The 72,089-nt window shown below is 42.3% G+C and overlaps 4 protein-coding genes across 4 annotated transcripts; all 4 read right to left on the bottom strand.

Moving 5' to 3' along the window:
* Positions 1 to 42,878: 42,878 nt before the first annotated feature.
* On the bottom strand, positions 42,879 to 46,238 carry LOC128576740 (melanoma-associated antigen B3-like). Its single transcript, XM_053578983.1, is given in 4 exon segments — positions 42,879 to 42,953; positions 42,956 to 43,695; positions 43,863 to 43,981; positions 46,135 to 46,238. Coding segments are annotated over 4 exon segments (1,038 nt in total).
* A 4,485-nt stretch (positions 46,239 to 50,723) lies between these two features.
* Positions 50,724 to 52,280, bottom strand: LOC128576670 (cilia- and flagella-associated protein 97-like). Its single transcript, XM_053578861.1, has one exon. It carries the CDS (start codon positions 52,278 to 52,280, stop codon positions 50,724 to 50,726), a length of 1,557 nt encoding a protein of 518 aa, XP_053434836.1.
* A 7,344-nt stretch (positions 52,281 to 59,624) lies between these two features.
* Positions 59,625 to 60,923, bottom strand: LOC128577188 (forkhead box protein I3-like). Its single transcript, XM_053579283.1, has one exon. It carries the CDS (start codon positions 60,921 to 60,923, stop codon positions 59,625 to 59,627), a length of 1,299 nt encoding a protein of 432 aa, XP_053435258.1.
* Positions 60,924 to 66,328: 5,405 nt separating this feature from the next.
* Positions 66,329 to 67,318, bottom strand: LOC128576739 (melanoma-associated antigen B4-like). Its single transcript, XM_053578982.1, has one exon. It carries the CDS (start codon positions 67,316 to 67,318, stop codon positions 66,329 to 66,331), a length of 990 nt encoding a protein of 329 aa, XP_053434957.1.
* Positions 67,319 to 72,089: the final 4,771 nt, after the last annotated feature.

Here is a 72,089-nt window from a genome sequence, read left to right as displayed (position 1 = left end):
AATGATTTATCATGTAATGAGAAAATATTAGTTATCCTTGATTAGTAGCACTTTGTCCGATAGGATGTTCTTTGTTCTGGAGTATGGCAAAATCTCTGACATCTCCTGGATTGGAACATATTATAAATCTCAGGGTAGTGGACTGTGATGTCAGGTGATGAATTAATTATAAGAACTAGAATTTTTAAGTCTTATTTTGGGCACTTTATGTACATAATGTACATCCCACCAGTCCTTCAAGACAGAGCTTATCAATCCCACTACACAGATGAGAAGGCAGAGGTGCACAGAGTTTGGCAACTTGCCAATTTCACTTGGTTGGTAATTAATGGAACTGAGCCAAGACCACTGGTCTGAATTAGCATAAAGCCCACAACTGTTCCGTGCATCCCAGCATGAGGCTGACTGTGTCCCTTAATTCACTTTTCTTCTCACCACTCCCAAATGTATCTCGTGATAAAATAGAAGAACTCTGTGCCCAATTTACTGGATGAGAATACATAACAAGAGCAATGAAAATACCAAAATGACTAAGAGGTATGAATTAAGAAAAGAAAGAGATAATACTTGGTGAAAATACAATTGCATATGCAAAATCAGGTGACCTCAGGAAAACATGTGCTCACATTCTATCGTCCTAGACAGCCCTTTTGTCAAGTGTTTTAGAAGATAAATACATATAAGAGCCTAAATCTGGGTAGCAATAAAGAAGGAATAGATCAATGTGTTTTTTTCTCTGACAGTACAGCATATGTCTTGGGGCCTCTGCCTTGTATGTTAGCTTCCCTATTTTACATGACTCCTGGGACAGGGACGTCTTCTTTTCAAGATTTGTCATAGGGTAACTGGTCAAGAGTTATTAGGGATGTAGCATTTCCAAGGAAGTCTATAATGAAAGGACACGAGTCAAGGTAAAAACCCCACGTAGGAGGACTGGGGAGAGCAGCATGTCAGGCAACGTTGGCAGCCTGAGCATCTCTTCACTTATTCTTCAAACCTCTCAGGGACTCGTGAGTCCTGTCTCTGAACAAGGAAGGAGGGAAATACCTACCCAGTGCAGTGTGATCCATTGACGTCTGACCCCGCTGTCAGCCCACAAAGTTTCCAAACAGTCTTGACAGGATGTGGCTGTTTTCCACTACGGAGGTTTCAAGGATGTGAAAATCTTGGTCTGAGGCTAGCTGAGCCAGATCCATAGAGGGAAGATTTCCAAGATGTTCCAGGACTAAAGTGAGTACATTGAAGAGTGCAGGAACCACGAAACCCTTATCAGTGGGGACCCCACAGAATCCTCAGTATAGTCAGCCCTGAGAGATTCAGACAGAATTGTCAGGCAGAGGCACCTTCATATCCTCAGGACTAACAGAGAAGTGAGGGTCTTGGTGTGAGGGGACAGTCCGCTTGGCAGAGGAAGGACTCTCAGGCCTTCCTATGAGTCCGATTTAGGATGCTAAGTTAGGCCCCTTAGTAGGACAATGCACTATACGGCCTCAACTTGTCTGCCACAGCTGTCACTCTTGGGAGACCATGGTTAGTTGTTGTCAAACCAAACCACCCTCGCTTCCTCCTATTGGGTCTCAGGGGGTACAGGTCTTTTATGAGGAGAGGTCCTCAATTCAAGAAAGTGATTCCCAGGCTCTGCCAGGAGCCAAATCAAGGAAACTGAGTGACAACTGAGGGGACCACCCACCCATAAGTAGACAAGACAACAAAGAGCCCAGCCCCTTGCACTCAACCCTTAAATTGCTGGGGCAAGGTGCCAGGCTGACGCTTCCCTGTCACTTTCTTTTAATGGTCTTTATTGTTTAGAGCAGTTTTAAGTTTACAGGAAAATTAAGCAGAAAGTACAGAGAGTTCCCATATACGCCCTGTCCTCCCACACACACAGCCGCCTTCATATCAGTGTCCCACACCAGACTATTTCATTTGTTTCATTTGAACAGATACATCATTATCATTCAAAGTCCAGAGATCACATGAGGATTCATTCTTAGTGTGGCACATTCTGTGGGTTCTGACAAATGTATAGTGGCACCTATCCACCACTATGGAATCACATTGAATTGTCTCACTGCCTCAAAAATCTTCTATGACCCATCTATTCATCACTCACTCCCCCAACCCATGGCAACCACTGACCTTATGACTATTTCCATAGTTTTGCCTTTTCCAGAATGTCATATAGACGGACTTATGCAATATGTAGCCTTTTCAAAATGGCTCCTCCATGCCTTTTCATGGCTTAATAGCTCATTTCTTTCTGGCACTGAATAATAGTTTAATGTCTAGATGGACCACAGTTTATTTACCCACTCACCTTCTGAGGACATCCAGTGGCTTCTCACTTTTGACAATTATGAATAAAGCCGTTATAAATATTTGTGCACAAGGTTTTGTCTGGAAATAAATTTTCAGCTCATCTGGGTTAACGCCAAAGATCACAACTGCTGGATCACATGGTAAGAGTATGAATAATTGTGAAAGAACTTACAAACTGTGTTCCAATGTGCCCGTACCATTGTGCATGTCCCCTGCAAATAATGGTAGTTCCTGTTGCTCCACATCTGCACCAGCATCGGGTGTTGTTAGTGTTTTGGATTTTAGTCATTCTCATACGTGGAGTGTGGGCTGTGAAGTGGCAGGGCCCCACAGCCTGGGGAACATTCAGGGAATGACCTCCAACTGTTTCTCCTATCCCCAAAACAACCATATTCCTTTTTTTTCATTGTTACATATTATAGTTTACTGTTATATACATATATTGTTATATAATAGGTATGGGCAGTATACCTATTGTCATTGACGGCTTTCAATTTGCTTATATGTCTAATCACTTTTAAGTGTGTTTCTCTTTTTTTTCATGTGGGAAGTTTTTTATTTTATTTATTTATTTATGTTTCATCACACTGGGTAACATGGTCTTCCTGGTATTTTGTTAGTTATTGTGTTAAGACATTTATATTCTACATTTACTAAGTTTCACATGTACCCTTGTAAGATGCACCGCAGGTGTAATCCCACCCATCACCCTCCCTCCACCCATCCTACCCCTCCTTCCCTTCCCTTTTCCCTTTCCCCATATTCTTAGGTTATAACTGGGTTATAGCTTTCATATGAAAGCCTTTAATTAGTTTCATAGTAGGGCTGAGTACATTAGATACTTTTTCTTCCACTCTTGAGATACTTTACTAAGAAGAATATGTTCCAGCTCCATCCATGTAAACATGAAAGAGGTAAAGTCTCCATCTTTCTTTAAGGCTGCATAATATTCCATAGTGTACATATACCACAATTTATTACTCCATTCGTGGATTGATTGGCACTTGGACTTTTTCAATGACTTAGCAATTGTGGATTGGGCTGCAATAAACATTCTGGTACAAATATCTTTTTTATAATGTGATTTTTGCTCTTCTGGGTTTATACCTAGTAGGGGAATTATAGGATTGAATGGCAGATCTATTTTTAGATCTCCAAGTGTTCTCCAAACATCTTTCCAAAAGGAATGTAGTAATTTGCATTCCCACCAGCAATGTAGAAGTGTTCCCTTTTCTCCACATCCACGCCAACATCTCTGGTCTTGGGATATTGTGATACAGGCTAATCATACTGGACTTAGATGATATCTCACAGTAGTTTTGATTTGCATTTCTTTGATGATTAGGGATGATGAGCATTTTTTCATATGTCTGTAGGCCGTGCGTCTGTCTTCTTCAGAGAAGAAGTTTCTCTTCAAGTCCCTTGCCCAGCCTGCGATGGGATCACTTGTTCTTTTCTTGCTTATATGTTTGTGTTCTCTGTGGATTCTGGTTATTAAACCTTTGTCGAAGACATAACCTGCAAACATCTTCTCACATTCTGAGGGCTGTCTTCTTGCTTTACTTACAGTGTTCTTGGCCGTGCAGAAGCTTTTTAGTTTGATCAGTTCCCAGTAGTGTATTTTTGAAGCTGCTTCAATTGCCCAGGGGGTTCTTCCTCATAAAATACTCGCCCAGACCGATTTCTTCAAGAGTTTTCCCTGCACTCTCTTCTAGTATTTTTATAGTTTCATGTCTTAAGTTTAAATCTTTAATCCAGTGAGAGTCTATCTTAGTTAATGGTGAAAGGTGTGGGTCCAGTTTCAGTCTTCTACAGGTCACCAGCCAGTTCACCCAGCACTATTTGTTAAATAGGGAATCTTTCCCCACACTGAATCTTTTTAATTGGCTTGTCAAAGATCAAATAACGGTATGTAGTTGGGTTCTTCTCTTGGTTCTCTATTCTGATCCACACATCTACCTCTCTGTTTTTGTGCCAGTACCATGCAGTTTTGATTAGTATCGATTTATGGTATAGTCTGAGGTCTGGTAGCATGATTCCTCCTGCTTTGTTTTTATTTCTGAGTAATGTCTTGGCTATTCGAGGTTTTTTCTGATTCCATATAAAACGAAGTATTGTTTTTTCAAGATCTTTAAAGTATGACAGTGGAGCTTAAATAGGGATTGCATTGAAATTATATATTGCTTTGGGTAGTATGGACATTTTAACAATGTTGATTCTTCCCAGCCATGAGAGTGGTATGTTTTTCCATTTGTTAACATTTTCAGCTATTTCTTTTCTTAGAGTTTCATAGTTCCCTTTATAGAGATCTTTCACGTCCTTTCTTAGATAAACTCCCAAATATTTCATCTTCTTTGGCACTACTGTGAATGGAATAGAATCCTTAACTCTTTTTTCAGCTTGACTATTATTGGTATACATAAAGGCTACCGATTTATGAATGTTAATTTTGTAACCTGAGACACTGCTTTATTCCTTGATCACTTCTAAGCGTTTTGTAGTAGAATCCCTGGTGATTTCCAGATATACAAGCATATCATCTGTGAAGAGCGAAAGTTTGATCTCTTCTGACCCTATATGGATACCCTTGATTGCCTTTTCTTCCCTAATTGCGATGGCTAAAACTTCCATTACATTGTTAAAGAGCAGTGGAGACAATGGGCAGCCTTATCTGGTTTCTGATCTGAGTGGAAATGATTTCAATTTAACTCCATTGAATACGATCTTGGCTGTGGGTTTGATGTAGATGGCCTCTATCAGTTTAAGAAATGTCCCTTCTATACCAATTTTCTTAAGCTTTCTGATCAAGAAGGATGCTGGATATTATCAAAAGCTTTTTCTGCATCAACTGAGATAATCATATGGTCTTTATTTTTAATTTGTTTATGTGCTGAATTATGCTTATAGATTTAGGTATATTGAACAAGCCTTGAGACCCTGGGATAAAAGTGATTTGGTCATGATGTATAATTTGTTTGACGTGTTGCTGGATTCTGTTTGTTAGGATCTTGTTGAATATTTTTGCATCTATATTCATTAGTGATATTGGTCTATAATTTTCTATTCTTGTTGGGTCTTTTCCTGGTTTGGGGATCAGGGTGATGTTTGCTTCATAGAACGTGTTGGGTAGTCTTCTTTCTTTTTGTATATTTTGGAACAGGTTGAGTAATATAGGTACTAGTTCCTCTTTAAAGGTTTGGTAGAATTCTGACATGAAGCCATCTGGTCCAAGGCTTTTCTTTTTAGGGAGATTTTGTATGGTTGATGCTATTTCAGAACTTGATATAGGCCTGTTCAACATTTCCACTTGATTCTGGCTAAGTCTTGGAAGGTGATGTGCTTCCAAGTATTGGTCAATTTCCTTCAGATTTTCATATTTCTGAGAATAAAGTTTCTTGTAATATGCATTAAGGTTTTTTTTGAATTTCTGAGGAGTCTGTTGTTATTTCAACTTTGTTGTTTCTGATTGATAAAATTAGAGATTTTACTCTTTTTTTTTCCTGGTTAGGTTAGCCAAATGTTTATCTATTTTATTGACCTTTTTCAAAAACCAACTTTTTGATTTATTGATCTGTTGTATAATTCTTTTGTTTTCAATTTCATTTAATTCTGCTCTAATTTTGGTTATTTCTTTTCTTCTACTGGGTTTGGGGTTGGAATGTTATTCCTTTTTCACTTGCTTGATATATCCCATTAACTTGTTAGCTTACTCTCTTTCCATTCTCTTGAGGAATGCTTACAGTGCTATAACTTTCCCTCTTAGGACTGCCTTTGTGGTATCCCAGAGGTTGTGATAATTCATGTCTTCATTGTCATTTTGTTCCAAAATTTGGCAATTTCCTTCTTAATCTCATCTCTGACCCACCTATCATTCAGCATAAGGTTATTTAACTTCCATGTTTTTGTATGAGTATGCAGATTCCTGTTGTTGCTGAGTTCAACTTTTATTCCATGGTGGTCCAAGAAGATGCAAGGAATAATTTCTATTCCTTTAAATTAGTGAGGTTAGACTTGTGACCTAAGATGTGGTCAATTTTGGAGTGTGTTCTGTGGGCTGATGAGAAGTATGTGTATTCAGTTTTATTGGGATGAAATGTTCTGTAGATGTCTGCTACACTCAAATGTTGGATGATTAGGGTTAAATCTAAAATTTCTTTGCTCAGCTTCTTATTGGAGGATCTATCCAATTCTGCCAAAGGCGTGTTGAATTCTCCAACTATTATCAAGCTGGAGGAAATCAAGTGTTCAGGTCTGTTAGAGTTTCTCTTATAAATTGAGGCACATTTTGATTGGGTGCATAAATATTAATAATTGAAATCTCATCATATTGAGCATTACCCTTATCAAATAAGAAGTGACCATTCTTATCCTTCTTTACTTTTGTTGGTTTAAAGCCTATTGTGTCTGCAAATAGAATTCCAACACCTGCTTTTTCTGATTATCATTTGCCTAAAATATGGATGACCATCCTTTCAACCTGAGTCTATATTTATCTTTTAAGGTAAGATGTGACTCTTGTATGCAGCAAATATCTGGCCTGAGTTTTTGTATCTGGTCAGCTAAGCTGTGCCTCTTTAGAGGACAGTTTAAGCCGTTCACATTAATGGAGATTATTGATAAGTTTGGTGAAATTTTGGGTATCGAGTTTTTCAAAAGTCCAGTGGACATTTTTAATCCTTTCACCACTGTGGAAGTTGGAGTTTGATCAAAAGTTTCTGAGTGAGTTTACTTTTGTGGTAGAGGATTGGACTTGTCATTATGGAGGATAGGTCTGAGAATTTCCTGAGGAGCTGGTTTGGTTAGGGCAAATGTCTTCAAGATATGAATGTCATTAAAGTATTTAATTTCTCCATCATAAATTAAACTCAGTTTAGCTGGATACAAGATCAGGGGTTGAAAGTTATTTTGTTTTAGGAGATTAAAAGTCAATGACCACCCTCTTCTAACTCAAAAAGTTTCAGCAGAGGGATCTGCAGTCATTCTAATATTCTTCGCTTTGTAGCTAATGAATTTCTTACATCTGGCTGCTGTCAGAATTTTCTCCTTCATATTAAATTTATTGAAGTTAATTATCATATGCCTAGGGGATGTCTTATTTGGGTTGAGTCATTCTGGGGTTCTGAAACTATAGGCTATCTGAATTTCAGAATCTCTTGTCATGTCTGGAAAATTCTCTTTCATAATTTCATAGAGAAGGGCCTCTGTGCCTTTCAAGGCCACTTCACCACTTTCAGCTATTCCAATGAGGTGGATATTAGCCTTCTTATAGTTATCCCAGAGCTCTCTGAGCAAATGATCCATTTTTGCTCTCCATTTCTCTTTCTCTTTGAGATTTCGGGAGCATTCAAAAGCTTTGTCTTCAATGTCAGGAATTCTTTCTTCTGCTTGCTCAACTCTGTTATGGAGGGATTCTACTGTACTTTTCTGATTTTTGAGGACTGCAAATTCTTGCTTCAGTGCATCAAAATCTTTGGTGGTTTTGTCTTTTAATTCGTTAAATACTTGAGACAACTTTTGAATTTCTCCTCGAATTTCTAATTCTGACTTTTGAATTGCTCCTCAAATTTCTAATTCCAAGTTTTTCTCCATTCTATTAATCTTGTTTTCAATCAAAATTCTGAATTTGATTTCTGACTTTTCGGCCAGCTATTTATGAATGGGATCTTCAGTTACATGTGCCATATCTTTCCTTGGGGGAGGGGTTGATCTATTCTGGTTATTCATGTTATTGGAGTTTTTCCACTGATTACACCCCATGATTATTTTACACCATTTGACTTTTCCCCAGAGCATTGTCAAGGACCCGTTCAGTGCTATAGCCTGAGAAACTGGGGACCTGTTTGGTGTGGTGGGTCTAAGTGGTTCTGTCTTATTTTCAGGTGGTCTCTGTCTGACCCTAGTGAAACAGTTACTCTGGGTTGAAGTCTCAGCTGTGCAGAAATACCAGCAATTAAGTCACCCTGCCCCCCACAATTGGAAAAGGAAAATCAAACCTTCCTACAACCACACAACCAAGGCACCACTTGGATAGTCCTCGGGTGATTAGCTCAGTTCAAAATGTCCAAATCAACTGTATCAGTCAGCATCTGTCTCAGGTGGGAGAGTTTAAGAGGTCTCTGGCAACTGGATCACAGCAGTCTGCTGACAAGTCAAATATGACTTGCTCCGGTGCTCCGTGAAGTCAGGAGGACCCACCCAGCAAATAGATTAGTCTGGGAAGGTTGATGTCTCCTTCCCCAGCTTGCACCTCTGTCAAACTCAGTCATTGATAGCCCTGCAGGGCTGAGTCAGTTGCCTCCAATGTGCAGGTACTCCAGGGGTCTGTACCTGCCTGAATCACAAGGAAATCTATATCTGCTCAGCCAGTCCTCTGCTCTCTGCCTCTATCCTGCAGGGGGAGTGAGGCCTGACAACCTTGGGCACTTGTTGGAGGCTGGGGGTATTCACTCAATTCCAGCCCCACCCCTGATTGATGTTACTGACAGAACAGAACAACTTTGCAGGAATTTATTTCTGTCCCTGCTAAATTCCCCTGTAGAAGAGAAGCTGTTTTGAGTTCCCAGAACCTGCGCCTCAGGCCCTGTCATTGCTCCTGCCAGTTTGTATTCTCAGTACGGTTAGCTGTCAGTTCTAGCCTCCTGCCTTCCTTTGTCTATAGGCTGACGATCCCCTGAGGGCTGGGTGTGTGTTAGGCTCAGTAAGTGATGCTCTGGTTCAGCCCCACCCTGGGAATTTCCCAGCTCTGTGCGTGCATTTTCTAGTCCCCGCGCTCCACCCAGGCTGGTAATGCTTCAGGCAATCCCTTTACTCATGGGGCATGCGTTTCCTTCCCAGATCTGCTCTGCGGCGGTTGCCACCTGAGAAGAAGACCAGCCTCCTCTTGTTGCCCAGAGAGACAGAGGGTGTGGCTTCAGAATACCTGGGGGTGAGCCTTATTGTTGCCAAAAACAGGTGCTGCTCTGCCGCTCGGGCACCGCCACTCAGAAGTGGTGCCCTCTCAGCCAACTGTCCTTTCCTCACTCTCATGCCACAGAATCAGCACTGATCAGCTGCAGTCTAGGCCCTGTCCACACCCCTCGAGAAATCACCCAAGAATCTGGACTCCTGGGGGATAGACCTCCAGACCTCAGAGTGAGAGTGGAGGGGAGTTCTGGGAGCTCAGAATTGCAGGTAGAGAGTATATGCAGTTTTATACAGTTTTATGCCTAGCAGGAGAATGCCGTGGCACTCTAGTAGGGGAGGTAGGTCCAGTTTTTAGAGGGTCTCTCCCATGGAGTGTAGTGAAAAGACCTTTGAACTCTGCTCATTTGTTTGTGGGGCACTCTGAGCCATTCTCATGGGGCAGGGGACTCCCATCTGCTTAGTGATGGATTTTGTACCTTTTGTTTGTATCCTTGGGGTTGCAGCTCTCCTCAGCAGGGTTGATGTGCATTCTTCAACCTTCTGTCTTGGTGCAGCTCTAATCCACCAGGTTACTTGCTAAATTTCTGTTCTTTAACTTTCCTTCTGGATGGGAGCCTCTGTGGAAAGCTGGCTTCAGTCAGCCATCTTGTCTCTGCCCCCTGTTTTTTCATTCTTCACGAGGTTTTTCTTTCTAGTCCTTATTTTCAACATTGTTATTGTTATTAAATTTTAAGCTTCTTTAATTTTGTGAAGGCAAAACATGGAAACCTAGTAAACACATGTATATGTAAAAAAATAAATAAAAAATAAATAAATCTCCGGGTGAAAGAAAGACAAGTTAAAGCACAAAGATAAATCAACAAGTTATTCATACATAACAAGAACAAAAGTTAATAGGACTTTTCAATCAGAAAGTAAAGAAACTGCCTCAGACCATACTAGGGGTGGGAGGAGCTGCTGGGTGTGGGAAGTGGTGCAAGGCCTGGCTGCAACTTTGGCTTCATCTTGCTCTTGCTCTTCTTTCAAAGCCTCCTCATAATGGGAAGGGAAGGCACTGAGGACGGTATCATTGATCTTTGCCAAACCTCCAGGACTTCCATCTTGCTGGATTCTGAGTGAGCTCTGGGACCCCACAGAAATTCAAAGCACAGAGGATCACTGTTGGGCACTTGGTGGTACACCAGGTACTCTTCCTGCACAAGCTCTTCGGCGATTTGCTTACAGTACTCCCCAAAGATGAAGCACTTCTTCCCATTATAGACCTCCAAAATATTCAGGAATTCTCAAATCTCTTCCTTTGAGGCACAGTTGCCATTTGAGAAGATCAAACCCAAGAGAGGCATCAGAAGCCCATTCTTGGGAAAGTCCCAGTGACTGCTCAGACTTCCATCATTGTTGGTGTCTAGCTTGCTGACAAGGGTGTAGGACTGACCATGAGGGTTGACTTCCTTCAGGTCAAGACCAAAGACCAGCTCCACATGCTCAGCAGCTTTCTTGAGGATCTCAGGGAAATGCTCCCTGTACCTTTTGTGGACAACCTTCAGCTTTCTACCTTTGTAATGGGCTCTTGCATTTTATACTTGTACAGCATGAACTGCACCAATATCCCTGCCTTCCTAATTATAGGATCTCTTTTTGAGCTCTCAGTAGTGGCTGAGGCCTGGGAGGACTTTTTGCTCTCCTCACATTTGCTTTAGGCAACTTTATTAGATCTTGTGCCTGAAGCATCTGCAGCAGCAGTGGGGGTTAGCTTTCTGAAGCTTCTTGGACTGTCTGCAGTAGGGGTGCTGGTGGTAGTATCCCCCAAAGCAAGAGAGGGAGAAGAAGCTGACTCTTCTTTCTCTGCTGCAGCAGCCTGAGCACCACCGAGATCCTGGGTCTAACCTCAGGTCTTGCAGCAATTTTGATTGGCATGGAGCTTACTCTTCTGACCAAGAGGCATGATGGCTGTGGTCAGGGACAGGAAGTGCGAGCGTGGGAGGAGGGTAGGTAATTGACGTACCTGGTGAAGGAAGCATGAGATCCTGTGAGCCCCTTCAGGGGGCAGAGCTGACTGTAGCATTGAAGAAGCCACCCCTGTGGTTTTCCTTGAGAGCGCCAATGTAGGAGACACTGGCCTGTGCTTCTTAGTGAGCCTGTCTCCTGGGAACCCAGGGAAGGAAGGTATAGTGTGCATTAGGCTTCAGCTTGTCAACCATGCCTGGAACTGATGGGGTGATAGAAGGGCTAGAAACAGGGTCCACTGTGTTCTGGAGTGAGGGGATCCACTAAATTACCTTCAGCTTTATTATGCCAAGTTTTAACAGGGCATGGGACTTCTTTTGATATTGTGAAGACAATACGTTAAATTCATGGATCCCAATTGTAGTCGGGTAGGGCCATCTCAACCCACCAGCCCTGCCCAGAGGCATCTAGTCCTAAAAACTCAGTGGGGCCCTTTCTGCCCTGGACTCCTTGGATTCCATGTCCACACTCAGTGTCCTCATCTGGATACCGTGCAGGATTGTGAACTTTTCCTTCTGCAGACTGGTAAGTGTATGTTGTTCATATCAAGGACGTCATCTCCTCTAGTCCTGATGTAAAATGTGTTGGGCATCTAGGAAGAAAACAGTTGAGTAGTTAAACTCCCATAGTACTCTTCAATTATGATGGTTATCACTAAGTAAAAAGAGGATTAGAATTACCACGCTTTGAACTTCTTTTGAAAATAAAGAATTAATGAACTTTAAGAATTTTCATGGTACACCTAAGATCCATGGCACACCAGTTGAAAATTACTGATATTGCCTCCTGTCAACTGGAGTAAAGTCTTCTCGGGAATTGTCACATTCCTATATGCTCTTGAGCAGTTTCCTTTCTACAAACCTTGCAGCAAATGGGTCCTTGTTCTAGGAGTGATGTGAGAGGGTAAATCTACAGCACAAGGCAGGAGGGTCCAGGCTACTAGGTGGTGGGTGAGAAAAAAACAACAAACAAACTTTTTGATCTATTCCTTCTCTTCCCCAGCCAGATTTTGGATCTTTATATAAGGAAGTGACTGAATCAAATGACTTTTTAATTTCAAAGTATTATGGGGGTACAAATATTTTTTGTTACATGGATTACTTTTATAATGCTTGGGTCATTGTTGTAAGTGGAGATAGTGTGTTATTTTATCAAAAAGACAACTGTACTTGAATATTCATTGCAGTACAATTCACAATTGCAAGGACATGGAATCAACCCAAATGCCCATCAATTCATGAATGAATTAACAAAATGTGGTGTATGTATATCATGGAATACTCCTCAGCCATGGAGAAGGATGACTTAATGCCTTTTACAAGAATTTGGATGGAACCGGAGCCCATTATCCTAAGGGAAATACTTACAGAATGGATAAACACCACACATATTTACTATTAAATTGGAACTTTGGAATTAAGTGAATCAGATAACTTTTTGAGCCCCTGATCTTTTTTTGTTGTTTTTTTCTTTTTTTAAAGACAGTGTCTCATTTAGTCACCAGGGCTAGAGTGCCATGGCCTTAACCTAGCTCAAAGCAACCTCAAATTCCCAGGCTCAAGCCATCCTCCTGCCTCACCCACCTAGGTAGCTGGACCTAGAGGCATGCACCACAATGCCTGATGAATTTTTCTATTTTTTTTTGTAGAGATAGAGTCTTGCTTTTGCTCAGGTGGGTCTCAAACTCCTGAGTTCAAGTGATCCTACCACCTCAGTCTCCCAGAGTGCTAGGGTTATAGGTGTGAGCCACCAGTCCCAGCTGATTTGTTGAAGTTATCTGACATCACAAACATATCTAGGTGATTTTGTCATCAAAATGTTTATTCTTTTTTGTTATCCAAACCTCCCACTTATTTAGATACTTTTGTTGCTCTGGCTGCCTATTAAAACAAAACCTTGCTTTTGATTGCCTATGATATATTTTGCAGAAATGAGAAGAAAAGTGAATTAAAGGACAAGGTCAGTCTCAGGCTGGGAGAAATGGAACAGTGTGAGGTTGCAACTACGTCAGTCCAGGAGTCAACTCCGAGCCCTATCACTACTAGCTGATAACAGGGGGAGGTTATTGAACTTTATGAGCCTCAGGCTGGCTATCTACAAAATGGGCTTGGGAAAGCCTGTTATGTAGAACTGGCAGGATGTGTGCAGTGAATGGAAAGCACTTGCCAGTGCCCAGCATGTATTGGATCCCTTCCTTCTGCTGACTGGTGGATGCATTTTCAGGCCAAAGATTTCCCTTCCCTTAGAACTTATATAAAGAAGGGAGGGAAGGCAGCACCTGTGGCTCAGTGGGTAGGGCACCAGCCCCATAAACTGAGGGTGGTGTGTCGAACTAATCCCCGGACAGCTAATACAGCAGTGGCAACTGCAACAAAAAATTTGGGGACATTGTTGTGGCCACCTGTAGTTCCAGCTACTTGGGTGGCTGAGGCAAGAGAATCACTCAAGCCCAAGAGATTGCAGTTGCTGTGAGCTGTGACACCATGGCACTCTACCGAGGACGACACAGTGAGATGCTGTCTCAATAAAAGGAAAAAGATAAAAGAAGGGAGGGAGAGCCTCCCCTGCAAACCCTGCTCTGAGTCTTCTACAGCTGATATCAAAGGGTAGGTCATGAGAGGTTGTTGTTTCCTCTATTCAAGGGAATGAGGTTCTTGCAGTCCCCATTCAGGTTTTCTGATTTCACTGTTGGCAGGGCTTGGGACTTACCTCATTTTTGACCTGAGGACATGTCATAGCGAGGCCTACACTTCCCTCAGACCCCAGAGGAGGATATGAGGATAACTTTATGTGGGTACGCACCAGCAAATGGTCTCACACGGAATGAAAGCTGTGGCAGGCTGGTTGAGGCCCTATGATGGGTACTTGCGTGTAGAGTCCCAACTCAGGGTCCTCAATTTAACTCCTCAGCAGACCTGAGTCCTTCCTCTGGTGATGTAGGTGAAATTCCCAACTTAAGATGAAGACCTTCACTTCCCTGTTACCCCTGAGTAAGAGCTGATGGATGGCTCCAGCTGACATTTCTGCCTGTGGTCTTCATGGTGCTAACAGTAGGGGAGATTCTGTGTGGCTCCTACTGATATGGGGTGTGTGGTTGCAGTCTCTTCAGTGTCCTCACCCTTCCTCCCGGTACATGCTGGAAATCCTCCCTGATTTGACTTGAGTCCTATGCCTTCATACTAAAGCCCTCAATTGCCTGATACACTCTAGAAAGAAATGAATTTTGCCTCATATTGCCACAACTGCTCATCCTGTCCCCAGACTAATAGTGGTAAGAATTTCTTTTGCCCCCACTGTTTGTGGTCCCCTGTCCTCAGAGTTCGCTCCTTGACTTCTGGAGCAACCTGGAACTCTTGCTTCTTAATTTGAGGCAGCCCTCTTGGTTAAGTTTCCTTACTACCACAAGATTACTGGGGAAGAATTGAGTATGATTTCTCACGTTGCCATGCTCAGGTCTGAAAACAGGGACAGGGTATCTGACCCTCTTCACTCTGGAAGGGGTCTCCTTATCGTCACTCAGTGTCATCATGTTGACTGCTGTTAATGAGGTAGACTCCTCCCTCCACCAAAAGGGGCCTCCTCTATTAGTGCAAGGACTTCATGTCTCTGAGACCATCCTTCCCCCACACTCCCGTAAAAGACAGGTAACCTCAGCTTGCAAGCTCTGCCACCAAAAGGGGCCTCCTCTATTAGTGCAAGGAACTCTTGCCTGTGAGACCATCTTCCCTCACCCTGCCCCATAAATGACAGGTAACCTCAGCCTGTAAGCTCTGCCCATAGTCTCCCAAGGTTGACTGCAGAGGCAGGACTTTCTAAGGAAATCTCTGTTTTCTGTTCACCTCTGTGAAAGTTAGTTGCCTCATTCTTCTTATAGGATTTTTACTTTGACACTTGTCATGGCCTGGGATTCTACTTTCTGCTGAACTGGATGGCCAACTTGTCTGCCAAGACTCTCATTTCCTCACTTCATTCAGGTAGAAGTCAGGTCATATGAGGCTGTCAAGTCCTCCCTAGGCCTCCCATGGCTAACAGCAGAGGAGGCACAAGAGGCAGCCCTGTCATTTTTTTTTTATTTTAAATTAATATGAGGGTCACTCCTCTAATCCCAGCACCCTGGGAGGTTGAGGTGGGTGGATTGCTTGCGCTCAGGAGGTCAAGACCAGACTGAACAAGAGACAGACCCATCTCTAAAACTACCCAAGCATTGTGGTGGGTGCCTGGAGTCCCAGCTACTTGACAGGCTAAGAGAAGAGAATCACTTGAGCCCAAGAGGTTTAAGTTGCTGTCAGCTATGATGCCACTGCACTCTATCGAAGGTGACAAATTGAGACTCTGTCTCATAGAAGAAAAAGCAAATTAATGTGAGAGTACAAATTTTTAGGTTACATTGTTCTCACTTCCAAGTTAAAGTTAAAGGTGTACAATAGCCCCTCATCCCCTCACCCAGGGCACCCTCACAATGTGCACATTAGGTGAGGTCATTCCACCCAGTTAGTTGTGAGTTGAGCAGTTCTTATGTCCATATGCAAGGTCTTTACTTTGACTCTGCACCCTTCCTAGGACTCTCTACTGACTTGAGACCCTGGCCTTCAGACCAAAGTCCTCACCTTCCTGAGATCGAAATTGGAGTTCAGTGTGAACCACAAGCCATCAGTACAGATTGGAACTTCAGAGGGATAACAACTGGGATATGCTTTTATATGACCCCAGTGTTCTGGCAGGGCCCTTCCATCATCCACATTTGAGTTTATTCCCTTCATTTCTATGAGAGTCTGAGACTTCTTTCTCTTCTGACCTACAGATGCTGCTTGAGGACTATGTCCCTCAGAAGCCTTAAGAATAATGTGAGCAGCTGCTCAGACTGATAGCTCTGAGACTGTCTCCATCCAAGGGAAGACTGGGACTGTCCCTCTATGTGATTCCCCCTTACATTCTGGAGTGTTGGTCTTCCCACCCCTCATTTTGGTTCTGTCTCTCAGATTAAATGCATCCTGGGAAATGCCAAATACATGCAAACTCTAGAGCAGTTTCCCCTCTACAAGCCTTGCAGAGAATGGGTCCTTGTGCTAGGAGAGGTGTGAGATGGGGAAGCTGCAGCAAAGGCAGTGATCCAAGGATTAGAGGTGGGCTGCCAGAAAAAAAAAATACATGGGCTTACTTTTCTTCACCAATCAGAAGTAACTGACTTCTATTTTGATAAATTTACTTTCTATAGGGAATGCATTGTTTAGGATGATTCTGGAAGCCCCTGATCTTTTGTGATCATCTATCATTGCATATATAGATAATTAAAGTGTCACTGAATGCTGTCTCTTTCATTTCTTCATTTACACCTCTCAATTACCTTGATGTTCTCGTTGCTATGGCTATGGCTTCCAATCCAGTAGTTTGGGCACAACTACTTCTTTTTATCACCTGAAATACATTTTGGAGTACCGAGAAGAACATTAAAATGCAAGGTGTGCCTCAGTTTTGGAGGAGTGTAGCAGTGTGGGCTTTAGAATAATTCAGATTGGGGATCTAGTCCCAACTCTGTCATTCTTTGCTACATACTACTACTGTGATCTCTGGCACACTACTAATCTCAAGGAGTCCCAGGCTGTCTACAGTGAGGTGGGTTTGATAAGCCCTATCTCCCAGGACTGGCAGAGTATATGTAATGTATAGAAAGCATCTTTGGCTGTGCCTATTTTGTAGTGAGACATTACTGAGTGGCAATTATTATGATGATGATTTGACATGAGACATTACTACTCATCCAGCAGGGATTTTTAAAAAATCCAGGACATCTTAGAGAATAGGCATCAATGTAGGACAAGAAACCACATTCAGGAAAAATTATGCTTACTGATAATAACTAGGTAACATTTCCCCTTCATCACCTCTTTAGTATGAATTACACTTCTTTATGAAGTACAGGGCTTCGCACTGTCTTCCATGATGATAGCTTCTACTAGAATCTACAATTGCAAGGGCAGGAGCTGGGTCTTCTTTGACTAAACATTCCTGGTACAAGCATGAGGACTTCCATAGAGCAAATGCTCAATTAAAGTTAGGGTAAAATGTGAGCCATGGGCAAGACATCTAACATTTTGCTTTTATTTCTGACACGTTCTTGAATAACGTATCAAATCCCTATACTATATCTTTTACGTTTATGAGAAGAAGAGTTCAATGGACTAAAGAAAAACAAAAATTGACCAATGTTTACCTTTCTTTCTATGTCTTCTTATTTCAACTATTTTACTGTGGCATCTTTCACATTTCCATAAATATTCCTATTCTAATCACCTTTCTCTGGATTACAAAAGTGACCTAAGGATTTTCAATTCACATTTCAAAAAGAAACAACTCTTGAATGACGGGAAGATGGTGGACTGAAGCCAGCTTTCTACAGAGGCTCCCGTCCTGAAGGAGAGTTGGAGGACGAAAAGTTAGCAAGTAACCTGATGGATTCAAGCAACACCAAGCGAGAAAGTTGAAGAATGCACATCAACCCCACTGAGGAGAGCTGCGACCACAAGGAAGCAAACAAAAGGTACAAAACCCATCACCAAGCGGACGGGAGTCCCCCTTCCCCCACCTGATCGGCTTAAGGGCCCCACAAACAAAAGGGCAGAAATCAAAGGCCATCCCACTACACTTTACGGGAGAGACCTACTACAAACTGGACCTACCTCCCTTACTAGGATGCCTAGGCTTTCTCCTGCCAGGCATAAAACTGTATAAATCTGTAAATATCCTTTGCCGGCAACTCTGAGCACCCAGCACTTCCCTCCACTCTCTCTGAGGTCTGAAAGCCTGTCCCCCAGGAGTTCGGATTCTTGGGTGACTCCGAAAGGGGAGAGGACAGTCCCTGAGCTGCGGCTGGTCAGCGCTGATTCTGGGGCACGGGAGAGAGGTGAGGACAGTCAGCGGAGGGAGATCCTCACCAGGGTGGCGCTTCCCTGAGGCGAGGTGCAGCAGCCCTCCTTGGGCAACATTACAACCAGGCATATAACTGAGTCGAACTTGCTACCAGCTGCTCTGAGCTCCCTGCTGCTCTGAGCTCCTGGCGCTCTCCCCACCCTCGTTCTGTGGTCCGGAGACCTGAGCGCCTGCCGTGTGACCGGGTAGGGAGCCGGGTGGAGCTGAGTCTGTTTTTCGCTGCCCGGTGGTTCTGGGCTCCAGCCGCTCCCCCCACCCCACCCTCACTCTGAAGCCTGGAGGCTTGGGCTGCGGCGGTGCGGTGGAGCCAAAGATTGGGAGGAATTGAGTGAGCTTGCTGCCGGTGGCTCTGAGCTCCCAGCACCCCACCCCACCCTCACTCTGGGATCTGGAGGCCTGTCCCCCAGGAGTCCAAATTCTTGAGGGATTTGTCAGGGCGTGGACAGTGCCCGAACTGCGGCTGGTCTGTCTTGACTCTGGGACACAGGAGTGAGGCTGGGGGAGACCCACATCAGAGTGGCAGTTCCTGGAGGCGGCTGAAGCTATACCCTCTGCCTCCCTGGGCAACCAGAGGAGGCCACCCCTGAGTATAGGATTTGCCTGAGGTGACTCACAGACCCTGGAAACATCCAGGGTAGGGCTGACTCAGAGAACTGAGACTTCAACCCAGAGTAAGTGCTTCACTGAGGTCAAACAGAAGCCAGCTGACAATAAGTCAGAGCCACTCAGCCCCACTACACCAGACAGGGCCCCAGTCTCTCAGGCTACAACACTGAACGGGCCCTCAACAAAACCCTAGGGGAAAAATCAAAGGGAGCAAAACAACTATGGGGCGGAATCAGCAGAAAATCACTGGTAACATGAATAACCAGAATAGATCAACCCCCCCCAAGGAAAGAAATGGCGGATGTAATTGAAGATCCCATTTATAAACAACTGGCAGACATGTCAGAAATCGAATTCAGAATTTGGATTGCATACAAGATTGATAAAATGGAATTAGGAATCCAAGGAGAAATTCAAAAGTTGTCTCAAGAATTTAACGAATTTAAAGACAAAACCACCAAGGACTTAGACACATTGAAGCAAGAATTTGCAGCCATTAAAGATATGAAAAATACAGTAGGATCCCTCAGCAACAGAATGGACCAAGCAGAAGAAAGGATTTCTGACATCGAAGATAAAGCCTTCGAACGCTCCCAAACTCTCAAAGAGGAAGAGAAATGGAGAGCAAAAACGGATCTTTCTCTTAGAGAGCTTTGGGATAATTTAAAGAAGGCAAATATATGAATAATAGGAGTTCTGGAAAATGATGAAGTGGCATCGATGGGCACAGAGGCCCTTCTGCATGAAATTATGAAAGAGAATTTTCCAGACATGCCCAGAGATTCTGAAATGCAGATAGCAGACAGTTTCAGAACTCCAGCACAATTCAACCCCAATAAGTCATCCCCCAGACATATCATAATTAGCTTCACTAAAGTCAACATGAAGGAGAAAATTCTCAAGGTTATCAGGTGAAAGAAAGCCATTACCTACAAAGGTAAGAACATTAGAATGATTGCAGATCTCTCTGCTGAAACTTTTCAAGCCAGAAGAGGGTGGTTGTCGACTTTTAATCTCCTAAAGCAAAATAACTTTCAACCCCGGATCTTGTACCCAGCTAAACTGAGTTTCATCTATGATTTGAGAAATTAAATACTTTAACGACATTCATATGCTGAAGAAATTTGCCACAACCAAACCAGCTCTTCAGGATATTCTCAGACCTATCCTCGTAATGACCAACCCAATCCTCTACTACAAACACAAACGCACTCAGAAACTCCTAATCAAACTCCAACTTCTACAATGGTGAAAAATTAAAATTGTCCACTGGACTTTTGAAAAACTCGATACCCAAAATTTCACCAAACTTATCAATAATCTCCATTAATGTGAATGGCTTAAACTGTCCTCTAAAGAGACATAGGTTAGCTGACAGGATACAAAAACTCAGACCAGATATCTGTTGCTTACAAGAGGCACATCTTAACTTAAAAGACAAATACAGACTCAGGGTGAAAGGATGGTCATCCATATTTCAGGCAAATGGTAACCAGAAAAAAGCAGGTGTTGCAATTTTATTTGCAGATACAATGGGCTTTAAACCAACAAAAGTAAGGAAGGACAAGAATGGTCACTTCATATTTGTTAAGGGTAATACTCAATATGATGAGATTTCAATTATTAATATCTATGCATCCAATCAGAATGCACCTCAATTCATAAGAGAAACTCTAACCGACATGAGCAACTTGATTTCTTCCAGCTCCATAATAGTCAGAGATTTTAACACTCCTTTGGCAGTGAGGGATCGATCCTCCAACAAAAAGCTGAGTAAAGAAATTTTAGATTTAAATCTAACCATCCAGCATTTAGATCTAGCAGACATATACAGAACATTTCATCACAACAAAACTGAATACACATACTTCTCATCAGCCCACGGAACTTACTCCAAAATCGATCACATCTTAGGTCACAAATCTAACCTCAGTAAATTTAAAGGAATAGAAGTTATTCCATGTATCTTCTTGGACCATCATGGAATAAAACTTGAGCTGAGTAACAACAGGAATCTACATACTCATACAAAAACATGGAAGTTAAATAACCTCATGCTGAACGATAGCTGGGTCAGAGCTGAGATCAAGAAGGAAATTGCCAAATTTTTAGAACAAAACGACAATGAAGACATGAACTATCAGAACCTCTGGGACACCGCAAAGGCAGTTCTAAGAGGGAAATTTATAGCACTGCAAGCCTTCCTCAAGAGAACGGAAAGAGAGGAAGTTAGCAACTTAATGGGACATCTCAAGCAACTGGAAAAGGAAGAACACTCCAACCCCAAACCCAGTAGAAGAAAAGAAATAACCAAAATCAGAGCAGAACTAAATGAAATTGAAAACAAAAGAACAATACAACAGATCAATAAATCAAAAAGCTGGTTTTTTGAAAAGGTCAACAAAATAGATAAACCTTTGGCCAACCTAATCAAGAAAAAAAGAGTAAAATCTCTAATGTCATCAATCAGAAATGACAAAGACAAAATAACAACAGACTCTTCAGAAATCAAAAAAATCCTTAATGAATATTACAAGAAACTTTACTCTCAGAAATATGAAAATCTGAAGGAAATGGACCGATACTTGGAAGCTCGTCACCTTCCAAGACTTAACCAGAATCAAGTGGAAATGTTGAACAGGCCCATTTCAAGTTCGGAAATAACATCAACCATACAAAACCTCCCCAAAAAGAAAAGCCTTGGACCAGATGATTTCAAATTAGAATTCACATCAAACCTTTAAAGAGGAATTAGTACGTATATTACTCAAACTGTTCCAAAATGTAGAAAAAGAAGGAAGACTCCCTAACACGTTCTATGAAGCAAACATCACCCTGATCCCCAAACCAGGAAAAGACCCAACAAAAAAAGAAAATTATAGACCAATATCACTAATGAATATATACGCAAAAATATTCAACAAGATCCTAACAAACAGAATCCAGCAACTTATCAAACAAATCATACATCATAATCTAGTTGGCTTTATCCCAAGGTCTCAAGGCTGGTTCAATATACATAAATCTATAAATATAATTCAGCACATAAACAAAGTAAAAAACAAAGATCATATGATCCTCTCAATCAATGCAGAAAAAGCTTTTGATAACATCCAATATCCCTTCATGATCAGAACACTTAAAAAAATTGGTATAGAAGGGACATTTCTTAAACTGATAGAGGCCATACACAGCAAACCGACAGCCAATATCATATTGAACGGAGTTAAATTGGAATCACTTCCACTTAGATCAAGAACCAGACAAGGCTGCCCATTGTCTCCATTGCATTTTAACATTGTAATGGAAGTTTTAGCCACCACAATTAGGGAAGAAAAGGTGATTAAAGGTATTCACATAGGGTCAGAAGAGATCAAACTTTCTCTCTTTGCAGACGATATGATTGTATATCTGGAAAACACTAGGGACTCTAGTACAAAACTCTTAGAAGTGATCAAGGAATACAGCAACGTCTCAGGTTGCAAAATCAACATTCGTAAATCAGTAGCCTTTATATATACCAACAATAGTCAAGTTGAAAAAACAATTAAGGACTCTATCCCATTCACAGTAGTGCCAAAGAAGATGAAATATTTGGGAGTTTATCTAACAAAGGACGTGAACGATCTGTATAAAGAGAACTATGAAACTCTAAGAAAAGAGATAGCCAAGAATGTTAATAAATGGAAAAACATACCATGCTCATGGCTGGGAAGAATCAACATTGTTAAAATGTCCATACTACCCAAAGCAATATATACCTTCAAGCAATCCCTATTAAAGTTCCACTGTCATACTTTAAAGATCTTGAAAAAATAATACGGCGTTTTATATGGAATCAGAAAAAACCTCGAATAGCCAAGACATTACTCAAAAATAAAAACAAAGCAGGAAGAATTACGCTACCAGACCTCAGACTATACTACAAATCAATAGTGATCAAAACAGCATGGTATTGGCACAAAAACAGAGAAGTAGATATCTGGAACAGAATAGAGAACCAAGAGATGAACCCAGCTACTTACCATTATTTAATCTTTGACAAGCCAATTAAAAACATTCAGTGGGGAAAAGATTCCCTGTTTAACAAATGGTGCTGGGTGAACTGGCTGGCAACCTGTAGAAGACTGAAACTGGATCCATACCTTTCACCACTAACCAAGAAAGACTCTTACTGGATTAAAGACCTAAACTTAAGACATGAAACTATAAAAATACTAGAAGGGAGTGCAGGGAAAACCCTTGAAGAAATTGGGTTGGGTGAGTTTTTTATGAGAAGGACCCCCCGGGCGATTGAAGCAGCTTCAAAAATACACTTTTGGGATTTGATCAAACTAAAAAGCTTCTGCACAGCCAAGAACACAGTAAGTAAAGCAAGCAAACAGCCCACAGAATGGGAGAAGATATTTGCTGGTTATGTCTCTGACAAAGGTTTAATAACCAGAATCCACAGAGAACTCAAACGCATTAGCAAGAAAAGAACAAGGGATACCATCACAGGCTGGGCAAGAGAATTGAAAAGAAACTTCTCCGAAGAAGACAGGTGAGCGGCCTTCAGACATATGAAAAAATGCTCATCATCTTTAATCGTCAGAGAAATGCAAATCAAAACTACTTTGACATATCATCTAACTCCAGTGAGACTAGCCTATATCACAAAATCTCAAGACCAGAGATGTTGGCGTGGATGTGGAGAAAAGGGAACTCTTTTGCACTGCTGCTGGGAATGCAAACTAATACATTCCTTTTGCAAAGAGATATGGAGAACACTTAGAGATCTAAAAATAGATCTGCCATTCAATCCTGTAATTCCTCTGCTGGGCATATACCCAGAAGACCAAAAAGCACATCATAACAAAGATATTTGTACCAGAATCTTTATTGCAGCCCTATTCATAATTGCTAAGTCATGGAAGAAACCCAAGTGCCCATCGATCCACGAATGGATTAACAAATTGTGGTATATGTACACAATGGAGTACTATGCAGCCTTGAAGAAAGATGGAGACTTTACCTCTTTCATGTTTACATGGATGGAACTGGAACATAGTCTTCTCAGTAAAGTGTCTCAAGAATGGAAGAAAAAATATCCAATGTATTCACCCCTACTATGAAACTAACTTAGGACCTTCACATGAAAGCTATAACCAAGTTACAACCTAAGAACAGGGGGAAGGGGGAAAGCGTGGGGAGGGAGGGGGGAGGTAGGTAGAGGGAGGGGGATTGAAAGGATCACACCTGTGGTGCATCTTACAAGGGTAAATGTGAGCCTTGGCAAATGTGGAATGTAAATGTCTTGGCAAAGTGACTAGGAAAATGCCAGGAGGGCTTTGTCAACTAATGAGATGAAAATGTGTCAAATATTCTATGAAACAAGTGTATGGTGCCCCATGATCATACTGATGTACACAGCTATGATGTAATAAAAAAAAATAAATAAAGCAAAAAAAAAAAAGAAACAGAACTCTTACTACTAAATCTTATCAACAGCAATAAGTATGTGTTCTATGTCATATGTAATAGTGAATTTAGTGACTAATTGTCACATAAATTGGATTTAATTTTGACCAAGTACATTACTAAAGATTAATTTTTAATTCAACTTGTTAATATGTTACTTGGGATATTGCATCTTCATTTATAAATGAAATATGTTTGTAATGTCCCCTTTATAATAATATATTCTCTCCTATTTTAATATCAGTTGTACCCAAATCTAATAGAATGATTTTCAAGTATTTCTTCTTTTTCTATTGTGTATGAGATGTGGCATGATCTGTTTTTTGAAATTATCTTTTACTTTCATTTATAAATATTAGTTGTCTATTTTTTGAGACTTAAAACAAAAACTAAGAAGTTAACTGATGATTCCCTACTGAATTTTAGAGTCAAAGAATTCTATAATAGACATACTCTTATTTAACAATGTGAATGTTACTTTCTTTGCGTTACTATTACTATTATTATTGCTTAATATTTCAATGCAGCAATTCTCTGATTTCTTTTTTGAATGTACTTATGTTCATTCATTCTTTTTTTTTTTTACTTTTTTTTTTATTAAATCATAGCTGTGTACATTAATGTGATCATGGGGCACCATACACTAGTTTCATAGACCGTTTGACGCATTTTCATCACATTGGTTAACATAGCCTTCCTGGCATTTTCTTAGTTATTGTGCTAAGACATTTACATTCCATATTTACTAAGTTTCACATATACCCTTGTAAGATGCACCGCAGATGTAATCCCACCAATCACCCTCCCTCTGCCCACCTCCCCCCTCCCTTCCCTCCCTTTCCCCCTTCCCCCTATTCTTAGGTTGTAACTGGGTTATAGCTTTCATGTGAAAGCCATAAATTAGTTTCATAGTAGGGCTTAGTACATTGGATACTTTTTCTTCCATTCTTGGGATACTTTACTAAGAAGAATATATTCCAGCACCATCCATATAAACATGAAAGGGGTAAAGTCTCCATCTTTCTTTAAGGCTGCATAATATTCCATGGTGTACACATACCACAATTTATTAATCCATTTGTGGATTGATGGGCACTTGGGCTTTTTCCATGACTCAGCAATTATGAATAGGGCTGCAATAAACATTCTCGTACAAATATCTTTGTTGTGATGTCATTTTTGGTCTTCTGGGTATATGCCTAGCACAGGAATTATAGGATTGAATGGCAGATCTATTTTTAGATCTCTAAGTGTTCTCCATATCTCTTTCCAAAAGGAATGTATTAATTTGCATTCCCACCAGCAGTGTAGAAGTGTTCCCTTTTCTCCACATCCACGCCAACATCTCTAGTCTTGGGATTTTGTGATATAGGCTAGTCTTACTGGAGTTAGATGATATCTCAAAGTAGTTTTGATTTGAATTTTTCTGATGATTAAAGATGATGAGCATTTTTTCATATGTCTGTAGGCCACGCTCCTGTCTTCTTCAGAGAAGTTTCTCTTCAAATCCCTTGCCCAGCCTGCAGTGGGATCACTTGTTCTTTTCTTGCTTATATGTTTGTGTTCTCTGTGGATTCTGGTTATTAAACCTTTGTCGGAGACATAACCAGCAAATAACTTCTCCCATTCTGAGGGCTATTTGCTTGCTTTACTTGCTGTGTTCTTGGCTGTGCAGAAGCTTTTTAGTTTGATCAGATTTCAGTAGTGTATTTTTGAAGCTGCTTCAATTGCCCGGGGGGTCCTCCTCATAAAACACTCGCCCAGGCAGATTTCTTCAAGGGTTTGCCCTGCACTCTCTTTTAGTATTTTTATAGTTTCATGTCTTAAGTTTAAATCTTTAATCCAGTGAGAGTCTATCTTAGTTAATGGTGAAAGATGTGGGTCCAGTTTCAGTCTTCTGCAGGTTGCCAGCCAGTTCACCTAGCACCATTTGTTAAATAGGGAATCTTTTCCCCACTGAATGTTTTTAATTGGCTTGTCAAGGAATAAATAACGGTAAGTAGCTGGATTCATCTCTTGGTTCTCTATTCTGTTCCAGACATCTACTTCTCTGTTTTTGTGCCAGTACCATGCTGTTTTGATCACTATCGATTTGTAGTATAGTCTGAGGTCTGGTAGCGTGATTACTCCTGCTTTGTTTTTATTTATGAGTAATGTCTTGGCTACTTGAGTTTTTTTCTGATTCCATATAAAACGAAGTATTGTTGCTTCAAGATCTTTAAAGTATGACAGTGGAGCTTTAATAGGAATTGCATTAAAATTATATATTGCTTTGGGTTGTATGGACATTTTAACAATGTTGATTCTTCCCAGTCATGAGAATGGTATGTTTTTCCATTTGTTAACATTTTCAGCTATTTCTTTTCTTAGAGTTTCATAGTTCTCTTTATAGAGATGTTTCACATCCTTTGTTAGATAAACTCCCAAATATTTCATCTTCTTTGGCACTACTGTGAATGGGATAGAGTCCTTAACTGCTTTTTCAACTTGCTATTGTTGGCATATATAAAGGCTACCAATTTATGAATGTTGATTTTGTAACCTGAGACGCTGCTGTATTCCTTGATCACTTCTAAGTGTTTTGTAGTGGAATCCCTGGTGTTTTCCAGATATACAATCACATCATCTGTGAAGAGCGAAAGTTTGATCTCTTCTGACCCTATACGGATACCCTTGATCGCCTTTTCTTCCCTAATTGTGGTGGCTAAAACTTCCATTACAATGTTAAAGAGCAGTGAAGACAATGGGCAGCCTTGTCTGGTTCCTGATCTGAGTGGAAATGATTCCAATTTAACTCCATTCAATATGATATTGGCTGTGTGTTTGCTGTAGATGGTTTCTATGAGTTTAAGAAATGTCCCTTCTAAACCAATTTTCTTAAGTGTTCTGGTGATGCTGGATATTATCAAAAGCTTTTTCTGCATCAATTGAAAGAATCATATGATCTTTGTTTTTTAATTTGTTTATGTGCTGAATTATACTTATAGATTTACAGATATTGAACCAGCCTTGAGACCCTGGGATAAAACTGACTTGGTCATGATGTATAATTTGTTTGATGTGTTGCTGGATTCTGTTTGTTAGGATCTTGTTGAATATTTTTGCATCTATATTCATTAATGATATTGGTCTATAATTTTCTTTTCTTTTTGGGTCTTTTCCTGGCTTGGGGATCAGGGTGATGTTTGCCTCATAGAACGTGTTGGGTAGTCTTCCTTCTTTTTCTACCTTTTGGAACAGGTTGAGTAATATGGGTACTAATTCCTCTTTAAAGGTTTGGTAGAATTCTGACATGAAACCATCTGGTCCCGGGCTTTTCTTTTTACGGAGATTTTGTATGGTTGATGCTATTTCAGAACTTGATATAGGCCTGTTCGACATTTCCACTTGATTTTGCCTAAGTCTTGGAAGGGATGTGCTTCCAAGTATTGGTCAATTTCCTTCATATTTTCATATTTCTGAGAATAAAGTTTCTTGTAATATTCATTAAGGATTTTTTTGAATTTCTGAGGAGTCTGTTGTTATTTCGTCTTTGTCATTTCTGATTGATAAAATTCGAGATTTTACTCTTTTTTTTCCTGGTTAGGTTAGCCAAAGGTTTATTTTATTGACCTTTTTCAAAAACCAACTTTTTGATTTATTGATCTGTTGTATAATTTTTTTTTCAATTTCATTTAATCCTGCTCTAATTTTGTTTTTTTTTTTCTTCTACTGGTTTTGGGGTTGGAATGTTCTTCCTTTTCCACTTGCCTGAGATGAAGTTGTTAACTTCCTTTCTTTCCATTCTCTTGAGGAAGGCTTCTAGTGCTATAAATTTCCCTCTTAGGACTACCTTTGCAGTATCCCAGAGGTTCTAATAATTCGTGTCTTCATTGTCATTTTGTTCCAAAAATTTGGGAATTTCCTTCTTAATCTCATCTCTGACCCAGCTATCATTCAGCATAAGGTTATTTGGCTTCCATGGTTGTATGAGTATGCAGATTCCTGTTGTTACTCCGGTTAACTTTTATTCCATGGTGGTCCAAGAAGATGCAAGGAATAATTTCTATTCCTTTAAATTTACTGAGGTTAGACTTATGACCTAAGATGTGATCAATTTTGGAGTGTGTCCGTGAGCTGATGAGAAGTATGTGTATTCAGTTTTGTTGTGATGAAATGTTCTGTAGATGTCTGCTAAATCCAAATGTTGAATGGTTAGGTTTAGATCTAAAATTTCTTTGCTCAGCTTCTTATTGGAGGATTGATCCAACACTGCCAAAAGAGTGTTGAAATCTCTGACTATTATTGAGTTGGAGGAAATCAAGTTGCTCATGTCTGTTAGAGTTTCTCTTATAAATTGAGGTGCATTCTGGTTGGGTGCATAGATATTAATAATTGAAATCTCATCATATTATTATTCTTAACAAATGTGAAGTGACCATTCTTATCCTTCCTTACTTTTGTTGGTTTAAAGCCCATTGTATCTGCAAATAAAATTGCAACACCTGCTTTTTTCTGATTACCATTTGCCTGAAATATGGATGATCATCCTTTCACCCTGAGTCTATATTTGTCTTTTAAGGTAAGATGTGACTCTCGTATGCAACAAATATTAGGCCTGAGTTTTTGTATCCAGTCAGCTAACCTATGCCTCTTTAGAGGACAGTTTAAGCCATTCACATTAATGCAGAATATTGATAAGTCTGGTAAAATTTTGGGTATTGAGTTTTTCGAAAGTCCAGTGGACATTTTTAATCCTTTCACCTGTGTGGAAGTTGGAGTTTGATCAAAAGTCTCTGAGTGAGTTTACTTTTGTGGTAGAGGATTGGTTTTTGTCGTTATGGAAGATAGGTCTGAGAATATCCTGAAGAGCTGGTTTGGTTATGGCAAATTTCTTCAACATAGGAATGTCATTAAATGTTTAATTTCTCCAGCATAAATGAAACTCAGTTTAGCTGGATACAGGATCCAGGGTTGAAAGTTATTTTGCTTTAGGTGATTAAAAGTCGATGACCACCCTCTTCTGGTTTGAAAAGTTTCAGCAGAGAGATATGCAGTCATTCTAATATTCTTCCCCTTGTAAGTAATGGCTTTCTTACGTCTGGCTGCTTTGAGAATTTTCTCCTTCATATTAACTTTAGTGAAGTTAATTATGATATGCCTGGGGGATGTCTTATTGGGATTGAGTCATGCTGGGTTTCTGAAAGTGTCTGCTATCTGTATTTCGGAATCTCTAGGTATGTCTGGAAAATTCTCTTTCATAATTTCATGGAGAAGGGCCTCTGTGCCTAGCGAGACCACTGCATCGGATTCAGGGATTCCAATGAGGTTGATATTAGCCTTCTTTGAATTATCCCAGAGTTCTCTGAGAGAATGATCTGTTTTTGCTCTCCATTTACCTTCCTTTTTGAGAGTTTTGGAGCATTAAAAGGCTTTGTCTTCAATTTCAGAAATCCTTTATCTGCTTGCTCCACTCTGTTACTGAGGGATTCTACTGTATTTTTCAGATCTTTGAGGGCTGCAAATTCTTACTTCTGTGTGTCTAAATCTTTGGTGGGTTTGTCTTTAAATTCGTTAAATTCTTGAGACAACTTTTGAATTTCTCCTCGATTTTCTCATTCCAACTTTTGAATGGCTGCTGGAATTCAAATTCCAAATTTTCCTCCACTTTATTAATCTTGTTTGCAATCCAAATTCTGAATTCATTTTCTGACATCTCGGCCAGTTGTTTATGAATGGGATCTTCATTTACATCTGCCATATCTTTCCTTGGGGGGGATTTGCTCTATTCTGGTTATTCATGTTACCAGAGTTTTTCCTCTGATTCCACCCCATGATTGTTTTACACCCTTTGATTTTTTTCCCTGGAGCTTTGTTGAGGACCCATACAGTGCTATGGCCTGAGAAACTGGGGCCCTGTTTGGTGTGGTGGCGCTAAGTGGTTCTGTCTTGTTTTCAGCTGGTTTCTGTTCGACCCTAGTGAAACAGTTACTCTAGGTTGAAATCTCAGCTGTAGAGAAATACCAGCAATTAAGTCACCCCGCCCACCACAGACAACAATTGGAAAAGGAAAATCAAACCTTCCTACAACCACATACCCAGGGCACCACCTGAACAGTCCTCAGGCAATTGGCTCAGTTCAAAAGGTCCAAATCAATTGTTTCAGTCAGTACCTGTCAGTCAGTACCTGTCTCGGGTGGGAGAGTTTAAGAGGTCTCTGGGAACTGGATCACAGGGGTCTGGTGACTACTCTGATATGGCTTGCTCCAGTGCTGCCTGGAGTCAGGAGGAGCCACCCAGCAAATAGATCAGTCTGGGAAGGTTGATGCCTCCTTCCCCACCTTGCACCTCTGTCACACCCACTCACTGATAGCCCTGCAGTTGGTGACCCAGTTGCCTGTAGTGAACAGATACTCCAGGAGTTTGCACCTGCCTGAATCACAAGGAAATCTATTTCTGTTCAGCCAGGCTGCTGCGCTCTGCCTCTACCTAGCAGGAGGAGGTGAGGCCTGACAACCTCAGGTGCTTGATGAAGGCTGGGGGGTGTTCACTCAGTTCCAGCCCTGCCCCTGATTGATATTACTGACAGAACAGAACAGAACAACTTTGTGGGATTTTGTTTCTGTTCCTGCTAAATTCCCCTGTCAGTTCTATCCTGCTGCCTTCTTTGTCTATAGGCTGACGATCTCCTGAGGGCCAGGTGCATCTCAGGCTCAGTAAAGCAGTCCTCTGGGTTAGCCCCACCCTGGGAACTTCCGGGGTCTGTGAGTGTGTTTCTAGTCCCTGCACTCCACACAGGTGGTACTGCCTTAGGCAAATCCTTTACTCACGGGGCCTGCATTTCCATTCCAGATCTGTTCCTGGTGGTTGCCGGCCTCCTCTGGTTGCCCATGGGACAGGGGGCTTCAGAGTATCTGGGAGTGAGCAGTATTGTTGCTAGAACACTGCTGCTGCTCTGTGCCTCAGGGAACTGCTGCTCTGGTGTGGTTCCCTCTCAGCCGACCATCTTCTCCTCACTCCCATGCCCCCGAGTCAGTCCTGACCAGCTGCAGTTTAGGCACTGTCCACACCCCTCGAGAAATCACCCAAGAATCTGGACTCCTTGGGGACAGGCTTCCAGACCTCAGAGTGAGAGTGGAGAGGAGTGCTGGGAGCTCAGAGTTGCAGGTAGAGAATATATACAGTTTTATACAGTTTTATGCCTGGCAGGAGAATGCCATGGCACCCTAGTAGGGGAGGTAGGTCCAGGTTTTAGAGGTTCTCTCCCGTGGAGTGTAGTGGGAGGACCTTTGAACTCTGCCTGTTTGTTTGCGGGGTGCTCCGAGCCATTCTCATGGGGGAGGGGACTCCCATCTGCTTGGTGATGGATTTTGTACCTTTTGTTTGTATGCTTGTGGTCGTAGCTTGCCTCAGCAGGGTTGATGTGCATTCTTCAACCTTCTCTCTTGGTGCAGCTCAAATCCACCAGGTTACTTGCTAAATTTCTGTCCTTTAACTCTCCTTCTGGACGGGAGCCTCTGTGGAAAGCTGGCTTTAGTCAGCCATCTTGTCTCCGCCCCCCCGGTTAATAGGACTTTTCAATCAGAAAGTAAATAAACTGCCTCAGACCATACTAGGGGTGGGAGGAGCTGCTGGGTGTGGGCCTAGATCACCCTCTAGCCTTGCAAGAGGTGCCAGGCCTGCCTGCAACTTTGGCTTCATCTTGCTCTTGCTCTTCTTTCAAAGCCTCCTCATAATGGGAAGGGAAGGCACTGGGGATGGTATCGTTGATCTTGGCCAAACCTCCAGGACTTTCATCTTGCTGGTTTCTGAGTGAGCTCTGGGACTCCAAAGGAATTCAAAGCATGGAGGATTACTGTTGGGCACCTGCTGGTACACCAGGTACTCTTCCTGCACCAGCTCTTCTGTGATTCGCTTACGGGGCTCCCCAAAGATGAAGCGCCTCTTCCCATTATGGAGTCCCCAAATATTCAAGAATTCTCAGATCTCACCCAAGAGAGGCATCAGAAGCCCATTCTTCAGAAAGACCCAGAGACTGCTCAGACTTCCGTCATCGTTGTCTAGCTTTCTGACAAGGGTGTTGGACTGACCACTGGGTTGACTTCCTTCAGTTCAAAACCAAAGACCAGCTCCACATGCTCAGCTGATCTTTAGAGGATCTCAGGGAATTGCCCCCTGTACTTTTGAGGACAACCTTCAGCTTTCTACCTTTGTAATGGGCTCTTGCATTTTATACTTGTACAGTATGAATTGCATCAACATTCCTACCTCCCTGATTATAGGATCTTTATTTGAGCTCTCAGTAGTCGCTGAGGCCTTGGAGGACTTTTTGCTCTCCTGACATTTGCTTTTGGGCCCATTATTAGACCTTGTGTCCGAAGCATCTGCAGCAGTAGTGGGTGGAGCTTTCTGAAGCTTCTGGGGACTGTCTGCAGTAGGGGAGCTGGTGGTAGTATCCCCCAAGAAGGAGAGGGAGAAGAAACAGACTCTTCTTTCCCTGCTGCAGTGGCCTGAGCACCACCGAGATCCTGGGTCTCACCTCAGGTCTTGTAGCATTTGTCATGGGCATGGAGCTTACTTTTCTGACCGTGAGGCATGATGGCTGTGGCCAGGGACAGGAGGTGAGAGTGTGGGTAGGAGGGTAGTTGATTGACATACCTGGAGGAAGAAGCATGAGATCCTGTGAGCATCTTCAGCGGGCAGAGCTGACCTTAGCATTGAGGAAGCCACCCCTGTGGATTTCCTTGAGAGCACCACTCTAGGAAACACTGGCCTGTGTTTCTTAGTGAGCCTGTCTCCTGGGAACCCAGGGAAGGAAGGTATAGTGTGCATTAGGCTTCAGCTTATCCACCTTGCCTGGCACTGATGGGATGATAGCAGGGCTAGAAACAGGGTCTACTGTGTTCTGGAGTGGAGGGGATCCACTACATTACCTTCAGCTTTATTATGTCAAGTTTTAACAGGGCATGGGACTTCTTTTGATATTGTGAAGATGATACTATAAATTCCTGGAACCTAAGTGTAGTAAGTGTAGGGTCATCTCAACCCACCAGCCCTGCCCAGAGGCATCAGTCCTAAAAGCTCAGAGGGGCCCTTTTTGCCCTGGACTCCTTAGATCCCATGTCCACACTCAGTGTCCTAATCTGGATACCGTGCAGGATTGTGGACTTTTCCTTTTGCAGACTGGTAAGTGTATGTTCATATCAAGGACGTCACCTCCTCTAGTCCTGATGTAAAATGTGTTGGGCATCTACGAAAAAAATAATTGAGTAGTTAAACTCAATAATTGGTAGTTAAACTCCCACGGTACACTTACATTATGATGATTTTCATAAAGTAAAAAGAGAGTGCGGCACCTATGGCTCAAAGGAGGAGGGCACCAGGTCCATATGCCAGAGGTGGTGGGTTCAAACCCAGCCCTGGCCCAAAACTGCAAAAAGTAAAAAGAGAAATACAATTACCATGCTTTGAACTTCTTCTGAAAATAATGAATTAATGAATTTTAAGAATTTTCATGGTACACCTAAGATCCACGGCACACCAGTTAAAAATTACCGACATAGCCTCCTGTCAACTGGATTAAAGTCTTCCTGGGAAATGCTACATCCCTATACCCTCTTGAGCAGTTTCCTTTTTATAAACTTTGCAGCGAATGGGTCCTTGTCCTAGGAGTGATGTGAGAGGGGAAGTCTACAGCACAATGCAGGAGGGTCCAGACTAGGTGGTGGGTGAGAAAAAAAACAAACTTGTTGATCTATTTCTTCTCTTCCCCAGCACGATTTAGGATCTTTATATAAGGAAGTGGCTGAATCACATGACCTTTTAATTTCAAAGTATTATGGGGGTACAAATATTTTTTGTTACATGGATTACTTTTATAATGCTTGGGTCATTGTTGTAAGTGTGCCTGTCACCCAGATAGTGTGTTATTTTATCAAAAAGACAACTGTATTTGAATGTTTATTGCAGTACAATTCACAATTGCAAAGACGTGGAATCAACCCAAATGCCCATCAATTCATGAATGAATTAACAAAATGTGGTGTATATATATCATGGAATACTCCTCAGCCATGGAGAAGGATGACTTAATGCCTTTTGCAAGAATTTGGATGGAACCGGAGCCCATTATTCTAAGGGAAATACTTTCAGAATGGATAAACACCACATGTACTCACTATTAAATTGGAACTTTGGAATTAAGGGAATCAGATAACTTTTTTGAGCCCCTGATCTTTTTTTGTTGTTTTTTCTTTTTTTAAAGACAGTGTCTCATTTAGTCACCAGGGCTAGAGTGCCATGGCCTTAACCTAGCTCAAAGCAACCTTCCCAGGCTCAAGCAATCCTCCTACCTCAGCCTCCTGGGTAGCTGGACCTAGAGGCATGCACCAACCGTGCCTGATGAATTTTTCTATTTTTTTGTAGAGATAGATTCTTACTTTTGCTCAGGTGGGTCTCAAACTCCTGAGTTCAAGTGATGGTACTACCTCAGCCCAGTAGCGTACTAGGTAGCGTGTGAGCCATCAGGCCCAGCTGAGCCTCTGATTTTTTGAAGTTATTTGACATCACAAACGTATCTATATGATTCTGTCATCAGAATGCCAATTCTTTTTGTTATCCAAACCTCCCACTTATTTTGATACTTTTGTTGCTCTGGCTGTGTATTATAACAAAGCCTTTCTTTTGATTGCCTATGATACATTTTGCAGAAATGAGAAGAAAAGTGAATTAAGGGACAAGGTCAGTCTCAGGCTGGGAGAAATGCAACAGTGTGAGGTTGCAACTAAGTCAGACCAGGAGTCTACTCCCAGCCCTATCACTACTAGCTGTGATAACAGGGGGGTGTTACTGAACTTCATGAGCCTCAGGCTGGCTATCTACAAAATGGGCTTGGGAAAGCCTGTCATGTAGAACTGGCAGGACGTGTGCAGTGAATGGAAAGCACTTGCCAGTGACCAGCATGTATTGGATCCCTTCCTTCTGCTGACTGGTGGATGCATTTTCAGGCCAAAGATTTTCCCTCCCTTAGAACTTAGGTAAAGAAGTGCGGAGGGCAGCACCTGTGTCGCAGTGGATTGGGCACTAGCTCCATACACCGAGGGTGGCGGGTTAGAATCAGGCCCTGGACAGTTAAAACACCAGTGGCAACTGCAACAAAAAATAGCCAGCCATTGTGGCGGGCACTGTAGTCCCAGTTACTCAGGAGGTTGAGGTTAGAGAATCACTTAAGCCCAAGAGATTGCGGTTGCTGTGAGCTGTGACACCATGGCACTCTACCAAGGGAGACACAGTGAGATGGTGTCTCAAAAAAAGAAAAAAAAAAAAGAAGGGAGGGAGACCCTCTCCCGAAAGCCCTGCTCTGAGTTTTCTAGAGCTGATATCAAAGGGTAGGTCATGATAATTTGTTGTCTCCTCTATTCAAAGGAATGTGGTTCTTGCAGTCCCCAGTCAGGTTTTCTGATTTCACTGTTGGCAAGGCTTGGGACTTACCTCATTTTTGACCTGAGGACATGTTATAGCGAGGCCTACACTTCCCTCAGACCCCAGAGGAGGATATGAGGATAACTTTATGTGGGTACGCACTAGCCAATGGTCTCAGAAGGAATCAAGGCTGTGGCAGGTTGGTTGAGTTCCTATGATGGGTACCTGCATGTAGAGTCCCAACTCAGGGTCCTCAATTTAACTCCTCAGCAGACCTGAGTCCTTCCTCTGTTGATGTAGGTGAAGGTGAAATTACCAACTTAAGATGAAGACTTTCACTTCCCTGTTACCGCTGAGTAAGAACTGATGGGTGGCTCCAGCTGACATTTCTGCCTGGGGTCTTCAGGGGCTAACAGGAGGGGAGATTCTGTGTGGCTCCTACTGATATGGGGTGTGTGGTTGCACGCTCTTCAGTGTCTTCACCCTTCCTTCCAGCACATGCCGGAAATCTCCCCCCACTTGATTTGAGTCCTATCCCTTCATACTAAAGCTTCTAATTTCCTGATATACTCAAGAAATGCAATTTGCCTCATATTGCCACAACTGCTCATAGTTTCCAGACTAATAGTAGTGGGAAGAATCTCTGTTGCCCCCACTGTTACAATATTGGTGGTCCCTTGTCTTCAGGGTTCTCTCCTTGACTTCTGGAACAACCTGGAACTCTTGTTTTCTAATTTGAGGCAGCCCTCTTGGTTAAGTTTCCTTAGCACCACAAGATTACCTGGGAGAAAGTGAGTATGATTCCTCATGTTGCCATGCTCAGGTCTGAAAACAGAGACAGGGTTGTGTGTGACCCTCTTCATTCTGGAAGGGGTCTCCTTGTTGTCACTCAGTGTCATCATGTTGACTGCTGTTAATGAGCTAGTCTCCTTCCTTCACTAAAAGGTGCTTCCTCCATTGGTGCGAGGACTTCATGTCTCCTAGACCATCTACCCCACCACTCCCGTAATTACAGGTAATCTCAGCCTGCAAGCTCTTCCCATAGTCTTCCAAGGTTGACTGCAGAGGCAGGACTTTCTAAGGAAATCTCTGTTTTCTGTTCACCTGTGTGATAGATAGTTCCCTCATTCTTCATATAGGATTTTTACCTTGATACTTGTCATGGCCTGAGATTCTACTCTCTGCTGAACTGGATGGCCAATTTGTCAGCCAAGTCTCTCATCTCCTTGAGATCCTCCAGGTAGAAGTCAGGGGCATATGAGGCTGTCAAGTCCTCCCTAGGCCTCCTATGGGTAACAGCAGAGGAGGCACAAGGGGCACCCCTGTCATTTTTTTTCATTTTAAATTAATATGTGGGTCACACCTCTAATCCTGGCACCCTGGGAGGCTAAGGTGGGTCCATTGCTTGAGCTCAGGAGGTCAAGAACAGACTGAGCAAGACTCAGACCCATCTGTAAAAATAGCCAAGCATTGTGTTGGGCGCCTGGCGTCCCAGCTACTTGGGAGGCTAACGGAAGAGAATCACTTGAGCCCAAGAAGTTTAAGTTACTGTTAGCTATGATGCCACTGCACTCTACTGAAGGTGACAAATTGAGACTCTGTCTCATAGAAGAAAAAGCAAATTAATATGAGGGTACAATATTAGGTTATATTGTTCTCACTTCTAAGTTAAAGTTGTACAAGAGACCTTCACCCCCTCACCCAGGGGGTGTGCTGAACACTCTCACAATGTGCACATTAGGTAAGGTCATGCCACCCTGTTAGTTGCTAGTTGAGCAGTTCTTAAGTCCATATGCAAGGTCTTTACCTTGACTCTGCACCTTTCCTAGGACTCTCTACTGTCTTGAGACCCTGGCCTTCAGACCAAAGTCCTCACCGTCCAGGGATTGGGATTGGAGGTCAGTGCCAGCTACAAGCAGCCAGAACAGTTTGGGACATAACAGGGATAACAACTGGGACATGCTTTTACAGGACCCCAGTGTTCTGGCAGGGCCCTTCCATCATCCTCATTTGAGTTTATTCCCTTCATTTCTATGAGAGTCTGAGACTTCTTCCTCTACTGACCTACAGATGCTGCTTGAGGACTATGTCCCTCAGAAGCCTTAAGAATAATGTGAGGAGCTGCTCAGACTGATTGCTCTGAGACTGTCTGCATCCAGGAGAAGACCGGAATTGTCTCTCTATGTGATTCCCCCTTGCACTCTGGAGTGTTGGTCTCCCCATCTGTCATCTTGGCTCTGTGTCTTGGATTAAATGCATCCTGGGAAATGCCACATACATGCAAACTCTAGAGCAGTTTCCCCTCTGCAAGCCTTGCAGAGAATGGGTCCTTGTCCTAGGAGTGGTGTGAGATGGGGAGGCTGCAGCAAATGCAGGGATCCCAGGATTGGAGGTGGGCTGCCCGGAAAAAAAAAAAAAAAACCAACAACCACATCGACCTACTTCTCTTCACAGTCAGATGTAACTGACTTCTATTTTGTTCTTCTTTTGTTGCTCTGGCTGTGTATTATAACAAAGCATTTCTTTTGATTGCCTATCATACATTTTGCAGGAATGAGAAGAAAAGTGAATTTAGGGACAAGGTCAATCTCAGGCTGGGAGAAATGGAACAGTGTGAGCTTGCAACTAAGTCAGACCAGGAATCTACTCCCAGCCCTAGCACTACTAGCTGTGATAACATGGCCATGTTATTGAACTTTATGAGCCTTAGGCTGGCTATCTAGAAAACAGGCTTGGGAAAGCCTGTCATGTAGAACTGGCAGGACGTGTGCAATGAATGGAAAGCACTTGCCAGTGCCCAGCATGTATTGGATCCCTTCCTTCTGCTGACTGGTGGATGCATTTTCAGACCAATGATTTCCCTCCCTTAGACCTGATATAAAGAAGGGAGGGAGGGCAGTGCCTGTAGGTCAGTGGATAGGGCGTTGGCCCCATATACCACCAGTGGTGGGTTCGAACCCTGCCCAGGCCAGCTATACCAACAGCGGCGACTGCAACAAAAAATTGCCAGGCGTCGTGGCGTGCACCTGTAGTCCTAGCTACTTAGGAGGCTGAGGCAAGAGAATCACTTAAGCCCAAGAGTTCGAGGTTGCTGTGAGCTATGACGCTACATCACTCTACTGAGGGTGACAGAACGAGACTCTGTCTCAAAAAATAAATTAACTACACCAAGAAAGAGCTACGTGAGTTGTCAGGGAGAGCATAAAAAAAGGAACATGGTTGTTTTGGGGATAGGAGAAACAGTTGGAGGTCATTCCCTGAATGTTCCCCAGGCTGTGGGGCCCTGCCACTTCACAGCCCACACTCCACGTATGAGAATGACTAAAATCCAAAACACTAACAACACCCGATGCTGGTGCAGATGTGGAGCAACAGGAACTACCATTATTTGCAGGGGACATGCACAATGGTACGGGCACATTGGAACACAGTTTGTAAGTTCTTTCACAATTATTCATACTCTTACCATGTGATCCAGCAGTTGTGATCTTTGGCGTTAACCCAGATGAGCTGAAAATTTATTTCCAGACAAAACCTTGTGCACAAATATTTATAACGGCTTTATTCATAATTGTCAAAAGTGAGAAGCCACTGGATGTCCTCAGAAGGTGAGTGGGTAAATAAACTGTGGTCCATCTAGACATTAAACTATTATTCAGTGCCAGAAAGAAATGAGCTATTAAGCCATGAAAAGGCATGGAGGAGCCATTTTGAAAAGGCTACATATTGCATAAGTCCGTCTATATGACATTCTGGAAAAGGCAAAACTATGGAAATAGTCATAAGGTCAGTGGTTGCCATGGGTTGGGGGAGTGAGTGATGAATAGATGGGTCATAGAAGATTTTTGAGGCAGTGAGACAATTCAATGTGATTCCATAGTGGTGGATAGGTGCCACTATACATTTGTCAGAACCCACAGAATGTGCCACACTAAGAATGAATCCTCATGTGATCTCTGGACTTTGAATGATAATGATGTATCTGTTCAAATGAAACAAATGAAATAGTCTGGTGTGGGACACTGATATGAAGGCGGCTGTGTGTGTGGGAGGACAGGGCGTATATGGGAACTCTCTGTACTTTCTGCTTAATTTTCCTGTAAACTTAAAACTGCTCTAAACAATAAAGACCATTAAAAGAAAGTGACAGGGAAGCGTCAGCCTGGCACCTTGCCCCGGCAATTTAAGGGTTAAGAGCACATGGCTGGACTCTTTGTTGTCTTGTGTACTGAGGGGTGGGTAGTCCCCTCAGTTGTCACTCAGTTTCCTTGATTTGGCTCCTGGCAGAGCCTGGGAATCACTTTCTTGAATTGAGGACCTCTCCTCATAAAAGACCTGTACCCCCTGAGACCCAATAGGAGGAAGCGAGGGTGGTTTGGTTTGACAACAACTAACCATGGTCTCCCAAGAGTGACAGCTGTGGCAGACAAGTTGAGGCCGTATAGTGCATTGTCCTACTAAGGGGCCTAACTTAGCATCCTAAATCGGACTCATAGGAAGGCCTGAGAGTCCTTCCTCTGCCAAGCGGACTGTCCCCTCACACCAAGACCCTCACTTCTCTGTTAGTCCTGAGGATATGAAGGTGCCTCTGCCTGACAATTCTGTCTGAATCTCTCAGGGCTGACTATACTGAGGATTCTGTGGGGTCCCCACTGATAAGGGTTTCGTGGTTCCTGCACTCTTCAATGTACTCACTTTAGTCCTGGAACATCTTGGAAATCTTCCCTCTATGGATCTGGCTCAGCTAGCCTCAGACCAAGATTTTCACATCCTTGAAACCTCCGTAGTGGAAAACAGCCACATCCTGTCAAGACTGTTTGGAAACTTTGTGGGCTGACAGCGGGGTCAGACGTCAATGGATCACACTGCACTGGGTAGGTATTTCCCTTCCTCCTTGTTCAGAGACAGGACTCACGAGTCCCTGAGAGGTTTGAAGAATAAGTGAAGAGATGCTCAGGCTGCCAACGTTGCCTGACATGCTGCTCTCCCCAGTCCTCCTACGTGGGGTTTTTACCTTGACTCGTGTCCTTTCATTATAGACTTCCTTGGAAATGCTACATCCCTAATAACTCTTGACCAGTTACCCTATGACAAATCTTGAAAAAAAGGCATCCCTGTCCCAGGAGTCATGTAAAATAGGGAAGCTAAAATACAAAGCAGAGGCCCCAAGACATATGCTGTACTGTCAGAGAAAAAAACACATTGATCTATTCCTTCTTTATTGCTACCCAGATTTAGGCTCTTATATGTATTTATCTTCTAAAACACTTGAGAAAAGGGTTGTCTAGGACGATAGAATGTGAGCACATGTTTTCCTGAGGTCACCTGATTTTGCATATGCAATTGTATTTTCACCAAATATTATCTCTTTCTTTTCTTAATTCATACCTCTTAGTCATTTTGGTATTTTCATTGCTCTTGTTATGTATTCTCATCCAGTAAATTGGGCACAGAGCCCTTCTATTTTATCACGAGATACATTTGGGAGTGGTGAGAAGAAAAGTGAATTAAGGGACACAGTCAGCCTCATGCTGGGATGCACGGAACAGTTGTGGGCTTTATGCTAATTCAGACCAGTGGTCTTGGCTCAGTTCCATTAATTACCAACCAAGTGAAATTGGCAGGTTGCCAAACTCTGTGCACCTCTGCCTTCTCATCTGTGTAGTGGGATTGATAACCTCTGTCTTGAAGGACTGGTGGGATGTACATTATGTACATAAAGTGCCCAAAATAAGACTTAAAAATTCTAGTTCTTATAATTAATTCATCACCTGACATCACAGTCCACTACCCTGGGATTTATAATATTTTCCAATTCAGGAGATGTCAGAGATTTTGCCATATTCCAGAACAAACAACATCCCATCGGACAAAGTGCTACTAATCAAGGATAACTAATATTTTCTCATTACATGATAAATCATTCATGTCAGCGTGAGGTGCACTTCCTTGCTCAACACAACAAAAGCTTCTAAAATGTGTTTCAAGAACCAAAAAAACTTACCACTCTCTCAGCTGTCCTTCCACCTAAACCACATCTGTTTCCATTTATGTAAGCGCCATCCAAACATCTACATCTTGCTGAGAGTTTGCCAAATTACACAAAAGATCACCTAATTGACTATCCTTTTAATAAAGCAGGCTGGGCTCTGGATCTCAGAGGCCAGGGCAAAGCTTGCCAGCACAGTGGCTTCTGGGCATCCCACCTCAAGGGAATATCACGCTTATTTTTCAGAATCTCACTGGAAATGATGGGCATAGATTATCTAGGCTGGGCACTGTGTGCTCACCTGGGCTGGGACAAGAGCACAGGACACCTTCCATCCCTGCCCCAGGTGGAGATTCTCTCCAGTTTCTCTATGATCCCAAAGTAACTGTTAAGAACTGTTTCTCATTCCAGGCTTTGTCTCTCCGCTCTGAGAGGCACCACCATCTCAGGGTCTGACTCCTTCCCACCACTCCTACAGCTTCCTCCAGCCCTGCAAGCAGCCCCACTTAAAATTACCTCCCACTGAGGGACTTGGAGTTTCCCAAGGCCCAACACGGCAACGTACACGCGACTACTCTCATCTGAATCTGCTTCCCTCCCCTTTTATCCCTTTTCACTTATCCTTTTGGCCTTAAGAGTGTTTACCATCATTTTTCTCATACGGAGGTGCTTCTCAACCTTACAATTTTATGGTCAGTTGCTAGGTCTTTTTTTAGTCCTCTCAGTACTAGAATGGAGCCATTCAAGAGCAGATGTTCAACTAATATTGGGAGACTGTGAGCAGGGGTTCTAATTTGTTATGATTCAATTTTAATTCTTCAATAAAGCAGACACATACAGTTGTTTCTTAGTTTTATGAAAGATGAGTGAAAGCATTTAGAAAACCAAACATTGACCACCTTACTCTTTTTCTCTTGTTTATTGATTGCATACATGTTGACAGGTGAATTTTTTTTTAACATTTTCAAGGAAATTATTCCAATCCCAAATTATCTCACGCCAGACAAGTAAAAGATGGAAGTTTTCTCAAGTTGTGTTACAGAATAGCAAAATGTGCGTTTTTAAACCAGATAAACAAGAGATGTGATCAATATCATTCATGAACTAAGATCACAATGTAAAACAAAAGCAATCTTTGAAAAATATTTTCCCAATACAGATACATCTTAAAATTACTCATGGAGGACCGGAATACAAAGGTATTTCACATCCAGCCTTCTACTCCTATTGACTCTCCTCTTCAACCACTAACTGCTGGAACTCAGCTTCACTAAATGTGGGAAGTTCTACTAGGTCTGACTCTAAAACATTCTCTGGCTCTGATATTTCTGCTATCACTGAGGATCTAACTGCATTTTGGATTCTCTCTTCCTCATCTCTTAAAGCTTCTTCATACAAAGAACGGAAAGCTCTGGGGTCTCTGCGATTGACCGTGGCCCAAAACTCTAAGACTCTCATTTTACTGGTTTCTGCAAGGGCTCTGGGTCCCCAGAGAAATTCATAGCGTGCAGGATCACTGTTGGGGATCTGCCGGCACTCTAAGTATTTAAGCTTCACCAGATCTTGGGTGATGAGCTTCTTTGGCTCCCCAAATATGAAGTGTTTCTGACCAGCAAATACCCTCATCTTATTTAGGAATTCCCAAATGTCCTCCTCAGTGGCACGGTTGCCCTTCAAGAAGATCAGGCCCAGGAGATTCATCAGGAGACCAGTTTTGGGATACCCCTTACCACGAGTGACCGTCCCATTGTTAGGGAGGTCCATTTTGCTGACAAGGACATAGGATTCCTTGGCAGAATCAACTTCCTTTAAATCAACACCAAATACTATCTCTATAGTGAAAGTGGCCCTTTTCAGTATCTCAGGGAAGTGACCCTTATACTTCTTTTTCATAAGCTTCAGCATTTCCGCCTTGGTAACAGGCTTTTTCATTTTGTGCATATGCATCAGGAACTGCACCAGCACACTCGTCATGATTCTAAGGGGGTCTTTTTGAGACTTTGCAGCAGAGGCTGTGGCCTCAGAGGATCTTTGCTTTTTCTCAGCTTTGCTGTTGGCTCCTTTGCGTGATCTTGTGCGACCAACACCTGCAGAAAAAGAGGTGGATCGGTCTCCTGAGATCTCTGGAGAGAGCAGTGTGACCTAGCCACAGATTTTCTCTGGGTAACAACCCCCAAATATGAAAAGGGTAAGGAGAGGAACATTTTCATCTTGGTTTCAGTGGCCTGAACACCCCAGGGGCCCTGGGTCTCACCTTGGGCTTGGTAGCCTTTCTTATGGGTACGGAGCTTAGTCTTCTGACTTTGAGGCATGGTGACTGTTCTCAGGGAGAGCAGCCGGGAATGTGGCCTGTACAACAGGTGAGACAGGCACCTGGAGAAAAGAAGATGAGAGGGTATGAACACCTTCAGCAGGAAGATACCCTCTGGGCTTTAAAAAGGTTGCCTCTGTGGGTTTCCATGAGCGCACTGCTCAAGAAACCCAGGCGCCTTGTGTTCTGATCATTTTGTCCTGTGAGAATCCTGTGGAGGTAATTAAAGTGTGCCTCGGGCTGTAGCCTATCAGCCTTGCCTGGTACGTGCAGACTGACAGCAGTGGCAACAGGTCTCGTCCTTGTGGATCCCCTTCTGCTCTCCGTAGGGAGGATCCTTTCACTTCACCTTTAGGACCATCATATCAACTATGAATAAGACCTGGACCCTCTTCCTTGTGCTACACTAAATTTGATATCTGGCTCCTAAGGGCTGCAAGTGGGAGAGGGACTTTCTATTGTCTCTTTTTTGGGGTGAGGGGAGATGAGTGTTCTTCTTCTTGACTCCTGTGAGGCTCTGGGTTTCCTACTTCTGTAGAATTGGGGCACTGGATCAGTACAACCTTTCTGTCACTTTACAGACAGAAAGGGAGCATCTGAATGGTACAGTTATTCTGGGGCTTTCCGGGGCTGAGAGAAGGGTAAGAATTTATGGGACTCTTCTTTTTACAGTTGACATTTCCCCTAGTTCTCACTCAGGTCTCTGATCTTAACTCCTGGTAGGAGTGGATACTTTCCCACTAACCTAAGTGGTCGCCACCCCCCCAACCCCGCCTTCCCTGCCCAGCTGCCCACAGGCAGAACTCTGGAAAGCACCTTTACTGGGGTGTCCCAAGACCCACCAAAGTGGCAGGACTTAGTGGTGCCTCCTTTGCTATGGGTAATGCGTGGGCCCTTCAGCCCACACTTGAGATCCTCACCTTCCCTCCACACCAGGCCTGCGAATTCACCATCCGCCGCTTCCACACAGCATCACAAACGACTAGGGTTTTCACCCTACCAACGGAAGTGAGGTGTAACAACATCCGGTCATGGTTGCCTGACGTGCGTGCGGGGGGAGGGTGGGGGTGGGGGTAACAGAAGAGGGGGCGGGGACACTAGGGGACGTCATCCATGTGGAATCCGTGGCCCATTTTGAAGTCTAGCAGAGCCTGGGACTCCTACCCCAGTAACCCAAGTCCACCAGACTCCAAATAAAACCCACACCTTCCTGAATGTCTAAGTGGGAACATCAGGGCCTACCCCTCTCAGGAACCTCCTAGAACTGAGCACAGGGGTTCCGTTGTTTTGTGTTAACATCCCTACTGAGGGGGATTTTAGCGATCCCCTCGTTTGTCATTTAGGGCCCTTGACTCCAAACAAAACCCACACCTTCCTGAATGTCTAAGTGGGAACATCAGGGCTTACACCTGTCAGGAACCTCCTAGAACTGAGCGCAGGGTTTCTGTTGTTTTGTGTTAACATCCCTAATGAGGGGGATGTTAGAGATCCCCTCATTTGTCATTTAGGGCCCTTGAACTGACTCTTCTCCCTTGAGGCTTTCCAGACAAAATTCTGCCGGATAGCTCTACCAGGACTTCCCAGGGCCAACCACGGGGGCAGGACTTGGTGGGGCCCTCTTTTTTACCGAGGGGGAGTAGTCTCTTGATTCCCATTTAGGTTCCTCACCTTGACTCTGGACCAGTCTTGGGAGTTCACCCTTGGCTGCTCCCCCAACCCCGTCCTTCAGACAGAGGTCTTTGGTTTTCAAGGAGGAAGTGAAAATGAGTCACATCCGGTCCGGGGTCTCCAAGGTCAAACGTCACGAATGGAACAGTTTGGGACCCGGATGTTCTGGGGTTCATGGTTGTTACATCTTTACTCAGGGCTTTCACTATTGTTAGTAAAGTCTGTGATTCCCTTTGCTGGCTTGAGTCTGCTAGCCTCCAAATAAAGCTCTCACTTCCATCAATCTCTGGCAGAGAAACGCAGGCACAAATGTGATCACGTCCTGGGACCTCATAGGCCTGAAAACAGGGTTGGGGCTCTGGGTGGCCCCCTCTTTTGGGAAGCGGCACAATGATTAGCATTAGTTATCATCACCTTGACTCCAGTTAGGGCTGAGATTCCTCACTCTGAAGAAGTGAGTGTCTAATAGACCACTCTATTTGTCCTTTAATAGGATATTAAATTGATGCTGATTTATCCTCTTCAAGAGACAGTGTTAGCCTCTTACCTGACTTCTATTTTAGTTGATTTACTTCCAGACAAGAAGGAACTGTCCAGAATGGTTGTGTAATCCCTGATATTGGGGTTATCTGACTTTGCATATATGATCATATTGTCACTGAATAATCTTTTTCTTCTCTTTATTAATAACTCACACTTATTGTAGTATTAATTGCTTTGGCTATATATTGCAGTCCAATTCTTTGAGCACAGAGTCCTTCCTCTTAGTCCCCTGAGATATACTTGGGGGACTAAGTATAGAAGAAAAGTAACACAATGTTTATTTCAGGCAGAGAGGAACAGAACAGTGTGGACTCTAGAAGAATTTAGACAAGGAGTCTAGTCCCAGCCTTATCTCTTACTAGGCCTGTGAACTTAAGCATGTTACCAAACTCCAAGACAAAGATTATAATAGAACAAAATGCTGCTTAGCAAGGAAAATTATGCAGCATTTAATGTGTTTGTGGGAAGAATCTTTCCCAATTGGATATAACTCAAGAGTTTAGAATTTTTGTCAATGACCAATTATCCTTCTGAAATTTCAAATGTCTGTCCTTCTAAGCTACCACTACTTTTAATAATTTAACCAATCACCCCAAATCTAGACCCTCTGATTTTTTCAAATTACACACAAGATAATCTAATTGAACCCTCTTTTAATGGAGCAGGTTCCAGATTTCCCAACCCAGGCAAAAAGCGCCAGCGCAGTGGCTTCTGGACATCTTAACCCCTTAACAATATCACCTTTAATTCTCAGAAACTTGATGGAGATAATGTGCATTGGACATTTAGTTTGCACACTATGTTTGACTGTGCTGGAACAGGAACACAGAGCATCTTCCACCTCTGTTGCAAGTGGAGATTCTCTGCTTTATTTTTTTTTTCATAATCTCAAATTAAATGTTAGAAATAGTTTCTCATTCCAGGCTTAGTGTCTCAACTCTGAAATGCACCATCTGACGGCCTGGCCCCCTGCTCACAATGTTCACTACCTCTCCTGGCCTCTCATGCAGCTTCCCTTAAAATTATTGTACCTTATGATTGCATTATTGTACATAGCTATGATTTAATAAAAAAAAAATTACCTCCAACTGGGGGACTTGCAGTTTCCTAAGCTTCCCAACTGCCTTGCCTGAGGGTATTTACACTTGATTGCTCTCACCTCAAACCTCCTTTTATTTATCCCTCCTTTTTACTTTAGGTGTTAGTATGTCAACATCTTTTTTATATGATAGCTTCTGCTGCTCCTAGATTGTAAAATTAAATGGGCAAAGGCTGGGGCTTATTTTTTTGTTTGTTTTTGTTTTGTTTTTTAATTTTTGGAAAGCATTCCCAGCACTGACACAAAGCCTTTCAAAGAGTTGGTGCTGAATTGATTATGAGGAAATAAACAAGAGAGTGCATATAGAGTCTAATAAATTAGGATTTAATATCTCCTACATTCTTGAATAATCTAAGCAAATCCAGGTATACAAATTTTGTGTTTTTTTTTTTGCAGTTTTTGGCAGTGGCTGGGTTTGAACCCGCCACCTCCAGTATATGGGGCCAACGCCCCTACTCCTTTGAGCCACAGGCACTGCCCTAACTTTTGTGTTTTTTTAATCTTCAGTTCTTTTCTTTCTTTCTTCACTACGCCAAGCTAGTTCTTCATGCCTAAAATACATTATTACAACAAACTAGGAAACTTTAAAACAATTTTTATTTTAAGATTTTTACAAGGCTTTATTCATAGAAATAAAGTAGCTATTCTCATTAAGCACATTTTTTAAGATGGTACATAATCACTTATAGGTTAAGACTTTGGCACTTAAGATATAAACTTTATAAATGTAATTATTAAAATATGACAAACCCACATTCTCAACTTTACAATGGTCTTAACTCTTAAGAGTATGCAGTCTTGAATCTGAGGATGAGAAGCACACAGTCAACTTCTTGAAGATGTCCAGAAATCCATATTGGACATTTGGGTTAATGGGTTGAAAGTCACTGCATTATACTGTATTTATAAGCAACCAGAAAACCTTATTTGGAATAGTGATTAGAAAGCAGCTTTTCATTGAGATTAAACAAGTAGAAATAGTATGAGATAATAGCTATCCTTTAAGAAATAATAAACAGTTTAATAAACTCTTTTATAGTAACTTATTAAAAAGGAGGCAACACTAGTTTAACATTTGACAGAGATAAAAAGAATAAGAATCTGATCTAATACCTCAACCTTGGATTAGTATATTTTCTAGTTATAAAAGTAAGTCTTCAAAGCACACATATTAAATCCAAGTCAACCAAATACAAAAGTGTTAGACCATCCATTACTTTTTCATGTTTTTGAAAATGAAAAGAGTAAAATAATTATGATTCCTTTCTAAAAATGCCCCTTAAACCATAACAACTTTAGAATACCTTAACTATAACAGAAAATACTGTATTTTCCAACTCCTACCTGCCTACTTACGTTCATCATATATAAGTAACCATGACAACAGAATAAAAAATTCTGTTTAAAGAAGATGGTTGCACTTTCCAACTTTTACTTCCAGTTGAATCCCTGTTCTCAGTGATACCTCATTGACCTCCCCCTTTCGAAACAGTAAAAACTAAAGGTATTAAATTATTATCTAACTCAAAACTAATAAAAACGAAACACAACTTTATCTACAAAACTATGTATTGCATCCGTACACATAGCGGCAAAGATAATATGAAATATACTCAGACACTAATGCCACTATGAACATATAGTTTCTCAAAAAACTTAGGAAACAATTTTTAATTGACTAATTCACCATCAGGCAGATGTTCAAATGCTGAAGTTTAAATTCAGTACTACCTTACTTGTGAAAGATAAGCAGTTACACAACATTCAAGTACATTAAGTAAAAAAGCAAAAACAAAACAAAGCCTCGGTCTAGGAGAGCTAGAGCTTACACACAAAGCAGGTGTGGTGTTATAACTTACTCACCAACAGACATTGGGTGAGGATGAATGAACTTTAGGCCCAAAGGAAGCAACAGGAAAACCTCAGAGCCAGGTTGTGTTCATGGGAACTTTTCTTAACCTCATTGCTCCCAGGCTTCACATGTCTTATCCTCTGCAAAATCTATTAATACAAACTAAGACCAAAAATTTTGAACTGATAATAACAAAGTACATTTTGGCTTACTGCTAAAAGTGTTAAGGAAAAAAAATTCAGCATATATGCTACAGAATCTGAGCACTGAAAAATAAAAATATCTTATGGTGGCTACAGATCAAGAATTCTTATCAATAAAAGAAAGATTTGTCATTTAATATGGAAACTTTCCGATACATTCTAAGGGTATCTTGGAAAGGCTTGTATGAAAGAATAGTAGTAACTGTTAATTTATCATGCTTTGTATAAGAGAGCCTATAGATTGACAGAAAAAAACCCCTCTAGTTTTTAAAGTCAATTTTATACCTTATCTGCCATTATCAATTCCATGAAGATTATTAGATCTTTAAACATGAGGTGGGTAAAAATGATACTTACAGAATTTAACCAATCAAACCAAAAAAAGGAAATTAGCTAAATATTTAAAGCAGTAGCTTCAACAAATATGTGATTCATTTTCCTTGTTGTTCACAGTCTAGATTTCCTTTTGGCCTATGTAAATACTAGCTGGAATTTCTAAAGCATTTTTTCTTATTTTAAATATTCTATATTAATACAATAAATACTAAATCATAACACACATACTTAAAAACATCATTTAAGACGCTGCTCTGATACATTTCAAGATCTGCTTCTTGCCTCTGGCAAGCTGGTAGTGCTATTTTACTGATTCCATAAATACTCCTTTTGCTTATAACACACTGATCTTATCCTTGAACAAAATTATTCACAAAGTAATGGCTCTCTAAGGCCTACATAAGTTCTTAGAATCTTTAATAGGAATTAACTTGAATGTATAAAAACAAAAAAGGAGAGTGTGAACTTCTTAATAGTCACAGTTTGAAATGGTTTGGATTGGTTGATCCAGAGGTTTAATTAATATCTAACTCAGCACACTCATATGTTTACTAGGCACCTCTGGTTATCACCAGGACTGCTTGAATACAAGCTTCTCACAATTGCTCATCAAATCTAAATCAGCTCCCCCAATGAAACACATTTCAAGATTTGTTTCATAATAAAAAAGTATAACTCTCATACAATCAAGTTATAAGTCCCACTACCAAAGTTTTAAAGCAAAGCAAAAAAAAAGTCAGCCAAATTTAGGAGCTCAGCTCATGGCTTACAAGAAATTCAAATAACATAAAAAGAGAACTATAGAATGAACATCTTGGGTCTAGGATGTCAACTAAATCTATTTCTATATTGAGGAAACATACATGCATTCCATCATTTCTCTGCTTAATACCTGTACATCTTATATAAATATAACCTCATAGAAAATACTGAGTTTTGGATGTTAAACTGTCTTTTTGACAACAATTTTGGGCTGAATAACAACAGATTACAAGTCCTTGTTGTGTACCTTAAATTCTAAGACAGTATTATAGATGTTTACACAAAGTACTGGAGTACTTCCAGAAAAACTGGGTGAACAATGTTCATAGTGGAAAAGAATTTTATAACCATGCTGCATGGACACGAGGAGGTTTAGGTCTTGGCAGGCGGCCACTGGATGTGTCAAAAACTGACCTCTCACTCTTGTAGCTGAGACCGCTGGTGGCACTGGAGGTCCGGGAGGCACCTTTCAATGGGCTATACTGGCCAAGAGTCGATCTCATTTGTCTTGAAGGTGGTGATGGGTTGAGATAAGCCATGTTGCGATGGTAGTCTGTCAGTTGTTCGGAGCGCTTCATGCCAACTGTTGGTTTCACAGCTTCAAGCCTTTTTAATAAAGCCAAATTTTCTCTCTCGATCCTCTGCTGTTCCCTCTGTCTGTTGAGGGCACTATGATACAACTTAGGGGGGTTGACAGTCCATCTGTTCATTGTACTTCTGTTTCCTGGTTTCTCGGCATGTCGTGTCAATTCTTTCAAAAGCCTCTGATTTTCTTGATCAATCCGTCTTGCCTCTTCTTTTGTGAAAGAGTAGTTTTTCCTGGGTACTACTGAAGGCTGTTCAAAGTGATGTTTTTGTGTTTCCTTTTTATCTAATTGCAGAAACATATTCAAAAGATGATTGAGGTCCATGGTGTCATGCGAGCCTTTTTGTTGACATTTGGCATCTAAATTGGAATCTAACACTGAATACTTGGCAGTGAGTGCATGTTTTTCTTTCCCCTTTCTGGCAGATTTCATATATTTTGAATTATTTTTTAAATCCTCAATTTCTTCATATACTTGTTGACTCACGTTTCTTTGCTTTTTAGCTCTCACTTTTTGACAGTTTGGTGCACCCAGTTCATGAGGCTGAACAGGGCTGATGTCTGGGGTTGATAAAGGGGTTACATCCGTCACAGCATCTTCCGCTTCCTCAGTGTGGTCATCAAGTTTTGGTTTAGAACTTGAAGGTAGTGCTCCTGTTGATTTTTTTCCTGACTTATGCTTATGTTTGGGTGATGAGGGCATTATAGCAGATATATATTTCTTTGATGATGGATGCGAATCAGATATGCATTTTTCACGCCCCACATCTGAACAGACTTTACCGGAACTTGAAGATGAGGAAGACAAAGAAGAGGAACTAATTTTGACATATTTTTTATTAACGCTTTTTTTGAAGACATTAGCTGACTTGGACCTCACATGGAATTTTTTCCTATCATCACTGCTTTCCTCTCCATCTGTAAAGTATTCATCTTCACCTTCTTTTACAATCTTGGGAATTCTATTTGGAATGTATATTTTACGTCCTGTTGTAACATCATACAATTTTTTTGAACTTGAAGGAGTTGTCAATGTTAAAGAATTTCTGGTTTGTGTGATATTCTCTGCTGGATGTTCTTTCACGGAAATTTTTGCTTTGCTTTCATTTCTCTTCTCAGTAAGATAATCTTCCTTTGTTTGTATTTCAGTTTTTAATTGTACTTTTTTAATACACTTGTCTATTCTCTCTTTAGGGTTATCCTTTCGTTTGCCAAAAACTGAGTAATTGTCACATTTTTTGGCTACTTCGAAGTCACTATCAAAGAAGGAATGGTCCACTTCACCGTCTGATATATCTTCAAATCGATTCATGATGGCGAAAATACGTTTTACAGGAACTCCAGGGGCAGTTCACGACCCCTTCCGAACCTCAGGAGACCGCAGAAGGTAAATGACAGCCCTTCAGGGCTCAGTTTCAAGTCCACAGGGGTGGGCGGCAGAGGTCACAGAGCCCTGCAGATGTCGCCACCCCAAGTCAACTTAGAGCCGCCCGACCCCAACGCCACTCACGTGTCCCGAGGGCAGGATCGGCCGTTCCTGCCGCGGCACCAGAGAAACCGTCGGGCTCTGACGCCTTTGCTGGAGTCACACTGGCCTGGTGGGGAGGTGGCGGGGGGAGGCAGGGGCCCCGGCGGGCTCCCCCCGCTGCGTCCTCCGCAGGCTTCAGTTATACAACCCCGACTGCTCGCTGTTGCCTGGACTCCGGAGGGAGAAACGGACGCCGAACGCAGAGGAGGGTGGCGCGTGCGCCCGCGCGCCCACCACCCTGGAGCCCAACAAACGGCTCATGCCGCGCGGCGCGCGGCCCAGCTATACACCTTTCGATTTTGCAAGAAGAAAGGCTAGAAGGAGTTAGTCAAACCAAGGATCAACAACCTTTTACTTGCGGGGGGCAGTGGCTGATGCCTGTAATCCTAGCACTCTCGGGGGCCAAGTCGGGTGGATCGCTTGAGCTCCGGAGTTGGGGAGCAGGCTGAGCAAGAGCGAGACTCGGTCTCTAAAAAAACTAGCCAAGCATTGTGGCGGGCGCCTGTAGTCACATCTACTTGGAAGACGGAGGCAAGAGAATCGCTTAAGCCCAAGAGTTTGAAGTTGCTGTGAGCTGTGGCGCTACAGCGCTCTACCTACGGGGGGCAGAGACTCTATCTAAAAAAAACAAAACAAAACAAACCCCCCCCCAACAACCTTTTACTTTTTTTCTTGAGTTTTTGATTTCAACAATTTTACTACAGGGTTCATTCACATTTGCAATAAAATTACTCTTTATACGACATAAAAAAATGGACAACGGGTGTATGGAAAAGTGCTCAACATTACTAACATCAGGGAAACGAAAATAAAAAAAAATCACAATGAGTGAACACCTCATATACAGGTGTTTAATACTAGGAAGGCTAGTCTTAAAACAAAGAACGACCCAGAGATCAATGTTGGGAGGGTGTAGAGAAAACAAAACCTTTATACACTATTGGTGAGGACATAAATTGACACAGTCATTATGGAATACAGTACGGAGATTTCTCAAAAAATTAACAATAGAACAATCATATAACCCAGAAATCCCTTTTCTGAACATATATCCAAAAGGAAATGAAATCACCACCTAGAAAGGATATTTGCACTCCCATGTTCATTATAAAATTATTCTCAATAACCAAGATATGGAAACAACCAAAGCATTTATGTATAACTGGAAAAAGAAATTATGGTGTGTCTGTGTGTATACCATTATACATATGTCTATATACTATTATGTATATATAAAACATTATTTGTGCATGTATATATATACACACACATACATACATACACAAGGCAATATTATTAAGCTTTTAGAAAGAAGGAAATTCTACCATTGCAAAGATGCAGATGAATTTGGGGGAACAAGTGAAATAAACCAAACCCAGAAAGAAAAAGTCCTACATGCCTTCTCACCTATGTATAATCTAAAAAGAAAAAATATTGATACATAGAAATGTAGGTTACCCCAGGAAGGGGTGGGAGAAGGATGGAAAGATACAGGTCAAACGGTACAAAGTTGCAGTTATGTGGAATGGATAAATCTAGAGATCTAAAGTATAGCAAGAAGGCTATAGTTAATAATACTGAATTGTATGCTGAAAATTTTTAAGAGAGTAGATTTTAGGTGCTCTTACCCCTTAGAAAGGTAACAGATAAATTGCTTACCTGTAGTAATCATTTCACTATGCACAGGCACAAGTTGCTTAACAAAGAAGATACTTTCTGAGAAATGCAACATTAGGGAGTTTTATCATTGGGCAAACATCACAGAGCGGGGGTGGAGAGCATGCGGCCTGAAGACAATGTGTGGCCTTCTAGGTCCTCTTAAGTGTGGCTTTTTTTTTTTTTTTTCTGAGGCAGGATTTCACTTTGTTACCTGGGTAGAGTGCATTATCATCATCATAGGTCACTGCAACTTGGGTTCCTAGGCTGAAGCAATCTTCTTGCCTCAGCATCCCAAGTAGCTTAAGTAGCTGGGACTTACAGGCATGCAACACCACACTCAGCTAATTTTTCTGTTTTTTGGAGAGGCAGAGTCTCACTTTTCTTCTGGCTGATCTTGAACTCCTGAGCTCAAACAATCCTTCTGTCTCTGCCTCCCAGAGTGCTAGGATTACAAGTGCGAGCCACTGTGCCTGGCCTAAGTTTGGCCTTGTGATTGAATCTGAATTTTATGGAACAAATCCTTTTATTTTTATTAGCATGTTTTTGTTAGTCTTTTATATTTTTATTTTATTTTTATAAAGAACATATTTAAAATACCAAAGAATAAAATAACTTTCGTGAAATAATCCTCCCAGGTTGACCGGCACACTCAGACATTAGTAGGCAGTAGGGCTAAATTTACAGATGTTACGCTCTTGATTTAGTTCTAACTTTCCCCGCCTAACTGACACTACTACCATACGTGGCTGGTTGGCAAGTTTATAGGGTTTGATATACCTGTCGGCTATCAGTTTTTAATGACAGTGCATTGTGTTTCTGTTTGGAGTGGAATTTGTGAATAGTCCATAGCTTGACAGCATTTTTTTTTTTTTATTCTGTGGGCTTAACAGCCCATCATGTCAAAGAAGACCAAGAGAACACTGAAGGAAGAAAACAGATTTTTAAATGAGGATTGGGAATTGCAATATTACCTTGTTTCTGTTAAAGATAAGATGATTTGCTTGCTTAATGATTCTGCAATATCAACATTAAAAAATTCAATGCTCATCAGCATTATATCACTCATAAGGACCTCAAGTATTTTAAATTTGAAGGAGAGGCACAAAGGCTGTATTGCAGAAATTAAAAGATGAAAAACAAAAGCAAAGACAATTTTTTTAAGCAGCAATAAGACCTAGGAATAATGCCACTGAAGCAACTCATGAAACAGCTTATATACTCAGGGAAAAAGGGAAACCATTCAGTGATACAGAAATTGTGAAAGAATGCATTTTCTTTTTTCTTTTTTTTTAAAGAGCAGCTCAATGATTTGGGGGGTTGGTCAATACTATACAGAGAACATAAAGAAGAGTACAAAATGGCACTTAACACCAATGCCAGTACTTACCTCATTATGGTTATAACTAAGGATATTAGTAATTTTTGTATTATTTGCTTTTCTTTAGAATGTAAATCAAAGCCATTAACTTGAAAGTGAGGTATATGCACAATACATTCACAACCTGATACAAAATACTTTTCATAAGTAACATTACATTTTAAAATATTAGAAACTGAATGTCTGTGCTGACTTGTATTTTGACTTCATGGAACAAGAAAGGAACTTTCAAGTAGGGAGGGTTATACTGATAATAAAGCTCTTACAGTTCAAAACATCTTCCTCTCCCTTTATACTTACCACAAACTATACAATATTTAAACACACTTCTTCTTCAAAAGGAAATTTCAGATGAACAGATTTTTCCTAGTTAGCAAAGGTCATTGATGAACAGGCTGATACATGTGAATTGTTTGAAGAATATGCAGCTGTTATAGACCTATTCAGTGGAGAATACAATGAAAAATTTACTGACTTTGAGTATCATCACATCACACTCAAATTAGCATTTCAGCCTTACCTAGTTGAAATCACCAAGGCACCTAAAACACTACAGATGGAATTGATGGAGCTCTCAGTAGATGACATTTTAAAGTTATTGTCTAATGCTAAGAAAGAGCTAATTGAAATATAGAAAAAATCCAGTAGATTACCCACATTTTCAGCAACATGCCCCCAAAATGCTTTTTTGCTTTTCAAACACTTATTGCTGTAGATTTGTATTCTTCTACCTAACCCAAATCAAGAGACCCTTAAGATCACAAATTATTGGTACTCATTTAGAGGATCAGCTGAAACTATAGACCTCCATGCTGCAATCAAATATTCAATACTTTCCAACAAAAAGCAGACACACCAAAGTCATTAAAAGGCTAGTTAACTTTAAAATTACCAAAGTTTTATTTTTTTAATTATTAGATACATAGTAGTTAGATTTTTACAAAATAATATACATGTTAGGTACAGTAGAACCCCCATAGTTGACAATCTCCTTACATTTACCACGTCCTTAAGTTGACCTATTTTCATAGATTGGACCTGCGTTACATGTACTAAGGCCTAGTTCCTTATGTTAACCACTTCTGGATGCTGACCGGTCTGTTACAGTCCCTTAAGTGGTCAAATTAGAAGTTCTATTGTATATCTAATTGAAGTTTCTTGGCTGCAGCATTATTTGATTACAGCTAAATTAACGTGGGCTTCAAACACGAAAAGGTTTCCCATCCCTGTTAAAGAGTGTACTTACACGTACCTAGATGGTATATCGTACTACACAGCTAGGCTGTGTTTCCTAGGCTATAAACCCATACAGCATGTTACTATACTGAGTACTTTAGGCAATTGTAGCACAATGCTAAGAATTTGTGCACCTTAAACATAGAAAAGGTACAGTAAAAGTATGATATTAAAAGGCTAAAAAATGATACAATTCTATAGGGCACTTATCATAAGTGGAGCTGATAGAACTGGAAGCTTCTCTGGGTGAGTCAGTGAGTGAGTGGTAAGTGAGTGTGAAAGCCTAGGACATTTCTGTGCACTACTATAGACTTTATAAACATTGCACATTTAGGCTACACTAAGTGTATACAATCTATGTTTCTTCAATACTACATTAACCTTAGCTTACTGCAACTTTTTTGCTTTATAAACTTCTAATTTTTTTTTATCCCACTTAAAGTTTATTTCATGTGATTCTTCTCAGCATGCAGTATTCTTTCTTGGGAAAAATATTTTTCTTTGATGCTCTGGTTTACATTATAAATTAATTTACAAATATAGAATTATGTTAGAAACATTTATAAAAGTCTATATGATTTATTTTTCTTTATTTTTTAATTTTTTTCTTTTTATTAAATCATAGCTGTGTACATTAATGCAGTCATGGAGTACAATGTGCTGGTTTTATATACAAGTTGAAATATTTTCATCAAACTGGTTAGCATAGCCTTCCTGGCATTTTCTTAGTTATTGTGTTAAGACATTTATATTCTACATTTAGTAAGTTTCACATGTACCCTTGTAAGATGCACCGTAGGTGTGGTCCCACCAATTACCCTCCCTTCACCCATCCTCCCCCCTCCCCTTATACGATTTCTTATATACAAAAATATCCATAGAAATTGCTTTTTGTACACATAGTAGTATGGGTTGGTAATCTCTTTGGCTGTCTTTCTGCATAATATTAAAAAAGTAATGGTGATGGAATTTGTACCTCAAAGCTGTTAAAAAAATCATTTTCTGTATGTATATTTCAAAACAAAACATTTTTCTAACATAATATAATTAGAGTCTTTTTGAAAAAGAGTATACAGGGAAAAGTTAAAAATATTTCTTTACAATGTGCTTGTATTCCTTTTTCTAAAACATTAAAACCCCAAACTAGCTATGCTCACATGAGAGATTTAAAAACATTATCTTCTCTCATTGCTGCATGGAAAAAAATAAAACCCAGTACAAAAGTAACTCAGGATGTTTTCTTCATCTTACTGGAACACTATTTCCATAAATTCAACAAGTATCCTCATTTTAATTAACTTTTCAAATAAATTCTGTCATTCAACTAGTAGGTGACTCTACTATGGACTAGGCACTCTGTTGAGCACTGGAGGGATGACCATGAAAATTATTCAAATCAAGATACCTCTCAGAAGTGAAAGGGAGTGCTAACATAAATATTAAATACAATTCTCTCTCTCTCTTTTTTTAATTTGAAAGCCAGTCAAGTGAAGCAGTGGGCATGGAGAAGGAACAAAGAAATCTGTAACTGGTTGCAATAATTAGTTGTAAACATCACTGCACTGAGATTAGCCTCTTTTAAAAAAAATTTGACCAAAAATGGTTTATTATATTAAAACATATAAAACTCCATTTAAAAGCTATTTTTAGTACAGTTCTTTTTTTTTTTTTAGTAAAATTCTATCAATGCTTTGTTAGAAAATGAAATATTCAGGACACAAACTAAAAGGGACAGGATGTCAGGCTGATTGACCAAAATAGGACAATGGTCACCCAGACTAAGTCAAGGGTGATATCCCACCTTTACTGCTCAGGGGAACCTATCAAATGATTTATTTCAACCAGAATCTTTGGTTAAATGAGATTAGCTCCATTCCTACCCCTACATATTATACTTGTGTCTGCCTAGGGAAGTTCGGCTTCTTGGGTTTTCAGGAACCAGAACACAGAGGTTACAAGCACCAGCTCAGGAGCCAGACAGCCTGGATCAGGCCCTGACTCCACTGTTTACTATCTGAGTGACCTTGGGTAAGCTAACATCTTGGAGTTTTGCTTCCCTCATATGGAAAATGAGGGGTGGAGGGTGGCGCCTACAGCTCAAAGGAGTGGGCCACTGGCCCCATGTACCGGAGGTGGTGGGTTCAAACCCAGCCCCCGGGCCAAAAACTGCAACAAAAAAGAAAGAAAGAAAAGAAAATGAGGGGTGGTAGTACAATGTAATACCTACCTCCCAACGGTGCCATGCAGATTAAATGAGTTAATACCTTACAGGTGTTTAGAACAGTGCCTGGCACAGGAGGCTGGCTGCATGTAGTTTTATTGCTATTAGTATCTACCACGTACCAGACAGAGGTGATTTGAGAGCTAGTGATAGCTCGAAGATTTGTGGTATTGCCTAATAAGGTATGATAAAAAGCTTTAATAAGAGGCAAAGGATGCAAAGTTGGAGGTTTCCTATAAAAATCGAGCTGTCTAGGGGAAGGAAGGGCTTGGTCACCTATCCGGTACTATATAGGGGTACATGGCACATTTTATGGGTGAAGGACTCAACTACAACTCACCCTTTGGACTTTACCTTACAAATGCAAATAATGTAACCTAATCTTATGTTATATTAACCCCAAATTAAAAATAAAAAAACTAAGTATCTTTTTTTTTTTTTTTAAACAAAAATCAGAAAGCTATCATTTGAGAGATAACCAGCTGCCGACAGTAGCCTTCAGCTGATCAGGAGCACAAGATCTCCCACGAACTCAGCAGAAATGCAGAATCTCAGGTCCTACCCCGGACCTACTGACCTGGAAGCTGCATTCCAACCAGAATGTGTGCATACCCCAGGTCCCAGAAGCACTCTCCTACACCTCAGAGTCCTCCTGGGGGTAGATGAGGCTGTTGATCATGCTGAAGTTGTAGAAAGGGCTGCTGAAGGGGCTGTTCTGGCCTTCACTGGTGCCGTCAGGGAAAGGGCTATAATAGGGAGATCTCTGGCTGCTGCTATTGCCTGTGCCATTACTCAGCTGCAAGGCGTCTGGCGAGGTCTCGGAGATATGGGTGGGAGCGAAAGTGCCGCTGGAGGGCAGCTGGGCCCCCTGGATTCCTAGGTGGCCGCTATCAGGGAGAGCTGGATGATGGGTGTTTCCACTGCTGCTGACACTCAAGTCGCTGAGACTGCTGAAGAAAGTGTTGAGGCAAGGTGCGGAGGTGAGCATGGATCCTCCGGGAGACGAAGCAGTACTCTCGGTGCCCTCGGGAGACTGTGGGGACAGTGAATGCCTCAGCAGAGAGGAGGGACCGTCTGCTTCTGGCTTCTCACCGCCTGCAGACCCTATCCCTGAGGAGAGCCCTTCTAATTCTGATGTCTCAGCAGCCAGGGTGGCGCTGCTGCTGACCTCAAACCGGCGCTTTCGCCTCCGACGGAAGTTTCCATTGTCAAACGTTTTGTCACAGTTTGGATCTAGGGTCCAGTAATTACCTTTCCCTGGATCATTCTCGTCGCGGGGCACTTTCCTGAAGCAGTCGTTGAGCGACAGGTTGTGGCGGATGGAGTTCTGCCAGCGGGCGTTGCTGTGCTGGTAGAAGGGGAAACTGTCGGTCACGAACTGGTAGATGTGGCGGAGCGTGAGCTTGCGTTCAGGCGCACTCTGGATGGCCATGGCAATGAGCGCTGAGTACGAGTAGGGCGGCCGCACCGGGTTCAGCAGGTCCTCGCCGCTGGCCATGGGCAGCCAGCCCAGTTCGCCCGGCTCCGCGGGCCCGGCGGTTGTGACGGCATCGGCGGCCAGGGACTGTGCGAAGGGCTGCTGCACAGAGGCGAAGGTGGCCTCGGCGGTCGGGGGCTGCAGGAAGGGCCCGGCGGCGGCGGCGGGGTGCGGCAGCGGCGGGGGCAGGACGCCCAGGTACGCGGCCGCGGCAGCAGCGGCGGCCGAGGGTGGGCACCCCACGCCGGGTCCATTGAGCCACAGGTAGGGGTTGGTGGCGGCGGCCGGCGGCTCGGCGTACTCGATCGGTCCGTACCCGGTCGGTCCGTACCCGGTCGGTCCGTACTCGGTAGGTCCGGCGGCGGCCGGGGGTGCGCCCGGAGTGGCGGCTGCGGCGGTCAGGGCCGGGCCGGGCTGCGAGTACACCCCGAAGTTGTCATCGCAGTAGTGGGCCATGTCGGAGGCCATAGGCGGGTGCAGAGTGGCCGCGGTGAGGGACGAGCGAAGCTGGTCTTGCCGCTGGGCCGAGAGCATCCCTTCTGGGGTCAACCCTATGGCACCGCCTCAGCCCTCGCTCTGCTCCCGGTACTCTGGGTCAGACGGTGCAGACGCTCCTAAACTTGTAAGTTTTTGAAACGTTGACTCATTTGTAATAACACTTTAAAACACAAGTGCATTGTACAGCTGTACAAGAACATTTTCTTTCCTTATACTCCTATTCCGTAACCTTTTTCTATCTAACATAATTTTTTACTTTTTAACCTTCTGTGTTAAACATTGAGATATAAAATACACATTTAGCCTAGGCCTACGCAGGGTGAGGACACTCAGTAGCACTGTCCTTCACCTCCACATCTTGTCCCACTGGAAGATCTTCAGTGGGGGTAACCTACATAGAGTTGTCATCTCCTGTATTAACGATGACTTCATATGGAATACCTCCTGAAGGATCTGCCAGAGTCTGCTTTATGTTAACTTTATTTTTATAAGTAGAAGGAATACTCTGCAAAACATGGATAAAAATTATAACATATTAAATAATAAACCAATAATAATTACCAAGTATTATGTGCTGTACGTAAATATATATGCTATACTTTTATACAGCTGAAAGTGCAGTAGGTTTTTTTATACCAGCATCACTGCAAAGATGTGAGTAATGCATTTTGCTATGATGACATTAGGTGGTGGATGACTGTGTATGTATATTAAAACATCCTGTTGTATACCTTAAATTTATACAATAAAAGAATTCTTGTTCTCATGATGTGTTTGTCATCTTGTTGTGGACCACAAAAGGAGATGCAGGAGTTTTCAATTTGTTGACCAAAATACCAAAACTTTTACACTTATATATGAAAAGCAGAAATAAGTGTGTGATCCATGTTATTTATAAAGACAAATATCAAAGCTAAATAAATCTTTTATTTAAAAGAATACATTTTAAAAGTACCAAAACCAAGAAGATAAATGTGCAGTTACTCAAGTAGAAAAAGAACACAAAGAAGACACACAGTGTGTTTCCCCCAGATCCACCTTGGGTCTCCACTACTTAGAATGTTCACTTCTCTTTTCAACCACAAAGGGAAAAATATGTCTCAGCTTTCACTAGATCTAGGAGGAGCTGCTGGACATGGCTCTGGTATATTCCCTAGCCTTGGCAAAAGTGCCATCCCTGCCTGTAGTTCTGGCTTAGGTTATCTCTGCTTCATCTCTCAAAGCCTCTCTGTAATTCATTAGGCTGTGGAAGTCAAGAACCTCCAAGGGCTGACAACTGCTCTGACAGCAGGAGGTGGACCTTTTGAGACCCTAGTGTTCTGGTTGGGTGGTACCGTCTTTAAAGGATTTATAATCTAACAGATCCAAGGACTTTTCCCTCTAGCAAACTGAAGTTGCCTTCCTTAGATCAATGCTCTCAAGTTCCTGACAACTGTGAAGAATAGTAAGTGATAGGACACTCAGCCCGACAGTGCTGCCTGGGGCCCTCTAACTAGGAGACTACTAAGGACTAGTCTCTCTGTAATAACTAATACTCTGTAGTGCTCGTTTTCCCAGTCTGACTTATGGATGTCTTCATATAGGCCAGTGTTTTGCAGCCTTATTTTTTTTTCTTTATCTCACAGCACACTGGAACCTGTAGTTAAAATCCCATGGTAAACTTAAATTATGATTTTCAAAAAGTAAAAAGAGGAATATAATTACTATGCTTTGAACTTCTTTTGAAAATAATTAATTCATGAACTATAAAAATTCTCATGGCACACCAGTTGAAAGTTACTGATATAGGCTCCTGTCAACTGGATTAAAGTCTTCCTGGGAAATGCCACATCCCTATACCCTTTTGAGCAGTTTCCTTTCTACAAATCTTGCAGCGAATGGGTCCTTGTTCTAGAAGTGATGTGAGATGGGAAATTTACAGCATAAGGCAGGAGGGTCCAGGCTAGGTAGTGGGTAAGAAAAAAAAAAACTTGATCTATTTCTTCTCTTCTCCAGCCAGATTTAGGATCTTTATATAAGGAAGTGGCTGAATCAGATGACTTTTTAATTTCAAAGTATTATGGGGATACAAATATTTTTAGTTACATGAATTACTTTTATAATGCTTGAGTCATGATTGTAAGTGTGCCTGTCACCCAGACAGTGTGTTATTTTGTCAAGACAACTGTGCTTGAATATTTATTGCAGTACAATTTACAAATTGTAAAGATGTGGAATCAACCCGAATGCCCATCAATTCATGAATGAATTAACAAAATGTGGTGTATGTGTATCATGGAATACTCCTCAGCCATGAAAAATGATGACTTAATGCCTTTTGCAAGAATTTGGATGGAACCAGAGCCCATAATCCTAAGTGAAATACTTACAGAATGGATAAACACCACATGAACTCACTATTAAATTGGAACTTTGGAATTAACTGAATCAGATAATTTTTTTGAGCCCCTGATCTTTTTTTTTCTTTTTTTCTTTTTTTAAAGACAGGGTCTCATTTACTCACCTGGGCTAGAGTGCCATGGCCTTAAGCTAGCTCAAAGCAACCTGAAATTCCTGGGATCTAGCAATCCTCCTGCCTCAGCCTCCTGGGTAGCTAGGCCTAGAGGCATGCACCAACCATGCCTGATGAATTTTTCTATTTTTTGTAGAGATAGAGTCTTGCTTTTGCTAAGGTGGGTCTCAAACTCCTGAGTGCAAGTGATCCTACCACCTCAGCCTCCCAGAGTGCTATGATTATAGGTGTGAGCAACCAGGCCCAGCTGAGCCCCTGATTTTTTGAAGTTATCTGACATCACAAACATATCTATGTGATTCTGTCATCAGAATGCCAATTCTTTTTGTTATCCAAACCTCCCACTTATTTTGATACTTTTGTTGCTCTGGCTGTGTATTATAACAAAGCCTTTCTTTTGATTGTCTATGATACATTTTGCAGAAATGAGAAGAAAAGTGAATTAAGGGACAAGGTCAGTCTCAGGCTGGGAGAAATGGAACAGTGTGAGCTTGCAACTAAGTCAGACCAGGAGTCTACTCCCAGCCCTATCACTACTAGCTGTGATAACAGGGGGATGTTACTGAACTTTAGGAGCCTCAGGCTGGCTATCTACAAAATGGGCTTGGGAAAGCCTGTCGTGTATACTGAGTTGTGGGTTGGAACCAGGCCCTGGCCAGCTAGGACAGCAGTGGCAACTGCAACAAAAAAAAGCCAGGCGTTGTGGTGGGCACCTGTAGCCCCAGCTACCTGGGAGGCTGAGGCAAGAGAATCCATTAAGCCCAAGAGTTTGAGGTTGCTGTGAGCTGTCATGCCTTGGCACTCTACTGAGGGCGACAGAGTGAGACTCTGTCTCAAAAAAAAAAAAAAAAAAAAAAAAACAGAAGAAGAAGGGAGGGAGAGCCTGCCCTGAAAGCCCTGTTCTGAGTCTTCTAGAGCTGATATCAAAGGGCAGGTCATGAGAGTTTGTTGTCCCCTCTATTCAAGGGAATGTGGTGCTTGCAGTCCCCATTCAGGTTTTCTGATTTCACTGTTGGCAGGGCTTGGGACTCACCTGATTTTTGACCTGAGGACATGTCATAGTGAGGCCTACACTTCCCTCAGACCCCAGAAAAGGATATGAGGATAACTTTATGTGGGTACGCACCAGCAAATGGTCTCACACGGAATGAAAGCTGTGGCAGGCTGCAGGTAGAGTCCCAACTCAAGGTCCTCAATTTAATGTCTCAGCAGACCTGAGTCCTTCCTCTGTTGATGTAGATGAAATTGCCAACTTAAGATCAAGACCTTCACATCCCTGTTACCGCTGAGTAAGAACTGATGGATGGCTCCAGCTGACATTTCTGCCTGGGGTCTTCAGGAACTAAACAGTAGGGGAGATTCTGTGTGGCTCCTACTGATATGGGGTGTGTGGTTCCAGGCTCTTCAGTGACCTCACCCTTCCTCCCAGCACACGCTGGAAATCCTCCCCTACTTGAGTCCTATCCTATCCTATTTATTCATAATAAAGCTTCTAATTCCCTGATACACTCTAGGGAGAAATGAAATTTGCCTCATATTGCCACAACTGCTCGTTTTCCCCAGACTAATAGTGTGAAGAATCTCTGTTGCCCCCACTGTAACAGCGTTGGTGATCCTGTCTTCAGGGTTCTCTGACTTCTGGAACAACCTGGAACTCTTGTTTTCTAATTTGAGGCAGCCCTCTTGGTTAAGTTTCCTTAGCACCACAAGATTATCTGGGAAGAAGTTGAGTATGACTCCTCACGCTGCCATGCTCAGGTCTGAAAACAGGGACAGGGTTGTATGTGACCCTCTTCATTCCGGAAGGGGTCTCCTTGTTGTCACTCAGTGTCATCATGTTGACTGCTGTTAATGAGCTAGTCTCCTCCCTCCTCTAATAGGGACCTCCTCCATTAGTGCAAGGACTTCATGTCTCTGAGACCATCCTTCACCGGCCCCCCCCATCCCCCGCTAAATGACAGGTAACCTCAGCCTGCAAGATCTGCCTGTAGTCTCCCAAGGTTGACTGCAGAGGCAGGACTTTCTAAGGAAATCTCTGTTTCTGTTCACCTCTGTGATAGTTGCCTCCTTCTTCATATAGGATTTTTACCTTGACACTTGTCATGGCCTGAGATTCTGCCAAAATTCTGCTTAGCAATAAAAACTGGGAAATATTTTCCCCTCATCACCTCTTTATTATCAATTACACTTCTTTGTGAAGTACAAGGTTTCTCGCTGTCTTCCATGATGATAGCTTCTACTAGAATCTACAATTGCAAAGGCAGGAGCTGGATCTTCTTTCACGAAACATTCCCGGTACAAGCCTGAGGACTTCCATGGAGCAAATACTCAATTAAAGTTAGGGTAAAATGAGAGCCATGGACAAGACTTAGTCTAACATTTTGCTTTTATTTCTCACACATTCTTGAATAACATAAACAAATCCCTATATTCTATCTTTTACATTTATGACAAGAAAAGTTAAATGGAGTAAAGAAAACCAAAAATTGACCAATGTTTATTTTTTTTTATGTCTTCTTATTTCAACTATTTTACTGTTGCATCTTTCACATTTCCAAAAATATTCCTGTTCTAATGTCACATCACCTTTCTCTGGATTACAAAAGTGACCTAAGGATTTTCAATTCACATTTCAAAAAGAAACAAAACTCTTACTACTAAATCTTATCAACAGCAATAAGTATGTGTTCCATGTCATATGTAAACTTGTATTTTGAATCTAAATAAATCTTCAGTTGAAAGAAACACCAGTTAAAACACAAAGATTAATCAACAAGTTATTCCTACATAACAAGAACAAAGGTTAATAGAACTTTTCAATCAGAAAGTAAAGAAACTGCCTCAGACCATACTAGGGGTGGGAGGAGCTCCTGGGTGTGGGCCTAGATCGCCCTCTAGCCTTGGAGGAGGTGCCAGGCCTGGCTGCAACTTTGCCTTCGTCTTGCTCTTGCTCTTCCTCTTCTTTCAAAGCCTCCTCATAATGGGAAGGGAAGGCACTGGGGACGGTATCATTGATCTTGGCCAAAAACTCCAGGACTTTCATCTTGCTGGTTTCTGCGTGAGCTCTGGGACCCCACAGGAATTCAAAGCGTGGAGGATCACTGTTGGGCACCTGCTGGTACACCAGGTACTCTTCCTGCACCAGCTCTTCAGTGATAAGCTGCCGGGGCTCCCCAAAGATGAAGTGCTTCTTTCCATCATAGACCCCGAGAATATTCAGGAATTCCCAGATCTCTTCCTCAGAGGCAGAATTGCCATTTAAGAAGATCACACCCAAGAGAGGCATCAGAAGCCCATTCTTGGGAAAGCCCCAGAGACTGCTCAGACTTCCGTCATCGTTGATGTCTAGCTTGCTGACAAGGGTGTAGGACTGACCACGAGGGTTGACTTCCTTCAGGTCAAGACCAAAGACCAGCTCCACACGCTCAGCGGCTCTCTTGAGGATCTCAGGGAAATGCTCCCTGTACCTTTTTTGGACAACCCTCAGCATTTCTACCTTTGTAATGGGCTCTTGCATTTTATATTTGTACAGCATGAACTGCACCAACATCCCTGCCTTCCTGATTATAGGATCTCTTTGTGCTCTCTCAGCGGCAGCTGCAGCCTGGGAGGCGATTTTTCTCTCCTGACGTTTGCTCTTGCCACATTTCTTAGATCTTGTGCATGAAGCACCTGCAGCATGGGAGCTGGGGGGAGTATTCCCCAAAGCAGGAGAGGGAGAAGAAGCTGACTCTTCTTTCTCTGCTGCAGTGGCCTGAGCACCACCAAGATCCTGGGTCTCATCTCGAGCCTTGCGGCGTTTCTCACGGGCACGGAGCTTGCTCTTCTGACCACGAGGCATGATGGCTGTGGTCAGTGACAGCAGGTGGGAGTGTGGGTAAAAAGGTAGGTGGCTGATGTACCTGGAGGTGGAAGAATGAGATTCTGTCAGCACCTTAAGCAGGGGCATACCATCTTGGCTTTATTGAAGGAACTTGACCCTGAAGGTTTCCCTGAAGACTCCCCCCCCCAGAAACCTACATGGCTCCTGTTCTGGTAAGCCTCTCCCCACGACACCATAGAGGAACCATAAACCCTTAGTGTGTATCTTAGACAGCATCATGGGCTTTCTGGGGTGATAGCAAGGATTGGGGCTTTCTGTCTTTTGGTGTTTGGGGTCATCTCAGTTCATTTTTAGGATTAGCATATCATCTTGTGGCAGGGCCTGAGTGACTGTCCTCTCCTCCTTTGAAGTTGACACCTTAAAGCTCCCCAGGACCCATCATAAAGAACTGACAGGGTGCCTCAGTCCCACTGCCATGACAGGGGACACAAAATGCTAAGATCTCAGTGAGATCCTTTTCATCTTGGGTTCATCGGGGTCTTTAGCCCTCATTCAGGGTCCTCACCTTGGCTCAGTGGAAGGTTGGCTTGGCATCACCCTCATTTTGCTAACTGTGGCTACACATTTATACTAAGGGTTTAACCTCCCTTAGATGTGATATAAAGAAGTGAGGGGGATGCTCAACGTGACAGCCCTTTCCTAAGCTTTCTAGGACTAAAAACAAAGGGTTGGGATGGATTCTTTGTTGTCCTCTCTGTTCAAGGTTTGATGGTCCCCTGAAATCTCACTCAAGGGTCCTCAATTGGGCAGCTCAATCTTTTTCATGAACTGAGGCATATGTCCTACTAGTAAGAGCCTGCTACCCTGAAACTCAATAGGAGGAAGTTAGGGTGGCCTTATCTGAACAAATGTGGTTTTCCCAGTGAAAGTTGTGGCAGGCAGATTACTGTTCCACATAGGGTCCCAACTTAGCTTCTAAATTTGACTCATGTGAGGGAGGGCCTAAAATTCTTTTCTCTGTTGATATATGACACCACCCTCAGATCAAAACCCTCATTTCCCTACTATCCTTAGTGAAAAATAATGGGCATCTCTGCCTGACATTTCTGCCTGGGATCTCCCAGAGCTGACCTTAGGGAATATTCTGTGTGGCTCACACTAATATGGGGTGAAAGGTCTTTGAAATCCCCAGAGTTTTTACCATGACACTTGGCACAACCTGGAAATCCTCCCTCTGCTGACCAGAAGCTTTCCCCTTTGACCTAGTCCCTCACATCTCTAAGATACTATGGGAAGTGGGAATGCAAACTAATACATTCCTTTTGAAAAGAAGTTTGGAGAACACTCGGATCTAAAAATTGACCTGCTGTTGGATCCTGCAATTCCTCTACTTGGAGTATATCCAAAAGACCAACAATCATTTTGCAAAAAAGATATTTGCACCAGATTATTCATTACAGTTCAATTCATAATAGCCAAGTCATGGAAGAAGCCCAAGTCTCATCAACCCATGAATGGATTAATAAATTGTGGTATATGTATACCATGGAATACTATGCAGCCTTAAAAAAGATGGAGCCTTTACCTCTTTTATGTTGCATGGAGGGACTTGGAACATATTCTCCTGAGTAAAGTATCTCAAGAATGGAGGAAAAGGTATCCAATGTACTCAGTACTTCTATGAAACTAACTTATATTTACTCACACTTTCTTATGAAAGATAGAACACAACTGTAGCCCAGGATGAAGGAGAGAAATGGAGTGGGAAGGGAGGGGAGAGGGGAGGTTTGATAGAGGGAGGGTAAAAGGCTGAACAACACCTATGGAGCATATTGCAAGGGTACAACTCAAATCTGTCAAATGTAGAAGATAAACGTCTTAACACAATAATCAAGTAAATGAGGCAAAAGCTGTGTTGATTGGTTTGCTGTAACCACATCAGATTGTATAAAGAAAAAAAAACTAACACATTGTACGCCATGAGAAAAAAAAAAAAACACTATGGGAAGAGTGAGTGCAACTTAATCATGCCAACTTGCTCCCGTCTCCTAGGTCTAACCACAGGGGCTGTACCTGGCTCCTTTCTTTCTGGGAGGAGCCCTTCATCATCACTCAGTGTTACACAGCCTTGATTTCTGTTGGTGACTGGGTCTCTCTGCTGCATTGGGCCTACCTGATTAAGCCCAAGGCCCTCACTTCCCTGAGACCACCTCCAGGGGAAATAAGAGGACATTTCAGCTTTCATGCTGGGTCCTGAGCCTCCTATTGCTGACAGCAGATGTGGACCTGGGGTGTAGGCCGCAACTCCCTTAGCCCCTAGAGAGTAAGTCAGTGTGTTTCACATTTGTCAGCTTGGCCTAGGACCTCCTTAGGAGGTCCCTGCCCTTACCAGGGGCACTGCTCCGTAAGGCCTCTATTTTTGGCAGAGGTCCGCTCGTTAATATTCAGGGCCCTCACCTAGACTCCATCAGGGCCTACGTTTCCTCCATTTGCCACTCCCTTACACCAATGCCCTCCCCTCCCCCAGAGTTTCCGGGCAGAATTCTATCAGGAAGGTTTGCCGTAACGTCTCAGCTCTGAGTGCACGACAGGACTAAGTGGCGCCCCCTTTATTACGGGTGGGGGTGGTCCACAATCTGGGGTTTTACCTTCCCTCCACACCAATCCTGGGAATTCAAGCTTGGTCCAAAAAACGCCGCCGCCACACCGCCAAGCTGCCACGCCGCGCCAGGTCCCCCACGAGGATGAAGCGGAAGTGAGGTCGAGCCACATCCGGCCCAGGCTGGGGGTGGGAGGGGGAAGAGGGGAGGAGCGTGTGGTGGGACAAAGCGGAAGTGAGGTTGAGCCACCTCCAGCCACAGCAGCCTGGGTCTCCGGCTGAGGGTGGGTGTTGGGGGGCGGGGGAAGAGGGGAGGAGCCGGTGGTGGGGAACGCTGTATGGACTGGACTGTTGTGGAATGCGTGGTCCCTAGGTCCTCACTCAGGGTCTTCACTTTGAAATCTAGCAGATCCTGGGACTCCTACAACTACTAACCCCCGTCCGTCAGACTAGCAACAAAACCCTCACTTATCTCAGTCCCTTCAGAGGAAACCTGGGCAAACCACACAGGGCTACCCTACCTGAGCCTCACAGGTCTGACAGCAGGAGTGAGGCTCTGTGAGCCTTCTTCTTTTGGGGAGGGGTCCTCTCATAAGCACTCAGGGTCCTCTCGTTGACTCTGGTTAAACCCAAAACTCTTTGAACAACTGGGGCCACCTGCTTCAGACATATATGACCTTCCCTCCCGAGACTACATGGGCGGAATGAGGGGAACTCCACGTAAGTGGCTCTTTTGGAGCCTTCCAGGACTAAGAGAGGCATGGGGGCTCAATTTGATCTGCTCTGCAAGTTAGGGGTACATTCAAAACACTAAGGATCTGCACCTTGACTGCTAATAGGGTCTGAGTTTTTTTTTTTTTTGAGACAAAGTTTCACTTTATCGCTCTCGGTACAGTGCTGTGGCGTCACAGCTCACAGCAACCTCCAGCTCTTAGGCTTAGGCGATTCTCTTGCCTCAGCCTCCCGAGGCGCCCACCACAGCGCCCAGCTATTTTTTTGTTGCAGTTTGGCCCGGACCGGGTGTGAACCCGCCACTTTTGGCATGTGGGGCCAGCGTCCTACTCACTGAGCCATAGGTGCCGCCCCTGAGTTTTGTCTTTTTCACTTGGGGCTGTCTCCACTAATGTGGAGGGGTGAGGCTCTGTGAGCCTTCCTCTTTTGCGGAAAGGAGGTCTTGCCAAAAGGCGTGACACTCCAGGCAGATTTACAGGGTTCCTCCACTTTACAACTCTGTTCTGGGTATCCAAGGCTGACAGCTTTATGGGAATTTGTGGGGCTCTTTTTTTCTGGTCTGGGTACTTCCTTCATTCCTTGTAAGAGTTTTTACTTTGACACTTGACTAGTCTTGGAGTACTCCACTCTCTGCTGACCCAAGGCTGCTTTTATCAGATCAAGGTACTCACTTTCTGGGGACCTCTGAATTGGAAGTCATGATGAGCTGTGTCCAGGTAGGACAGTTCTGGAACTCAAAGGCCTGATAGTCTGAGCTGGACTTTTTGGGACTCTATAGTTTTGGCTGGTTCCTTCCGTCATCGTCACTCACGGTCTTCACCTTCATATATATATATATGACATTGCATGCGTAAATGATTGTATTGTCACCAAATATTACCTTTCTTTTCTTTATTCATACCTCTCATTTATTTTGGCATTCATATTACTCTGAGAATGTATCATGGCCCAGTAGTATGGGCACAGAGTCCTTTTACTGACTGAGATGAATTTTCCAGGAAAAAGAGGAAAATTTAATTAAGAGACACAAGATTGGCCTCTAACTAGGAAGACTGGAACAGTGAGGGCTCTAGATCAATCCAGACTGGGCATGTGGTGTCAGCCCTGTCGTTTATCAGCTGTGTGAACCTAGGCGCATTACAAAACTCTTTGAGCCTCAGGCTCTACATCTATGAAATGGGTTTGATAAGCCCTATCCTCTGAAATTGGTGAAAAGTGGTTAGTGTACGCAAAGCACCTGGCACAGTGCCTGGCTTGTATTGAGACTTCAACATGGCAGTTATCACTATAATTACTTTGAGCTCCAATGATACCACCCACTCCACTGGGATAGTTTCTTTTTTTTCTTTTAATCCACCAGATGTCAATTAATATGTAACATTCTAAAACAAAGCACAATGAGCCAAAATACAGATTAGCAAGGAAAAATGAGTATAATAATATTTCCTCATTATGTAA

This window comes from Nycticebus coucang, chromosome X, assembly GCF_027406575.1.
Source record: "Nycticebus coucang isolate mNycCou1 chromosome X, mNycCou1.pri, whole genome shotgun sequence".
Classification (NCBI taxonomy): Eukaryota; Metazoa; Chordata; class Mammalia; order Primates; family Lorisidae; genus Nycticebus; species Nycticebus coucang.
The sequence above is the reverse complement of the archived record's forward strand: the minus strand, read 5'-3'. Positions and strand labels throughout refer to the sequence as shown.

What these genes read in the sequence shown, in the direction of transcription:
- LOC128576670 (XM_053578861.1), bottom strand. Translation starts at nt 52,280, where the DNA reads ATGAATCGATTTGAAGATATATCAGACGGTGAAGTGGACCATTCCTTC.
- LOC128577188 (XM_053579283.1), bottom strand. Translation starts at nt 60,923, where the DNA reads ATGGCCCACTACTGCGATGACAACTTCGGGGTGTACTCGCAGCCCGGC.
- LOC128576739 (XM_053578982.1), bottom strand. Translation starts at nt 67,318, where the DNA reads ATGCCTCGTGGTCAGAAGAGCAAGCTCCGTGCCCGTGAGAAACGCCGC.